This window comes from Scomber japonicus, chromosome 9 (genome assembly GCF_027409825.1).
Source record: "Scomber japonicus isolate fScoJap1 chromosome 9, fScoJap1.pri, whole genome shotgun sequence".
Classification (NCBI taxonomy): Eukaryota; Metazoa; Chordata; class Actinopteri; order Scombriformes; family Scombridae; genus Scomber; species Scomber japonicus.
In genome coordinates, this window is record NC_070586.1 from 22,978,305 (window position 1) to 23,049,068 (window position 70,764).

The 70,764-nt window shown below is 40.7% G+C and overlaps 4 protein-coding genes across 4 annotated transcripts; 3 read left to right on the forward strand and 1 right to left on the reverse strand.

The window, feature by feature from the left end:
* The first annotated feature begins 10,053 nt into the window (after nucleotides 1-10,053).
* On the forward strand, nucleotides 10,054-14,954 carry cdk7 (cyclin-dependent kinase 7). The gene is made up of 12 exons (XM_053326087.1): nucleotides 10,054-10,141; nucleotides 10,380-10,439; nucleotides 10,529-10,562; nucleotides 10,670-10,737; nucleotides 10,835-10,903; nucleotides 11,968-12,078; nucleotides 12,458-12,576; nucleotides 12,907-13,006; nucleotides 13,104-13,190; nucleotides 13,281-13,430; nucleotides 13,643-13,781; nucleotides 14,513-14,954. Exons 1-12 carry the CDS (start codon nucleotides 10,076-10,078, stop codon nucleotides 14,539-14,541), a joined length of 1,032 nt encoding a protein of 343 aa, XP_053182062.1. The 5' UTR covers nucleotides 10,054-10,075; the 3' UTR covers nucleotides 14,542-14,954.
* A 1,982-nt stretch (nucleotides 14,955-16,936) lies between these two features.
* Nucleotides 16,937-36,767, forward strand: serinc5 (serine incorporator 5). The gene is made up of 12 exons (XM_053326085.1): nucleotides 16,937-17,110; nucleotides 24,807-24,974; nucleotides 29,059-29,237; nucleotides 29,563-29,645; nucleotides 30,017-30,110; nucleotides 30,817-31,028; nucleotides 31,341-31,433; nucleotides 32,170-32,296; nucleotides 32,795-32,864; nucleotides 33,086-33,122; nucleotides 33,614-33,758; nucleotides 35,001-36,767. Exons 1-12 carry the CDS (start codon nucleotides 17,084-17,086, stop codon nucleotides 35,143-35,145), a joined length of 1,380 nt encoding a protein of 459 aa, XP_053182060.1. The 5' UTR covers nucleotides 16,937-17,083; the 3' UTR covers nucleotides 35,146-36,767.
* A 7-nt stretch (nucleotides 36,768-36,774) lies between these two features.
* On the reverse strand, nucleotides 36,775-45,153 carry thbs4a (thrombospondin 4a). The gene is made up of 23 exons (XM_053326081.1): nucleotides 44,932-45,153; nucleotides 43,917-44,114; nucleotides 43,558-43,805; nucleotides 43,274-43,376; nucleotides 42,891-42,982; nucleotides 41,888-41,939; nucleotides 41,586-41,800; nucleotides 41,348-41,485; nucleotides 41,167-41,247; nucleotides 40,925-41,077; nucleotides 40,719-40,823; nucleotides 40,513-40,620; nucleotides 40,270-40,429; nucleotides 39,226-39,344; nucleotides 39,091-39,143; nucleotides 38,929-39,013; nucleotides 38,716-38,812; nucleotides 38,452-38,630; nucleotides 38,187-38,235; nucleotides 37,885-38,081; nucleotides 37,623-37,795; nucleotides 37,398-37,537; nucleotides 36,775-37,307 (listed from the first exon to the last, which is right to left on the reverse strand). Exons 1-23 carry the CDS (start codon nucleotides 45,008-45,010, stop codon nucleotides 37,258-37,260), a joined length of 2,874 nt encoding a protein of 957 aa, XP_053182056.1. The 5' UTR covers nucleotides 45,011-45,153; the 3' UTR covers nucleotides 36,775-37,257.
* A 2,645-nt stretch (nucleotides 45,154-47,798) lies between these two features.
* On the forward strand, nucleotides 47,799-54,294 carry mtx3 (metaxin 3). Its single transcript, XM_053326088.1, has 9 exons — nucleotides 47,799-47,879; nucleotides 49,683-49,752; nucleotides 50,438-50,514; nucleotides 51,047-51,139; nucleotides 51,229-51,411; nucleotides 51,514-51,590; nucleotides 51,817-51,974; nucleotides 52,235-52,323; nucleotides 52,535-54,294. Exons 1-9 carry the CDS (start codon nucleotides 47,799-47,801, stop codon nucleotides 52,628-52,630), a joined length of 924 nt encoding a protein of 307 aa, XP_053182063.1. The 3' UTR covers nucleotides 52,631-54,294.
* The last annotated feature ends 16,470 nt before the right edge of the window (nucleotides 54,295-70,764 follow it).

A 70,764-nucleotide genomic window follows, 5' to 3' on the forward strand; every position in this document is an offset into this window, starting at 1 on the left:
ATAGTATAATGAAGTCCAATTTAGTATGTTAAAAGTTGCCGTAACACTTCAGAGGAAGAGCAGGTGGGTGTGTGAGTGGGGATAAGTGTGCGAATAAAGGGAGATTAAAGTGTGAGTGTGTGTGCGTGCGTGTGTTTGTGTGTGTGTGTTTGTGTGTGTGTGTGTGTGTGTGTGTGTGTGTGTGTGTGTGTGTGTATGTATGTGTGTGAGCGTGCTGGTGCTTTCCCCATAATATGTCAGGTTACAGCAGAGTGGAAAACCCACATCAACCAACCATGAACAAGCCACAGTTGTTCCATTAATTCATCATTGTCAGGAGTTATGTTTATATCATGTCTCCATGCAAAACCTGACCTTACTTGTATGGAAAACATCCTTTAACATTAACAAGTAATGCAAATGATGTCAGATGACCTTTCTCTCTTGGTGCCCCCACAGTTAGCTGTAACACATCCCTGGTCTGTGTGTGTGTGTGTGTGTGTGTGTGTGTGTGTGTGTGTGTGTGTGTGTGTGTAGCGCACCCACTGGGAGGTATTTCATTTGGTATTCATTTGGTATTTGGTGGTATTTGTGATTGTGTGCTCAGTAGCATGTAAACACTGGGCACAGTTTCAAACTTGTAGTTAGAAATCTGCAATACTATCAGCAGCTTGGGTGTTGTTGCCTTTCACTTCCTCTGCTGTGGCACATTGACTAGATTCACAAACATGTTGTGTGTTTGTGTGTGTGAGTGCATGTGCATATGGAGCAAGTGTGTTTATACTGTGTTCAGAGTCTCTTTATCATGGGAATATTGAATTACTATTGAGTGTACTTGTGTTCATTTTTACCTCTGTCTCTATCAGGACCAATTATCTTTATAAGAAATAAACTCCAAAAGAAAGTGACAACATTATAGTTAGTCCTCATCCTTGTGTTATTTCAGGCACTGATGTTCAATGAAATAGATTTAACCGGGCTTAAGGGTCAAGTTGCAGTCTAGTACAGGTGTAATGGAGCTAATAGGAATTTGCTCGCGCTGGGTGCTAGTTCTGTGTTTGTCACTAGGTTCACCCTGGTGTGTCAGCCAGAACACCACTTAAGGCCAAATCCTCCAGAAATGTAGAGCTGAGAGATGGTTAACATGCTGTTTACTTCTTTCCTTTGCAGTTCCAGTAGTCGTGCAATAACAGCTGTGTGTTTATGTCTGGTCGTGGTTTCTATGAAGGAAAGAATAACAAAATACAACTGAATAAACACATAACGGTACATTAGACATGTAAGTAGTGCACTATAAGGGAAACAATACTTAATAACAATAACTTGAAATTTTGGGGCCTTTTATAAAGCCACCCCCAAATGTACGTAATACCTTGATGTTCAATGAAGGCAGCAAAGTTGTAGGGTTGGGATGCAGTTGTAGGAGCAGATTTCCATCTTATCCAGAAGAAAGTGGAGGGAGAACAACCAGCCTGGCAACTGGCCAGATGTAGACTCTCTCCTTCTCTTTCATGTCAGCAGACCTGATATGCCCATCAGGTTCTGGAATGAGTTTTGACCATCCCTCCCAATGGACCAGAGGACCCTGTGAAGATGTGGATCAGTGATCATCACCACACAGTCCTCTCCTCCGGCTATGAGGGCTGATGAGGAGGAGCTGTCAAACCCATAGGAAGAAATAGACAGCTCTGATTAAGACTATGCTCCCTCTCTTTGTGTGATGTGTTTTGCCTGCAGTCTGGCCTAACAGTGATTCTAAAATAATGATGGTATTACATTGAGGAGTAGCTGGTGAAGAGATAATGTTTTAATTGATGTTTTCCTTGCTGAGGTAGTATCTTGTTGGGTAAACTGAGTGGGAGAGGGATCTTAATTGCTTACAGTCTCCTGTGTTCTCGTAGTGTTCTGACTAAAATGTAACCTTTCATGTATAACATTTAAAAAAGCTATATTAGATTGACGGATGGAATTGGTGTATGACTTTTACAATTCCTTCCTATGACACAACATTATGTTTCTCAACATAGAACTGACGGTGCCCTAAAGAGACCTTTTTCCACTTGAAACACTCTCAAATGCAGGCATTGAGGAAATGCTGCAGGGTGAATGAAGAACCCTCTCCATGCCCAGACTACCAGCAGGTGTTATGTGAAGATGATATTGATGAGAAAGCTTCCACAGCATATGAGAAAAACCTCAGGCAAGTTACAAGCTTTCTCAAATTCCCAATGACGAATTGCATCTTCAGTGAACCTGTCCTAGGAGTTGAATGTGATGCTTTTCAACTCTTTGAGATCATCATTCAGTCACAGGAAACTGCAACCACTATTGAACAACTCTTTTGTGACTACATTGCACTGAAGTTGTATTGTGTGTTTCCAGAGTTTCTATATACCTCGTTAGACCATGTTTATCTTATGGACTCTGCTCACTTCATATAGCATACATATTTGTGTGGGGTTTTGTTTATGCATAATTTGTACTTTATGTTGTTACTGTCCTTCACAGGTGTGTTCATGAGGTCCCAGCCTTTGGAGAGGATCTCCTAGTCCATTTTGAAGGTTGGCATATAGGCAGGGGGCTTCATGCTGGACTGGAATATACTACTCTGAGGACATCATCAACGTCATAGCATTCAATAAGACGGAGACTAACAGGGACTCAGTTGCAATGGAGAATGAGGACTTCATAAGAACAATGGACCAACTTCTTGCTGGGATACCACTGAAAGAGATATGCACTGACATGCACATTCAAAGGCCATTATGGGTGAGTCTATACTGAGATCTACATATTAATGAGTGTAGCACAGCTGCATTCAAGCTCCCTCATGTCAGAGTTTTGCTTTTGTGTGTTACACACTCCATGGCAGGTATAGAGACCAGGGAGTGATCCATACCTTGGACATATGGCATGGAGCAAAACACTTGACCATAAAATTACAACACTGCAAGATTGTGATAATCAGGTTCAACTGTGCTCTGACAAACTGGATTAACACATGTTAAAAATATATATAGTAGGAGAGTGAAGGGACAAACAGAAATTCTTGACTTGCTCCAGAGCCACACAGTTGTTTTTTGATACATAAATGATAGTAAACACTAGATGTCATATTTATTATTGGCTGTTGTGATAAAGCACTTAGTTCTTGTCCACAAATTTTAAAAGGTGTAAAATCCCATCCCATGGGCGGATTTAACTAAATGTGAAACTGAAAAATATTCAGTTTCACATTTAGTTAAATCCGCCCACTTATGAACCAACGGGATGATTTTGTGATGGAAAAACTAAAGGCATGCCATGTTCTGCCACCAAATTAGCAAAGCCACAATAGCGGTAGCCTGCAGGTAACAATACTTTACTTGGCCATTCTTTGCCATTTGTAATTTAGCTTAAGCATGAAGCATTTAATGGTACTAACAATAGGTAATAATTGTATAAACATGACATATTTCAATCTGAGTCAGTTGAGCTGAGAGCCATGAACTAGCCTGCATGAAACTGGATATGATTAGCTTAGTGATCACATGATGACCAAGTGAGCTCCAAATTCTAATCCACATTTTACTAACAGAAGTTAGTATTAGAGATATGAGTTAAGCCTGAATTATGCTTGCAATATGATTTTGACGGATTATTTTGGAATTTAACACTGGAATAGCTAAATTAATAGACCCTACAAATATATGGAATAACAGAATGACGTGTGTGTGTGTGTGTGTGTGTGTGTGTGTGTGTGTTTGCGTGTGTCTGTGTGTGCACATCAGTGGATATTGAGTGGAAACATAAATCAGACCCACCAAATACCAAATACAATATTAAATAGTGACTGATGTTAATGCCATGTTAGTCACTGACTTTGATTGTGTGTATTCATGTTTTTGTTACCTCAAATGAGGCTTCAATGAGGCAAAATGTCATTTAGGAAGTCCTAGTTAGGGTTAGGGGTAAGGTATGAGTTGAGGATAGGTTAAGGCTAGAGTTAGGCATGAATTGGTTATTGGTTATGGTTAAGTTTAGGATTTGGCTTAGGCTGTCCATAATGAATGGAAGTCAATGCAAGGTCCTAACAAGGATAGCTGCACAAACGTGTGTGTGGGTTAGGGGTTAGGGGTTATGGGTTAGGTGTGTGTGTGCGTGTGTGTGTGTGTGTGTGTGTGTGTGTGTGTGTGTGTGTGTGTGTGTGTGTGTGTGTGCGTGTGTGTGTGTGTGCACGTGTCTATTGATTTGGGATGTGTGCAAGAATACAAAGAGACCCCTGGGAGTGAGGGGTCAACAGCTGCTCCCCAACAACCAATCAATTGCAGTGTATCAGTAAACATTACACACATACACACACACACACACACACACACACACACACACACACACACACACAGACACATACAGACGGCACTCTGTTCTTGAATCTGTTGCCATGGATACCAGATACAGGCAGCCAAGAGGGAGCCGTTTTCCAGCTTAAACTGTAAATATTGAATTATGATGGGGAGGAAAGAGACAGCAGTGCAGGGCAACGTTCCTGCCTGAATGATCTAAATATCCAGATAATCCTTTCATCTCTATTCACCGCTACAGGAAATCTGGTGCATCATTCATGTTCATCAAGTTCAACATAAAAAGATCAATCTGTCTTCTCGATTCAGTCATTTATCTAACTCTCTATTACAGAGTAAGAGCTGCCCCCATTCCTTCATCTCTTTCTGCTTTTTTGTCTGGAAGATCTTCATTCCCTCAAGTGGGACACAAAGTAAATGCTTGTCTGCGCCTGATTTGCAAAGCATAAAAGTGAATCTCATTCAAACCACTTTACCAAATGCTAAAGCTTTTATGTGGCAATAGTTCCTCTGTGGTTTCATTGATGGGGAGAAAAAAGATTGAAAGACTGAGATGATGGAAGAAGGAGAAAAAATGATTTAACAATTAATAAATGCCTTGGCAAATGTCAAGAATTGAGAGAAGAAGCAAATAGAGACTCTGCAGGTGAATGTCAATAATTGGTTTGCTTTCTTTATGAATAATATAAGCAGTGGAGTCAGCAGAGCTGAAATAATAATAACACACTGATACTCATAACAAAGCTACAGCCCTTGACTGTGCCGGGGAAAGAGCGGAGAGTCATCATGCTAACCTTGAGCTGACATTGCAAGCAGGAGAGACTCACGTTCAATCAATGAAGGGCTTTTCTCAGGGAGTCCACTAATCTCACAGGGCAGCAGAGGGTTCATCAGAGCTGAGAGACCCCTGGGACTGACAGAGGTAATGGGGTCAGCTCACTGTTTGTGTGAGAATGTATGTGTGTGTGTGTGTGTTCAGGAGGAAAGGTTTGCAGTTGGGTGTGATCATGTGCACTTATGTGTTGTGTGACAAAGGGGCATTCTGTGTGTATGTGTGTCAGAAGGAGTGAGGTCTGTGCTGATTGAGTGAGAAGTTAATGGGACGTGTGACAAGGTTGATTACTGAAGCCTCAGTGATCTGGCTGGGTTAATGAAGTAAATTACTGGATAACACACCACTGGGGCTATCTCTAGCTCATGATACACTCAGATAAACCGGAATGGCCTTCTCTTCTCCCTCATTTACCTTCTAAAGACGACTGGCTTGAACACTCTCCTACCCTTAGTTAGAGCATGCTCTTTCAATGCACTCATGAAATCATGAGTTTGAGGCACTTTTCACACTTCATCCCCTTTCAGTCTCCAATTGTTCCTGTACTAATGCACGCTATTGAATAAGACAAAAAACTAATGCACACATACAACAATTCATTAAAACTTAGCTGCTCACCCCACAGTCTGCCTAAAGGACTTAAGTGGTCTCCTGGAGTTTGCACATGCAGCCACACTTGCATATACAATACCAGACACTCACACAAACAGAGAGAAAGATATATTGCAAGACTTTGTTCTCCATTTGAGTCTGAAGTAGAAAATCCTCTAATGAGAGCGATAACGATGTCTGAGAGGAGATGCAGACCGGAACAAAACAACAACGCAGATGGAAGCTAAGACAACAACAAAGACAGCCCTAAATGCAGTTGACTGTGGGCTCCCTGCTGGCTCTGTCGATCTGAAGAGATGACACTACTCCCATCCCCCTACTACTTATGGGGACATTATCATAATGTTGTCTCCGTATGAGCCGAGCGATCAAGTGGGCTCATCTTGAAGTCCTACACAAGCGCCGGTGTATGCTGATGCTCAGAAGCTGGAGGAAGACAGTGGTGAACGAAAAAAAAATCTTCCCCCCCAATATTTATTCAAACTGACAGCTCTGGCGTCTAACAATGCAGCCCAGAACTGACAGCACCAATTTGATGAAACTCTGCGTTGGTTGTAAACAAACGGCAGCAAGGAAGATAATGATTGTCCTTCTGTTTGTCCTTCTGCTTTCTTATTGTCTTGTCACTGCAGACATCGGCAAAGAATAAACAAGAAATGGGCAAAGTTAATCATGTTGTGGACTGTTTGTGGTTGATGTCTTGCAGTAAGTCATTGCCAGTATAGTTTGATAAATTTGGGTTCAAACCTTGATTTATATGCTAAGAGACAACAAAAAACACACAATTATAGAGTGGTTGTACTTATTAAAGACATGAATAATGAATAATTACTTCTGAGAAACAGATATTGTTTGTCACGGCTTGTGTGAATCTTCACACCTCAAACATCCACCCTACAACATCCTGTTGTGTTATAACTGTGCATGTGGTCAGATACAGCTGCATTGGTGTGTGCGTCTATGTGTGTGGGGGCCTACGTGACAGAGTCAGAAACAGAAACAAAGAGGAAAACTCCCTAGATGACAGAACGCTGCCACTTCCCCTGAGACTCTGTGAGTAAAACAAAGATAGAGATGTACAGCAAGTGTATGATACAGCACTGAGATAGCGCTGAATCATTCATCGCTTACATATTCAGTCAGTGCATCAAAGTTCCTTTTAAACTCTATATTTCCAATGTATTGACTCAAGGGAAGACACATAAATGATTCAAATGTCAAATACAACAATAGATGATATAAAACATATTTACTATTTTCCTCTTACAAATGTACCCCTTAAGATTTCACATTTTCATCAGATCTTGGATTCGGAATTTTGACGTCACATGCATGGTTTGTGGGTGGTGGCTGTGGCTTTTAATAAATCTGATTGCCGGTTGTGAATCTGGGTGTTTACAACAGAATGTGTGTTTAGCAGGATGATGCAAAGAAGACATTTTAAACAATATCTTTAGGTTAGCATGCTCAGACAACACCAGGTAAACCCCCTGAATGGCCTCCTCCTCTTCACTCTCTTTTGAAGATAACTAGCCAGATCATTGTAGCTTTACAACCAGTGTACAGCGTTGCACTTGAAGAATGTAGTGGCAACATCCCACACGCACACACATGCACACCAAAAAAGACACCTGGTCTGCATTTGTTGTTTACTGTACATCGTGTGAACACTGTCCTGTCTGAAGCTGCTTCCCAGCAGCAGGATGTGGTGGTGCGACACGTCCTCGCTCAACAACACCCACTTCCTATGAGTTTGATAAACAGCTTTGCGGTTTCACTCTCCTGCCCGTCAAACAGAAGTATACACACACATCAGCTCAACAGCATCACCATCTGCTAATGTGACATATAACCAGAATGAGTTATTGTGCATAATGTTACCCATGGTATCATGAGATTTACTGTGACAAACTGTATAAATGCCACCAGAATCACTTATGCCTCCATAACTCAGCCTCCTCTACAGCCTCAGAGAGTGACTGAGAGGAATGAGCACAAGAATGCCCTCAAATCATATCAGAATTAGAGGAGGACATCAATATGTCACATTTGTTTTAGAGGGAGTGATGTAAGTGGGTCTGAGTTATGTCCACTCCTGGACAGTTATGTTCCACATTAAAGCCGGCTCTAAAGGTTGATGATACAATGCCAGTAAAGACTTTGATTCCTGCAGAGGTTCTTCTTCTTCTTCTTCTTCTTCTCTTCTCTTCCCCATCTGCCCCTCTTCCCCTCTCTTTTCTTCTCTGCATGGTTGCATGGGCACATACAGTCTTGTCAGTCACATCTGGGAGCTGTCAGGATATGTATGTGCATGCATTTGAGGGGAGAATGAGGGGTGTATTAGGCCTGCTGATCCTTCACACTCCTCTTGTCAAACTTAACATGAAAATGAAAGTCAGTCGTGAGTGCGTGAGTGCGTGAGTGTGTGTGTGTGTGTGTGTGTGTGTGTGTGAATGAAGAGAGAGAGACAGGGTGGGTCAAAGGAGAGGAGCCATGCCTAATCCTGTGGGATGTGAGGGCATCTACTGTGTATGGAGATGGGATGTAGAGATGTGTTCAGCGGCGCATGGATCACAAAACCTTCCTAACTGACAGAAGAGACTCCCGAGAGACTAATGCCAAACTGCTAACTGCTGAAAAAAAAAAACTGTCAGGAACATAACAGTATTTCACATTGCGTCATAACTGTGAAATGTTACAGGAATTTGAAAAAAGGTAACATTTGAGTTGAGATTTAAAACACAAAGCTTATAAAGACTTACAATGAATTGTAAATACTGTAAATACAGTAAGTAATATGCAGTATATACAGTATAAAATAAATAATATATGTAAAGTATACACCCAGTGTGTACTATATTAGGAACACCTGAGCAATCCTATGCAATCCAACAGCATAACTACTGTTGCTCCCTTCATGTTTGTTAATGGGATGGACAAAATATTATGAACAGTTTTGAATATAATGCACTTCAGTACACCACTACCAACCACTATGGCAAACACTATGTAGGTGTATCTCACACTATGTAATGTATTTACAGTATATAAAATATACAGTTGTGTTTCTGTAGGATTATTTTTCTTTGTATGTTCTAGTTCTTTAAATGCACATATATACAGTACCAGTCAAAAATTGGGACACACTTTCTCATTGATGTGAATGGGAAAGTGTGTCCAAACTTTTGACTGCTACTGTATGTATGTAAACATAGCACAAAAGGTAAGGAAATTTGTGTTTGGAGGGAACATGCATTTGTGGGATGGGCAGCAGAGCTGAGTATGTTGGTTGCGCCCATGAAATATGTGTCAAATCTTCTCTGGCTCCTTTGGTGGAGGCAGTGTGACGGTGTGGGGCGGCATCTCCCTCACTGTAAAAACGAGGCTTGTCATGATTGGAGGCATTCTCAAAACCAGTGGCAATCCCATATCTCCACTGTCTGGGGCCGAACTCTATCCTACAAGATGACAACACTCGCCCCCACAGAGCAGGGTTTATCAGAGACTACCTCCAGAATTTGGGAGTGGAGAGGATGGAATGGCCTGCCAGCAGTCTTGACCTCAACCCCATTGAACACTTGAGGGATCAGCTTGGGCATGCTATTTGTGCCAGAGTGACCAACACAACCACATTGGCTGACTTGTGACAAATGCTGGTTGAATGGGATGCCATCTCGCAGCAGTGTGTGACCAGGCAGGTGACCAGCATGAGGAGGAGGTGCGCAACCCACATACTCAGCTCTGCTGCTCATCCCACAAATACATGCTCCTTACAAATGTGGCACAATTTAAAAGGGAAATAAACAGGCTTTCCAATTAGATGTATTGCCAAGAAGCATTGTTACAACAAAGAAATAATCTACCAATCACAAATGTCCTATATGTGTGTGTGTGTGTGTGTGTGTGTGTGTGTGTGTGTGTGTGTGTGTGTGTGTGTGTGTATATATATACATATATACATACATATACATATATATATCTATGTGTGTGTGTAGGGAAAAACGAGGACTATAGACTATATGTGTATGTGTGAGTGTGTGTGTATATACATACCCACATACTCAGCTCTGCTGCTCATCTCACAAATGTATGTTCCTTACAAATGTGATACCATTTTTAAAATATTTATTTCCTCTTAACCTGCTTTTAAAGTTCCTCTACGAGTCCTCAGTCACTTTCCCACGTGTTGGATAAATTCAGCCGGGAGGGGGAGGTGTTGCTCAATTTAAAACCTCCTTTAACCCGGAAAAAGTACCTGCGGACCTTTAACAGAGCAGGAAGTATCTCCTCATGAAACTGACAGTTAGCTACAATGGCGCTTGATGTGAAATCCAGAGCCAAACGATACGAGAAACTGGATTTCCTCGGCGAGGGTCAGGTAGGTAGCGACTAACATCACTGATTTAAGTCTTTATTTCTGTTTCTGTTCCTCTTGAGCGGGCTCTGACTTGTTCTGTGGGTAACATGATAGCAAGCTAAAAAGCGTTAGCTGGTTGCTAATGTCAACAAAGCCCTGCTGGGTCGTGCTGTGCTGCTGACTGAGTAGCACTGATGGTTAACATAATCTTTCAGTCGCTGTGAATCTACAATTAATGCTTACTGTGTCTCTTCTCCAGTTTGCCACAGTGTACAAAGCCAGAGATAAAACGACCGACACCATAGTTGCCATTAAAAAGGTACAAGATGTTAGCTCCGGTGCTCACATGTTTAGCAAATGTAGGTTTGCTAATGCTTAACATCAATATTTTTTGTTTGTTCACGACAGATTAAGGTTGGTCACAGAACTGAAGCTAAAGATGGTAAGTGCTGACTGACTGGTGCGACCCTTTCTGTAATGTTTTCACCCCACAGTGCTATCCGTATCCATCCGACTGTTTAAATCCCTTCTCGTTTACTCTCCCTTAAGGTATCAATAGGACTGCTCTTCGGGAGATTAAACTGCTGCAGGAGCTACATCATCCAAATATTATTGGGGTTGGTAAAAACGAACAATTTCTATGTCATGTGTTAAGAATAAGTTGATTAAAATACGTATTAGGCTATGTTGAATTTCGTGTTCTGTGTGTTTCAGCTGCTTGATGCCTTTGGACATAAATCTAACATCAGCCTTGTGTTTGACTTCATGGAAACTGACTTGGAGGTGAGACAAAAAAAAAGAAGAGTCTATATTTCTCTCCAGGGAAAGACATAACACCTATTCAGTCCAGTGCAGACACATTCAATAGCTCTGTCTGAAAATTAAATTGTCTTCTAAATTTGAACTAGGATGTAAAGGTATGTGGTCAGTCTACATTTCCTTATTAATGAAATCTCTTGATAGGAATTAATTTGTGGTTTTGTGGACAATCAACAACATTAATTGTATACCTACTGGTGTTTCTATTATCTTCATAGCAACACCTTCCAGGATAATACTGCTCACTAGTACAATATTACATAATTTAATAGACAAATACCACGAACAGACCCTTTAAAGATTGGATTAGACTGAAATGAACACTTCTTGTATTTGAGCTCATTATACAGATATAATATTTTGAACATCTGTCTTCCTCTTCATGTTGAATTTAACTGGCAGGCTACTAGATGGATATCTCAGCCTTTGCCACTTTGGGAGAGAATAGTGTGGGTGCTCTCACTAGACCACCAAGTGGCTCTGCAAGGTCACTAAGGCTATTCTTGTTCCCCTTCCCTCCACACCTCCTCCTCCAGTTCATAGTATACAAGGCTGCAGATGGGTGCCCACTGCTAATAGAACTATGCACAACAAGATAATGATACTTTAAAAAAAATCAATATGACTCCGCCCTTGGCTCTCACAATGAATTGATGCCATTATCAGCTTCCAGGCAGCAGACATACATGAGGATGAAATATGATGCTCAGCTTATCGGTGATGCCTATTCTTAGGCCACATGTTCAGATTTGGATGTATGAATTTATCACCTGCAGATGCTTTTATTGCCTATAATGTTACATTTCAGGATAGTGCAGCCAGTGTTTTTAGAGCTGGTGAAACAATGGAGAGTCTAGCTTGACTCCAGTTGTGTGTACTTCTTCACAGAGATATATACCAATGGTCTTCCTTTCTCTTATCTGATCTGATAAGTCTTATTTCATTTTGAACGTGAAATAATGGTTGAAGATTATTAGGTTACCAGATATCTGGCTTTATTTAAGCCTTTTTGTCTTTTGTTTTTTAAGGTGATCATCAAAGACACCAGCCTAGTCCTGACTCCAGCCAACATCAAAGCCTACATCCTCATGACCCTACAAGGATTAGAGTTTCTGCATCAACACTGGGTCCTACACAGGGTAAAAGCAATCTCTCTCTCTCTCTCTCTCTCTCTCTCTCTCTCTCTCTCTCTCTCTCTCTCTCTCTCTCTCTTCCCCCCCCCCCTCCCTCTCTCTCTCTCTCCCTCCCTCCCTCTCTGTGTGTGTTTTTGAAAAGTAAATCAAAGTCTGTGGAGTTGTGTCTATTATGCTGCAACAGGAAAACCACACATAGTACAATGTAGAGGATTTCACCAATGGCATACTGTCTCCTAACAATTCACTGATAGATCTGTTTTTTTCTAAACACAGACATGATAATTAACATATTGATTCTATAAATAAAATTGCATTTTCTTATACACATATCTGTAATGTAATCTGTAATATGATGTGAAAATTTACTATTCTGCACGTTCAGGATCTAAAGCCCAATAATCTGCTGCTGGATGGCAATGGAGTGTTGAAATTAGCTGATTTTGGTTTGGCCAAATCATTTGGAAGCCCCAACAGAGTCTACACACATCAAGTTGTTACCAGGTCTGTTCTGTTTCTCCATTTCAGTGTGTTTATGATATGGAATTTGTATTTTATGTGCTTTCTCCTGTTTGTTGGAATTCTGTTATTGCAGTGGATCCTAAGATAAATAAATCCCCATGTGCCTAATTGTACTTACTTTAAATGTATCTCCTGAAATTATACAGTATATTTTGGGTTGGTTAAAAGGAGTGACAGCATGTATTATTAAAAATAAGATCAAATCAAGCACAAATGAATGAATCTCTCACTGGAAGAGCAGTGTCCTGTATGCTTGTTTGAGAACTATCTAATTTATCTCCACGTTTATCTGTTCACTGATGTCTTTCCTAGGTGGTACCGCTCCCCTGAGCTCCTGTTTGGTGCCAGGATGTACGGTGTAGGTGTTGACATGTGGGCAGTGGGATGCATCTTGGCAGAGTTACTCCTCCGGGTACACAAAGCTCATCTTTAGAAGAAATTCATAACACAGTCTGTTGCTGTTGTTTCTGTGTTCATACTAATGATTGTGTATATTCCTTTTAATGTAGATACCATTCCTTGCTGGAGACTCAGATCTTGACCAGCTGACTAAGATATTTGAGGCTCTTGGGACCCCCACAGAGGAGACATGGCCTGTTGGTATCTTTGTCCTGTTTTGTTTTTTGTGGTTATGTCTGAAATGTGAGGATCCTTATATACATTTTGTTTGTCAAATGTCTCTGCAGGGAGTAAGTAGTCTACCAGACTATGTGTCCTTCAAAATATTTCCTGGCACTCCTCTGGAACATATATTTAGTGCCGCTGGAGATGACTTACTTGAGTTGCTACAGGGACTCTTCACCTTTAACCCTGTGACAAGGACCACAGCCACACAGGTAGTATACTCTGACTCTCACATTAGTGGTCTAATTGTGTTAAGAGAGATAGTTTTCAAATATTGGATATCTTTGCACTCCATATTTTCCTTCCTTTTCTTTCCTTAAATACCTTGCAGCAGTATAATTTCAGGAGGAGACATAACTGCCCATGGGAAGATTGCCCATCCAGGAAGTATGACATGTTTATAATGTTGTCTTTTGCTCTGCAGGCTCTGAAGATGGGGTACTTCAGTAATCGACCTGCTCCCACTCCTGGCCCTCAACTTCCCCGACCCAACTGTTCAGCAGAGGCGCTGAGAGAGAAGGAAACAGTCGGTCTCAAGAGGAAAATTGAAGGCCTGGAAACAAGTAATACACACTTTTTTGCTATATTTACCCATATAATCCATCAAGTTATCACCATGACCTTGATTTGCACATAGTCAAATACAGTTAGTCAATATTATTATGGTAAAACAGTTTTATTTGTGGTTGGTGGAGCAAAAAGGGCAAGTGGCTCTAACAAATGTTTGAGACCGATTTGGAAAAGAGCTCAACATTTTTGGAACATCCCACACAGACCCACGTTAAATATAGCATAATCTGAATTTTAGCCTGGTGAACCCCTACTGTTTTCTCATGGTTATGTACACTAAGGTCATAAATCCAAAATACCTCTTGATTGAACTTAGCAATTAACAGGGTGTTGGCTGCACACTTAACTGCAGATAGAAATTCAGAATATAGTGAAGTAGCGTACACACACACAGCGGATTGTGGTAGGGTATGTTTTACTAAAGTGGGACCTTGGTGTTTCTGGGAGGTTCAAAGCTTTTTCCATCTCCTCCTGTGGTTTGGAAAATATCTGGGCTAACTATACGCTATGCTTGATGCTACAGTATATTAGAGAGAGAATTTCTAAACACTCGGAAACTTTAGTGGTGAGCGGATTGCTCATTACAAGCTTGTTTTATTTGTATATGTATAGTGTGTGGCTGTGTTATTGAAAGCAGTACAGATGTGTGCAAACTATCTGTATGATCTATTAAAGTGCATTTTTACAATGTATGCATTAATATTCTCTTTATTGTTTTTTTCAGCTGTGATGAAGAAGAAGTTGATTTTTTGACCAGATGAGACCTGGTACAACAGATTACTGTCTTCACATAACAGCATGGCTCAGCTTTCCACATTGCTCAGGATTGTTGACTGGAATGGGGGGAAAAAATAAGTCCAAAACCAGTGGGAGAGAAAAGATTAAGATGTGGTTTACTTTAGGTCAGTTTAGAGGTTGTAGCTGCTGTATGATATGGGAATTGTGCCCAAGGTCACCTCAGTATCCCAGGTGCTGCTTTGTCCAGCAATGGATGTTCAACAGAGACTGCGAGTGGTCAGTAGTGTTGGCTGTCCTTCTTCATTGTAACAATGATGCCTAAACTCTGGGAGCCTGTTGGAATATGATTATTTATGTGACTGAAAAAACATACCAGAAATGCTGATTTATTTCATGTACATGTATTTTTATTTTTTGTATGTAAGACCAATAAATGGTACAAATACATATGCTTGGAAAATCATTATTCTGTAACTCACTGTGAAACTTTATTGAATTGTTGTTGATTTATTAATACATTTGTCCTCAGTAAGAGTAAGGTATGATTGTCAGGACTGAAATGTTCTGACCAATTCAATAATACACATATTGACGCCCATGTAGATCACACAATACAGTGACATAGTGTACTTATTCACCTGTTGAATGGGTGTGGACAGAAATATACTAGTGGTTTATTTATTCTTCATGTTGGAGAGAGAGAGAGAGAGAGATTGTGTGTGTGTGGCATAAGCTCTGGCTCCGGGGCAGACAGGGAGACGCTAGGCTTGACACTGTCATGCAACTGTGTACCACCAGTCAAATCTTTCCATCCCTGTCCTTCCTCTTCAACATTATTGTGATCCAACACAGTCTGACAAGTCACAGGCCTGATGCTCTAGCAAGCGATCTGTTGCCCTTTTGGTTTCCTGTCAAACAAGATCAGATTAGTTAAAGGGAAGAGAAGAGAGTATGTCAGTGCTGGAAAATTCAATCAAATCTATTTCTTGTTCTGTGACAAAAGCCAGTACAGACTTTCTGTTCACTATATACTGGCATCTGCTTCAGTGTTTGTAATGAGCTATTGCTTAAATGCTCAAATGGATTGATTTGACCAAAAAAAGCATAAATGCATAAATTTAACTGACTTGTTTAGTGTGACAACCTTTTCCGATCTGAGCAGAAAGGGTCACAGTTTTGAGGTCATGCCCTCCTAAGTTCAGAAAGAGTCCACACTGTGATTCATGCCTATTTATAAATGGCCACAATACCGTACTGAGAGGGCACACAATGACTTTGTGTGGTGGCAGTGGGTGACTACAGTGCGCGTGTGTATGGGTGACTGGGTCAGATGACAGGTTTGGCAAATACCAGCCAAGTCATAGAGAGCTACAGTAGCAGCCTTATCAGCTCAGGCTCAGTCTTATCAGCTCGGCCTCAAATGTCACTTCACTGCCCAAGAAAGCCACTGGTGGACTCAGCACATACTTGCCCACAGAGTTTATGGGTGATAGTGATGCATGCTCATATGTCTGAATCAGCAAGATAGCCTGTGTGAAGAACTGTAATGAGGTGATTAAGACCTTAGCATGAGTAATACCAAACATAACACAGTTTTATATTATTTACAAAACTATTGGGAATCAGAGTCAATATTTAGGTCTCACTTCTCTGTTTTGGCTTGGATTGGACAGAAATTCATCATATTACATAAACAATCATCTTTTGTAATTGTTGGCATCATTATAGCTTCCTATTTATGCCCCCCCCCCCCCCCCCCCCCCAAAACAGTGAGTGACCAGCAATTATTAAGTTATGATACTTGACCTTAAAGTCATGATAATATTCTTTATAACGTGTTATGAGTATTCTTGTAAAGAATTGCTATGAATATCTATGATTGCTTATAACTATAATTATACAGTGGGTAAGACAGTGCAAGTAAGACTAGGTTAAAATCTAAATATTTAATTATATTATTAATATATATCATATTTTTTAACCAAATACCTCATCATTGGTAATGTGGATATAATTATTAAGTGGGTAAAAGCAAATACTAAGACAGCCAGATCAGTCTGGTAAATTTAGAAAACTACACCCCTTCACTGTAGCCTAATGCATAGCTACTTTAAAACCACGAAAAGACAATGCTGATATAATATCCTAAATCTAAAACAATAACTAGTCTCATATTAAGATATCAATAGAATATCGATATATTTTCCTGTCCTACAAGTGTGATTATAATACATTAGAAAGTATAATTGTCCATTTGGTTTCAACTAGCTTAGTTCCTAAAGCTCTCTCGTACTGTGTTTCATTTGGCTTTCTATCGGTGATGTACACGGTGGGAGGAGAGACAGGGAGGAAGAAAGAAAGGAGGGAGGGAGGGAGGAGAGCCAGCGGCGGCAGGCAGCAGGCAGCAGGCAGCGAGGACGGAGCAGCTGAGGGAGAACAGGCACGTCGTTACCCGTGAGGTGGTGATTATTTCATGTGGAAGAAGAAAATAACGACCGATAGAAGCAGCTAGCTCGTCTTCCTCTGAAGCTGGTTTTATTTATTGTCTCCTGGCAGGATGTGTACTCCGTGTTGTATCTCGCAGGTGAGTAAAAAAAAACAAAACACTTGGACTTACTCCCATTGTTTTTGTTTAAAAAACGTTATGCTAGCCCCTGTCTTGTTTCAGTGTTGTTAACGGCTGGTATGAACATCTACAGCGCGGCACCGTCAGCGATTTTTGTGTCGTGATTATAGCCGAGCCCGTGGTCAGTTTACTGTAATTAAACAATAAAAAAAACACCCCGCTATTTCCTCTCTGGGCTGATTGAATAACTTCCCCGTAACGTTTCAGTCATTTGAAGACAAAGCGAGGTGAAGCTCAGCGAGGAGGAGTCATATTAGCAACCTGCTATCAAAAGTAACGCCATCATTGTGAGTGGCTTTACAGATGTTGGCTACAAACAGTGAAATACTGTATAGGTTAACCTGTCTGCATAACCCAGACAATGATAAATACGTCCTCAATGTGGTCAGCAGTGTTTGCACAGTGTTTCAACCACAAAGTTTAAAGACGTGTAACTCTCAGCTTCTAAAATTCAAGCCAGGTTTCTAGGTTACGGCTGTAGCAGACACAACCCGACCTCAGGATTATATCATAATTATAACCACAACATGTAACCAAGTAATAATTAGAAAGACAGACTTCAGTGCGTTTATTGTAATGATTTATGTATAGCCTCTACAGTATCTCCTTAGAAATATTATTTATGGCTAATTTGTTATGTTTGTGAATCATTTTGAGGCCATGTCTCAAATCCACAGAAAGGGACAGATTGTGGCATATTTCAAAATAAACTCATATGGCCTAGTCTGTTGTTGTTTCTGAATTGCTTGAGAAAACCTAGTAATATTTTACAATTGCAGAATTACTTAAAAAGGAAGACAGCTAGAGGTTTAGTTGGGGGAAAAAATCAATATACTCTAACTGAAATAATTTGTTTTTTTTTAGGGTTTTGAATAGTTTCAGGTTATTCCTGAAGTTTGAAAGGCTTTTCCTCAGTGTTGAGTGTCTTTTTCTCAGCTAACAGATTGTTTTTGACCACAGGGTCACTGCTGCTGGGCTGGTCTGGCCGGGAATTTAATTACACAGACGCATCGCTCATCTAAAGAAAGCTGGCTTCTATTTCCTGTTCTTTTCAAAGACAGAGAATAATGGAAACCTGGAAGGATTAAGAGAAAATGAAGGGGACAAACAATAAAATCAGATTTGTGTTGCTGTGCTGGTGGTGTGCTAATCCTTGTAACAGACACCCCATTTAGTTTGTTTCTGTTATCTCTATTTATATGTGTTCTTGTAATTAACTTTGTGTATGTGCTCCTCTTGAGGTTTAGAGTAGCCCAAATTGATGTGTGGTCTTTTAATTTCCTCCTTGGCTTGGAGGTGGACAGTAAGGACCGGTGGGTATTATTTGGGTTTGATTTGGAGAGAGGAGTGGGCACGCTGTGGGAGCAACTCACTTGTAATTTCTCAGTGGGATCAGGGATGTATGCCATGTTGCGATAGCATAGGGAGTAGGCTTTAGTTCAATGTTGAGTTTGGTCCAAAGCGCTGCAAGTGTTGGCTGTGAGTGTGGGACAGGACTGAAACCATGCTGGTGTCTGTAAGCAGCACCGCCATGGCACAGACAATTTTGGCAGGGGACAAGTCAGGAGGACCTGAGGGATGCTAGAGACTGTCACTCAGAAACCATCTTTCCTGGTTAAATATCCTTGAGTAAGACATCAAGCAAAAAGCACAGCAAAAAGAGTTTCTTCCAACTCTGAGCACATGCAGCAAGGTGCAGCTTCAAATCAAGTCCACCCAGGAACATGTTGCTCAGCCTCCTCCACAACTTAATGCATTACTCCACATTTTTGGCTGTTTCACCATCATCAGGGAAGGGCAAGATACTCAAAGAATGTTGATGAGAAATTGAGGAATGAGGAATTGGTGGTCAGTGTAATAGTATCCATCCAATTTTTGTTACTTGGACTATTTTGTGAGATTTCCCAACACTCCTTACAGTGTTAGCCTCAGGTTAAGTGCAATGCTGCATTTCTCGCGGGAAGATTTCTCACCGTTCCAGTGTGTTGACAGCTGCTGTAATGTCACAGTGTGGCAGGTGTTGATGAGCTGTAAAATCACTTAACTTGAAAAACTACAGCCTAAATCAACATTTGGGTCACACAAAACATTTGTATCAACACCTTCCACAACTTTTAGGGTGGTTGGAATGGTATGGGTCAGTCATACAATAAGAATTATGGTCCAACGGTGTCTGTGTGAGAAACGTCTGCTATTTTCAGCTTCCCCTCAGGAATTTTGCTGTGGTCAGCAGCAGCAGCAGCAGCAGGAGTTTGTTTTTGCACAGGGACATCATTGGCAGTGTCTCGTCTCTTTTGTCCCCCTCTCTGAACTGTCATACAGCAGAATGTCTTCCTCAGCCTCCTTCTTTTTGCTTGTCTTGTCTTGTGTAATTGATTTTTTATTAAGTCAGGAAGGTGCTGATGTAAGAGTGTGAAATGTGAGCTTACTCTTTGCAAGGTGCCATTAGTATCAGTTGATAATGGCTGTTGCTAGGAAGACTGTGCAATTTTGCACAACTGAAGCCTCAGACAATAAACAATGTCTTCCTTTTGGGAAGTGAAACAATCAGGACTTTTGGCACAGCATGACGTCAGATTTTTCCCGTACCTGCTGATCTGATACTGCTTTTTGTTTTGACTGTCTACGGGTCCGTTTCTGTTTGGTCTATTTCTGTGGGATTCTTTTTGTTTTTGTACATACTCTTTACAATCTCCATGGGATTGTTTCATTTCTGTCCTCTGTTTTTCGGCTCTTCACTGTACCTCAGTTCTTCGTCTTTTTTTTTTTTCAATAGGACTTAAGTCTCTCTCTGTTGGTTGTAGCTAGGGGCTGTGTTTGCCAAGCGAGAGGCAAAGACCTCCCATTGTGTATAGGAAACAGAGCAGTGATACATTTTTGCAGTGTGTATACAGCTGCCTAGCTATATAGACAATAGTAGAGCTGTCAGTCACAATATAAGGGGAAATGGAGTAGGTCTCGGTTGAGATTCCAGGCCAACTTAACGTATGCTTGTTGGTGAGAGACTGCCTCATATCTTATTGTCTCAGTTTTTTCGTTTTGCCTTTCCTGCCTTTTTTTTTTTTAAATGTTCCCCTCTCTGCTAGTTTCTGCTCACCCAGTTTAACACAAAGCATTGTTGTAATTTGAGCTAAGAGGGTGTGTCTATTCTTTCTGTGTTTTTAAAGCAGCCATTTAATGCATATGTGAATGGCTCAATGTACCAAAATAAAGAAGGCCAGCTCTTAAAGATGAAAAAAGTAGAAGGATTTGAATCAATCTGAGATTCAAACAGCCACTGATGCTGCAATTTTTTTTTTTTTTTTTTTTGCCACATTCTTCAGTCAAGTTGTTTCGACACAGCTCATCTCAGTCATGAGTCATGTCTCTTTGTGTGGTTATGTTGATGGAAAACTGCTTGTTGTACATCTGCTGTTACTTGTTTTCCACTACTGATAACATGAAGTCAACATCTCACTTTTTTTTCTTTTTGGATTCCTCTCCCAGATTTGGTGCAATGTCAACATCCTCATTTTCCATGTTGATAATTGATACCTCTGATTAATTTGCTGTTGGTGGAAAAAAAAACTCTTCCCCCCTCTTGAGTTTCCTTTGCTGTGCTTGCTTACCGTGATATAGTGGATGACCTATTTTTGAAATAGGTCCTGTTTGTATTGCGTAAGTACTTGTGTCTGTGTGGCTACATACTCCAGAGTTTACCCCCGCTTGCTTGATTTAAACAGTTTCCTGTTTGCTAAATGCTGCAATTCTTTTCATCACTGCTTAATGATGATTAATTATCATCAGTGCACTGAGAAATTGCTCACAGTCTACTAACAGATGTAGTCTTATTGTGCTTGTCTACATTCACGTCTTCATTGCATTTGTTGATCTGGCATCCAGCTACTAGTCAGAGTCCAGTCATCGCAGCCTGTTGAACGAGCCAAGGTCATACAGACAAATTCTGTCAACCACTTGCATCATTTAAGTGTCGTTTGGGTTAATTTCCTGAGGGTATTCATGCTGGTCTGTCCTGTCCGTCCTCTCCTCATAAACCTGATTCCTCTGTGTGTGTGTGTGTGTGTGTGTGTGTGTGTGTGTGTGTGTGTGTGTGTGTGTGCTTTGTATAAGGGAGAGGAATATCGTCTTTCTCCTGACCCCTAGAACAGCTGGAGGTTAGATGAGTGCTGAGAGTGTGTGACAGAGGGTAAAGGGTATGCTGAAGAGAACAAAGACAGCGTGAAGAGGAGAACATAAGAGGAGAAGAAAAAGACGAGATGACGACAATAAGCTTCACAATAACAGGGTGGGGGAGGATAAAGGAAATGAGATGAAGAGAGTAAAACAGAGCTTCAGGCTGAGAGACAAAAAGGCGACTCTCCGTCTCTCCGGAGTCCCACAATCACTCTGTAGTTATACTTTGTGCCCACAGTGGAAGGTTGAGGGAGACTCGGCTTAAATTAAGTCTGGTAAAGATAGACCAGGCCAGCAGCTAAAGCGCCCCATTTGTTGTAGTACAGGACGGCCTTGTGAGTATGACAAGCTAGTGGGGGGTTGCTGCTGATATTGAAGTAGGGGTGTACGCTGCAGACACGCTGACCACCTGTCGACATGCTGGTGGGGCAATGGAGGAGGGGGGCCCTGAAGTGGGTAGGGTCAGCGTTGGTTACCATGGATACTCTTTTTGTATCTGTGTGTGGTGGAATTCCTCTCGCCTTTCCCCTCTCCTGGCTTGGACTCCCTCCCTCTATCCGCGCTGCAGAGTTTGCTGTGGGCCCCCTCGCTGTGTGCAGTGCGCTGGTGAAACACCCCCTAACTAATGAAATCTAAACACCTCACTGCTTAAATCGTCCCGTTTTTCCCTGCTTACTTTCAGTCTGTTGTGGTTAATTACTCGCCCATTGAGTGAGACATGCGGGTGCAGCAGAGACAAAGAGAGACAAAGGCTTATCCTGTTAAGCTTTGTGTGGTTAAATGGAGACTAGGGGCCATACATATAAAACTTGGTTTAGATTCTTGGCTTAAAGTGTGGGTATACACAGAAGCAGGAATATGTATGTTTGCGGTCTTTCAAGCAGAACTTCAATCATCCTTCATACTCAGTGTCACATGGCATCTCAAGTACTTAAAGTACTGGTAAATTGTGTTCACATCCTAAATTAGCTTAATGCCCACTCCCACAATTATCCATGAGAGGATTAACACATCCCTGTTGAATCTTGACTGACTAAATGGGTCTCATTTTGTGTTTATTTTGGCTCAAGAAATCTCTGGCGGCATCAAAGGAGTCTTATGTTGCTGCCTGCAATTGTTAGCCAGATAACTCATGAGTAGGACAAATTCAAGATCTGATCTATTTTTACACCGCTCTTATGTCTGCACTACTGTATTGCATAAAGACACTGGACGTGAACCTTGTATGTTGACCTATTTACTCATGCTTGAATTAAAACATCTGACTCATACTGTCAAAAGAGCTTGGACAGATGAAGCATGTCTTCTTAAATATGCTTGGTGCCCCACTGTGTTGATTGCAGATCCAGTAGGATCTGATAGATAGCTATTTTTTTAAAGGTTTATGTCTGAAGTTTAAGTCTAAATATTATGATCTGAATCATAGTCAGTCTGCCCTCTATGAGACAAGGAATAAGAGAGGGAGCTGATTCATGCTTTTACTGACTAAATCCACCCCTGTGTAACAAAAACTTCCAATGCAGCTACTAGAGAGAAAATCAGGTTTGATTTAACATGGGAAAAGCTTGAGGAAAAAAGCAAAACATATATATATTAAGTGGGACATCGAGAAAAGACCAGCAGAGAAACCTCAGGAACCATGTGGGCAGAAAAGGAGCTAGATCCTGACCACGTGCCTGTTTGGATCCACGAGTAAGCAGCATACCACACATTATTGGCATCTGGAGCGGAACGCAACACATCAGACTATGTTGCACACTGGCTTTACGACTTAAGTACACCCTGGCCATGTTACAGACTCCGGCTTTAGACAGACCCTCACAGACAAGGGCTGAGATTACTGTTAAAGTTGAAAGGCAAATTGAGCTGATCTTGCTCGAGTGCATGGGTCCCCCTAATTTAAGATATGTCACTTTTTTGTTGACGTTCAGTGCATTGATGCATCAGGCACAGATCTATGTCATTGGCCCATACACAGCTTTCATAAAGATGTTTCAGTCTACAGTCATGACACCCTTCAATTGATGGGTCAGCAGTTGTTGGCAAGTAATTGACCGTCTTCCTGTAGTTGTTATGTGTAATGCCCAAATGACAGTTCTGTATTAAGAGACACGTTTTCACAGCTCAGAAATTACTCAAAGCTATGATCAGAATAGCCATGGCATGTAACCCGCACTAGCACATTTCCTTTATTATTACCAACATTTGTGTCAGAAAGCATATTTAAAGATATGGTGCGTGTAAGCCCACCACCAGTGGAGGACCATCTGAACTCCCCAGTGTGCTCCACACCTCAACCGTAGACCACAACACAGAGGTTCACCTCTCACTCCAGCTGTGTGCTCTGCAGGCTGAGGGGTAAGAGTCTTACACAAGCAGGGTGGAGTGGCAACAGGCAGATGTTATACTATATAATTATAGAGCCTCCTCTTCCCCAAATAGAATACAGGGCCTGTCTTTTTGAAACCGTCCTCCTATATGAGGGCCTGTCAGAAGAAACAGAGTAGGTCTGTGTAGGACTTTGTGTGTGCATGTGTGTGTGTGTGTTTTCGGACAAGAGACTTCACTGTCTATATTGACCAAGAGTTGCTGCTGTGAAGGAGAAGGAGGGATTTGTCCGTTGTGATAAAAGCCATGAATGGGCAAAGAGACAGTCAGGCTTGTATTTTCCAACCTGCAGTAAGTAGTGTGGGATTGTGAAAGCTGTGTTTTCTCACAGAACTGGGGTGTTCTGACAGTCCCTGTCTCTTAGATACTGTAACATTAAACATTCAGAATGAAAGACATAGTCTCATAAAGATGAGACATGTTAAGACACCATCTTAAGGTGTCTTTAGTTTATCACTTTTGGCTTTTAAGGTTTAACCAATGTAGTCTTCAACGACTGCAACTTATATGCACCCTGCTCATATTGCATGTCTTTTCCATCCTGCAGGTCCCTCCTCTGTTGCTCTTCTCCCTTCATGTCTTGTTTAAACTCTTTTCTATCCTCTGTATAACCTCCAGTGTTTGAGTAGTTTGTCCTCAAAGCTGTAGTTCAAATCAACTTTCAAATTTCTGTTCTCTCTTGAAATTTCAGTAAAAGGACCATGTGATGTTTTTTCTCTTTAATACCATTTTTAAATGTTTGGTCCACTGCTCTCTTTCTCTCTATTTTCACTATTAGAAAATATTGTCATTGCTTTAAGTGAATGTTTAATTTCAAACAAATGCATGTTAGTCTTTTAATACTATGATGATCTTGGGGAACTCTCTTTTGTCTTATTCCCTTTCTTTCAGGAAGGTGAAAGTGCAGGCTCTGCAGTTTACAGGGATAATTGTGAATAAGCACTTAAATTCTGTCCCTCCCTTACCCAAATACCCCTGCATACATTATGTTCCTATCAATTGGCTTACAACAGTGTGGACAATCCAGAAACTGATATGGTAATGTTTTCTCCACCTCTCCCTCTTCTCTCCATTGTTCTCTATGTGTGTGTAGCTGGCCTGCTGCTGTGGCTCAGCGGCCTGCTCGTGCTGCTGCAACTGCTGCCCTAAGATCAAACAGTCCACAGGGACCCGATTCATGTACGCCCTCTACTTCCTGCTGGTTACCGTCATCTGTGTCATTATGATGTCCCCGACAGTGGAGCAGGAGTTAAGAGACCATGTGAGTACACAAATCACACAGCGTAATGTATCAACCCTCCAAAATACACACATGTATGCACACATTAAAATAAATAGTGACAGTGTGAGAATACTGTGCAATATAAAGACCTTGAGTTTTTCAGCAGAAATACAAATGATATACAATTTTACAGAAACAAGTTATCTTGCTTACTGATAGATAAAAGTTGAGGTACATCACAAAAGTTCCAAAAAAGCAGGATGGGTCAGGATAGGCCGAGTGCCTATCTCCCACTCATGGTTAAGATAAAGAAGGAAGGACAGTGCACACAAACTACACAGTGAGTCCTCTCGAGGTCCAGAGTGCTGGGCTTGCTACAAATGTTTCCCCTAGCAACATTATACTTTTTTTAATCACTTCAGCCATAAACACACATGATTCACGTCCTGCTGTGTGTGTGTGTGTGTGTGTGTGTGTGTGTGTGTGTGTGTGTGTGTGTGTGTGTGTGTGTGTGTGTGTGTGTGTGTGTGTGTGTGTGTGTGTGTGTGTGTGTGTGTGTGTGTGTGTGTGTGTGTGTGTGTATGCGCGTGTACGCTGGTGTGCATGTCATATCTATCCTGTTGTATGTTTAAATTATTTTCCCGGTCTGATTCCAACTTAAATGTCTTAATTCTGTTGTTGGTTTGTGAATAGAAGAGTGGGGTCAGCTCAGAAGTTGGTAACCAAGTCAACAGTAGCCTCAATATTGCGACTGTCGGCCTACCGCTATGTCCCCAGTATCTCCCCAGACTTCACTTGCACAGAAACACATATTGACATGGAGCAGAGCGTATTTGCAGGTTACACGTCATCCATACATATTTTGAGATGGGTTTTATGAAAGATATATACTGTTGCTTTGCTACAGGCAAAGCAGACATACCAATATTTTATCTGGAGATCACATACAGTGGAGGAAATAATTATTTGATCCACTGCTGATTTTTTAAGTTTATCCCCTTACAAAGATATGAACAGTCCATCATTTTTATGGTAGGTTTATTTTACCAGAGAGAGACAGAATATCAACAAAAAAATCCAGAAAAAAAAATTAAATAAAGGTTATAAATTCATTAGTATTTGATCCCCTACCAATCAGCAAGAATTCTGACCCCCACAGACCATGAGGCACTCAAATTAGTCCTGTCCCTTTAGGAAAGTTCTCCTCATCTCAACTCCTTATGTGTATAAAATAAACCTGTCACAGAATCAATCTCTTCCATTCAAACCTCTCCACCACCAAAGAGCTGTCAAAGGATGTCAGGGACAAGATTGTAGACTTGCACAGGGCTGGAATGGGCTACGAGACCGTCAGCAAGAAGCTTTAGGGGAAAGATCTCATCTCGTGGGGTAAAGATGATTCTGAGAAAGGTGAGGGATCAGCCCAGAATTACACAGGAGGATCTTGTTAATGAACTTAAGGGAGCTGGGACCACAGTCACAAAGAAAACCACTGGTAACACACTTCGCCATAATGGATTGAGATCCTGCAATGCCTGCAAGGTCCCCCTGCTCAAGAAGGTACATGTACAGGCACGTCTGAAGTTTGCCAACGAACACCTGAATGATTCAGACAAGGCTTGGGACAATGTGATGTGGTCAGATGAGACCAAAATTGAGCTCTTTGGCATCAACTTGACTCGCCGTGTTTGGAGGCAGAAAAATGCTGAATATGACCCCAAGAACACCATCCTCATTGTCAAACAGGGAGGTGGAAACATTCTGCCTTAGGGCTGTTTTTCTGCTAAGGGTACAGGAAGACTTCATCCCATTGAAGGGCCGATGAATGGGGTCATGTACCGTAGAATCTTGGATGAGAACCTCCTGCCCTCAGCCAGAACACTGAAGATGGTCGTGGATGGGTTTTCCAGCATGACAATGACCCAAAACATACGGCCAGGGCAACAAAGGAGTGGCTCAAGAAGAAGCACATTAAGATCCTGGAGTGGCCTAGCCAGTCTCCGGACCTTAATCCCATAAAAAATCTGTGGAGGGAGCTGAAACTTCGAGTTGCTAAGCCTGAGGATTTGGAGAGTATCCGTAAAGAGGAGTGGACCTAAATCCCTCCTGAGATGTGCGCAAACCTGGTGACCAACTACAAGAAACGTCTGAACTCTGTGCTTGCCAACAAGGGTTTCTCCACCAAGTATTAGTCACGTTTTGCTTGGGGATCAAATACTTATTTCACTCAATCAAATACAAATGAATTTATAACCTTTTATTTAATGTTTTTTTTCTGGATTTGTTTTTAATATTCTGTCTCTCTCTGGTAAAATAAACCTACCATAAAAATGATGGACTGTTCATGTCTTTGTAAGGGGGTAAACTTACAAAATCAGCAGTGGATCAAATAATTATTTCCTCTGCTGTATATATATCTTCACAGTAGTAAGCCATAGTCGAGGAGGCTGAATCTCCAGCTTTTTGTTTATACCCGCCTAGTTAGCATCTGAAGTTCAAAAAAATGCACAGGGGGTCTGCTGCTCTCTCTTATGAGCTTAACAGTTTTTTATTGTTGTTTTTTTCACTTCACAGTGCAGCTTTTATTGTCAAACTGACTCTTTATGTAGTTGTTTCTGAGGAATTCCATCTGGGTGAGTCTGACTGTAAATTCAGACACAAGATGTTAGAGATGATATCCTCATACATGGCCCTCTCATCCCTCTGTCTGCTTATATTAACAGTTGAATCTGAGCTTCAGAAGTCATGCTCCAGTTTCTAGGCACAATACTGTGTGCACAGTACGTCTCAGCAAACACTGGAAGACAAAAGAGGAAATAATGATGTTTCTTTCATTTTCACCCTAAGAAAAAACCTTCAGCAGACTGTTACTATGGCAACGACTGCAAGCTTCTTCTAAAGAATGCGCCATTTGAAGACAGTTATATTTTTCCACCCATCTTTTTTTTTTTTGCTCTTTTCCCCTCTGCCAGTGTCTATAGTACTGTATTAAAACAACTCCCTACTGTGCGTCTCCTTGTGAGAGTGAAACCCTGTAAAAGGCCCATCTAGGCACAAAATGGCCTCTGATAGCCCCACGCAAAGCCTGCTGACTTGCACACAAATGCAAACACGTACACACACACACAAACGCACTGTCACTCACACTGCACAGTGGGAAGTCTCAGCTAAAAGAGCAGCCATTGTGCATATGAGAGCACTGGTCTTTTCTTAAGAGATTTACAGCAGTCTGAAACAGCCAGCCCCTTTCCCTCTTAATCACAGCACCATGGACATGCTAATATGGTCCTCAACATGAGACAAAAGCTCTGAAACGGGCTTTTTACTCTACGTACTGATCTGGCTGTGGACTGTGCTACACATTGAGGTGATGACAACTCAATCCACTCGCGTTGTACCATGTGTACAACGTTATAGACCAAAACACTCTTCCAATAAGCAAACCATCTGAAATTAAAGATCTGTATCTCTTTCAAAAATGCACCTCTGTTTAACTTTGACTCATGGCTTCCAGATATATTAGTCTCCATTCTGTGGTTATCAAATTCAAAGGCCATCTCTTCTGTTGGCAGTACGCCACCTAAGCACTTATAATTTTCTGCTGAAGGCCACAGCAAAGTCCTGATCTACTTTACTACATTCAGTTTTGCTCTGTTCTTCTTTATGCAGCTCATTGTAGGCTGAAATAAAAGTGTGGAGCTTTACTTAAGATGAATCTCTCACCATCTCCTGATCTTTTTGTCTTGCTTGTGCACTCTCTGCTCCTCCCAGTCCCCCTCACTTGCTGATAAAAGGCGGTTAATTTATTCATCTATGTCTTTTGTTTGTGTACACTGACAGTTAGTTGTAAGGCTCCTCTAACAGCCTGTTGAGAACAAGGGATGAAAGAGAGCTTCAAGGAGAGAAATAGAGGTTGTTGTCACTGCCTGTTCTCTCTTTCTGCTCATTTAGAGGCGTGACGCTTAGAATAGACACTGTTGGACCTTTTCACTGAGGCCATGTACTACACAAACATGAGCAGAGGTGCTGTTTGGGTGGTGGTGGTGGTGGTGGTGGGGGGGGGTGTTACAACACAGCAATCAGCTAATCAAAGTATTTTGGGTTTGTGAATTTTGTCATTCAGATCCCCTTCTACAGTGAGTTGTGCGAGAAGTTGAATGCAGGGGAGAACTGCAAGACTCTGGTTGGTTACTCTGCCGTCTACAAGGTGTGCTTCGGCATGTCCTGCTTCTTCTTATTCTTCTGTCTCTTCACCATACGCATCAACAACAGCACAGGCTGCAGGGCAGCTGTGCATAACGGGTAAGAGTATAGTTAAAATAAAATAGTCAAATATCTTTTAGACTCTTAAAAGTATCATTTGAAAAGTTAAAACAATCTTAAAGTGAAAAATGTATGGAGGTACCTTCATTCTACGATTAAACATTTTGGATTTGTAACATTGCAGACTGTCTTATAATCTAACATACATTCGTAAACTTGTATCTATTAAAATTCTGATCAAGTCTGGCTGAGACTGTTCTGTCAGTTTGATTTTTGGACTTATTATACTTGTGTGTGTGTGTTTTTTGTTCCACTTTTCTCATGCATGAGCAACTTTTAATATTGTCATTGCTTTCAATATCAGGTTCTGGTTACTGAAGTTCATTGTGCTGGTGGCATGTTGTGCTGGAGGCTTCTTCCTCCCAGAAGAGGAAACCTTTCTGGAAGGTAATGACAGGACACTCAGCACAACACAGATGCAGTGCTGTGATCTTTTCTTTAAAGCCGGTTACATGTTCTATTAGTTCAAGGATCAATGTGTAAGTTGTAGGGGGATCTATTGGCAGAAATGGAATGTTTCTTAAGTAAGTTTTAATAAGTGTATAATCACCCAAAAATTTAAATCGTTATGTCATTATCTGAGAATAATCATGAAGCAGCTAATTACAGCTGTATAAGCCATGGAGCCCCTCTGTCTCACTCAGCCTGATAACAGGCTTTTTTTGTCTTCTCAATGCCCTTATCTTCTGTTTTCTGAGTGAAGCATGCCACCATTTTGATACTTACTAATGATTTTCCTGTCCTTTCCTTTGCAATAGTGTGGCGCTATGTAGGAGTCATTGGCGGATTATTTTTCCTGCTCATCCAGCTCATGCTGTTGGTGGAGTTTGCACACAGATGGAACACAAACTGGTGAGAGCAACATTTCTTCTCTCTGCTCCTGTCCCAGTGTCCAGTTCACTCACGAAAGCAAGGACGGAAATAAGAACAGTGCTGGGGTTTTTATTTGTTATTGAGAAACTGAGGGTGGATGGTATTCTTCTGTGGGGTTATTTAAATGGAAAAAACATTTGGAAAAAGGGAGTAATGTAGCTTTGTGTTTTTGTGAGCGGAGGGGGGCTTGGCAGCAGGCCGGCGCTGTGCAGATTCACAGGATGCATGTGGTTTAGGAGTGCACGGAGTTTCCCCTTTCCTTCTGCCTTACACACACAGACACACAACAGCAGATTGTTTAAGAAACTTTTAATAGTTTGATAACCAATGCAATAAACTTAAACCTCTCAATATGTATTTGTATGTGCACATGAACCCTGTTTCTTTCGTTTAGTAAAACCTTACATGTCCAGACCAAGTAAAACGGATGTGAAAGCACTGAAGTGGCCATAAACCTGTCTGCTCTTCTCCTCGGGGTGCAAGAATAACTCACCAAACATACTGCAATTCTTCCTTTTCTTTGATATTCCTTTTGGCCCAGCTCTCCTGTGTACGCTTTCTTTCTTTCTTTCCTCCAATTCCGTTGAACTTTTTTACTTATTTAATTTGCTTTACCCATGTTCACCTTATGTTTTTGCTTTCTGCTGTCTTCTTTTTCTGTCCCTTTCTGTGTGTCTGTCTACAGGAGTTCAGGAGTGAAGTACAACCGCCTGTGGTATGCAGCTTTGGCCTTCGTGACTCTGGTGCTCTTCAGTTTCGCAGTGGGAGCTGTAGTCTTCATGGGTCTGTTCTATACCCATCCTGAGGCTTGTCTGCTTAACAAGATCTTCCTGGGCATCAATGGCAGCCTCTGTCTTATTGTGTCCCTGCTGGCAATCTCCCCATGCATACAGAAACGTGAGAATCTTTACTTTCAAGCACATTATCTCATTTGACTGTAATGTAAATGAACTTACAGGCTTTTGCATTTAGGTGGTGTTTATAGAAAGATGCATGTTTCATCCACAATCCACAAATAGCAATGCATTTTGAATACAATAAAAAAATGGCATAATGAGATTAGTGTTAAGTTAGAATGTTGGCATTATTACTCATAATATTTGTAAAACATTCAGGCAGCAACTTAGGAATCTCTGCCAGTATATATACATATATATATATACATATATTTTTTTTACATCTATCCTGTTTACCTTTGTGTCCCTACAGTGCAGCCCACATCAGGCCTGTTGCAGCCAGGTGTCATCAGTGTTTACGTCATGTATCTCACTTTCTCTGCTTTCTCCAGCAAACCAAAAGAAAGTGAGTATGAACAAAAACCCAACCTAGAAATCACAGCCACTTTTGCATTTCAGCTGGCATCAATCAGTAAAAAAAAAAGCTCAATACTACTCAAGGCACTAAAAGAGAGACTTTTAAAAAAGAAAGAACACCTCTCACTCAGATTATTTGGATCTTGGTTTATTTGGGTAAATTCATCATTATTATATACTTTACATACAAAAATACATATATATGTACTCAAATTTACAGTTCTATGAAAAGCTGTGGTTTTACACAAAGGGATGAAAACATAACACACAATGAGGCCTTTCTATAATGAGGCATTAAGATGAAAAATTCAAAGCCTCACTGGGAGTTTTAAGATGTAATTCATAAAACAAATTAATCTTCGTGAGTCTGAGGTCTTTGTACATTTACATCTCTACAGCACTCCTGTTTCCACAGTAGTTATCAAGATAATATTCTATGCAAACACACTCTTGTAAAGATAATCTTAGGATAAATATTTAATAGCAGCACACACCTAGTCCCACTCAGTTATACTACATACTGTTCCTTCGTGCTTTTGTACTTACTATATGTTGTACTATCTCTTCATTTTCCCTCCCCCTTGTTCTCTCCCCTCTGCAAACACTGTGCCAAAATACACACCCCCCCCCCCCCCCCAATCTTTTGCAATCCCTCTACTCCTTACAATACTCTCTACTTCTCCTTTCACCCCATCCATCTCTGTCTGTGCATTCTTTCTGTCTAGTGGTGGAGATAGATGGTACAAACACAACAGTGTGTGTGTTTCCCTTCAACTCTGGGTCAGAGAGTGACAAGAAGATTGTCACAGCTCTGGGAACCGTTATCCTGTTTGGCTGCGTCCTCTACTCTTGGTAAAACACACACACACACACACACACACACACCTCACTTCTCCTTTTTCCCTTATCTCAATGTCTACACATTGTAATGTTATCTCTCAAGTGTAATTTTCTTGAATTTAGAGGTAATGCCAAGACTACAATCTAAACTCATTGACTGCATTTCTGTTACTGGTAATGTGAAATAAAAGTAATGTATTTGATGGCAGACTGTAGCAACAGAGACAGGGTAGTTTTGATTGGCTGTGACTCTGGAGAGGCAGTGTGGCTGAGCTAATGGTGTGAGAGACGAGAGCTATGGCTTTTTTGCATTTGTCCACATGTGTTTCCAATCAAGTGGAGGCATCATGTCTCTTATGGTTGTTCCCTTAAGAAGAAGGAATTATACTCTAAAGCAATCTGAAACTGCAGGTCACTGGAAAAAAATACGTAGTAGCGGAATTACAGCCTTTCTCTCCCTCCATCTGTCTTTCTATCTGTTTCTGTTCTCTTTCTCCTCCCTCCCTCTAGCTTGACATCCACTACAAGGCGAAGCTCTGCAGCTCTCAGAGTGTGTAGGAACAGTGAGCCAGAAACTGAGGTAAATGCACAAATATTCAGATCTGACTGTGTGGCTTAATGAAATATGTACATTTTTCAAACAGATTAACAGGACTTGACAGTCCTACTGACCAGGCACTTTCAATTAGACCATCCTTATTAAACAAATTAGGCCCAAGAGACATTAAGTATATATGTCTATTCATTTAAAATATTAAATTCCAGCTGAGTGTAAGCTGTATGTTTTTCTTTACCCTACAGAGAGCTCGCTGCTGTTTCTGTTTTGGAGATGACACTGGTAAGGAAAGTCAAATCATTCTTCTTCAGTATTGCATCTTTTTTTCCCCCATCCTCTCTCCCCCTGCTCTCTCCAGCCTGTTCAGTGTGTATGCATATGTTCCCAGTGGTAGTGTTTGCATACAGAGGAGCTATGCTCATTGCTATTCCTCAGCCAGATTGAGGATGGTGAAAAAGTATTGGTCAGCAAACACAGATGATGTCACTGTTACTAGGAGGTTAGTATGACACAGTGAAGCAGGACAAGCAGGAAAGTGGGATTACGGGCAGGCTTGCACTGCCCCCTGCTGGAAAAATAACAATCAAATGTCAGAAATATAACCAGGATATCAGAGACATATCACCACTTTTACGATACATGTTTTGTTCTGCTTAGATGTGAAATGTAATTTGTAATTTCTGAAGTCATAGTTTTAGACTTTTTCACATATTAAAAGTGCCCATGACCCACATCTGCTTCACATGATTTAATGTGTGCCTTTATTTTTTCAGACGACTATGATGAGGAGAACACTGGTTCAGGCCAGAACGTGATATATGATGAGCGAGAGGGAACCATCTATAGCTATACCTACTTCCACTTTGTCTTCTTCCTGGGTTCCTTGTATGTCATGATGACCGTCACCAATTGGTTCCAGTAAGTGATACTCACTGTGACGTGCTTTCTGATTGTGGTGCAGTGCTTGGGCAATGGGTTTATAGCGTATGTGTATGTACATGAAATACACTAGTCACTGTTGATTTTTGGACTGAGACAATAGCTTGTAGGCAGTGGAGAAAAGAAGTAGAAATGTCGTTTTGGCATCTCTGACCTTCAAACTCCAGACTGCACCTTTTGGTCCTCTGGTAGAGCCAGCTTTATTGGCATTTTGTGTCTTTATATGATGTGATGTTAACAGTGTAGAGGTAGATGAGAACCATGGGGAGAGAGAGTGGGTTATCACAGGCAACAAAGTGTGATTTCTGTGTTAGAGCTCCAGTTGTTGCTATTGGTTAAAAACTCTATTAATAAAGACTATATTCTATTATTATCCATTTCTCAGGATTCGTGTATGGTGTATGTTGGCAGTGACATTGTTAATATTATCATATGTACTAAAATGTCTGTAGTGGCCTCATTCTAAAATAATCTGATTAAGGTTCATGTGATCTTTGTTTTAGGTTGTGTGTATTGTGTAATGAGGCTAAAATCAATATTTTTGTAATAACAGTGGATCAAATGTGGATTGTTTTTTTTACAGCACACACCTTTTTAGTTCTTTGGTTCCCTCTTACTGTTCACCTATGATTGTTTTTGGCAGTAGAATGTTTTCTTGAAGTCCAAGCTCTAAGAACCAACTGTACTCTATCTGGCAGCAATAAAGAACAGACAGACAAAAGTTAGCGACCAGCTAGTGAACGTAGAGCAATTAGCAGCTAAAGAGTCAGACATTTCCCTCAGGAGTTGGTGTAAACAATAACAGAGCTAAAGGGAGGGTGAATATAGGATTTATATTGATCAGGTGACGAGCAGCAAACGTAAATTAATGCCAATGTTGCTCCATATTAGCTGGATGTGGAAATATGCATCAATTTGCTGACATGTTGGCCATATCTTCTCAAAAGGTGACAAAATGTTATCTCATTTTCATAGATTGTTTCTGCTGTCACCACTCGCTGCAGCCTTTAACCTACTATACAAATTTAGGTGTGTTATGCAAGCAGTGCCAATGTAGCCTCAAGCTGCTAGCTTTAGGCAGAGATGATGAGCAGGTGGCTCCCTCTGGAGCCACAAGTCTTTATTCAACCCTTTAAGATTGCTAGGCCATTAGTTGGGGTTGAAAACAAAAACGTGTCCTGCTTTTTTCTCAGTTCTCTGACTATGTGCTTCTTTTTCCAGTTACGACGACCACAAAATCGAGAAGCTATTGGATGGGAGCTGGTCAGTTTTCTGGATCAAAATGGCCTCCTGCTGGGTGTGTCTCATCGTCTACATGTGGACCCTCGTTGCTCCCATGGTCTGCCCCAAGCGCTTTGAGGCCTAGGATACACATCTCTACACTACACTACTCTTATTCCTGGGCTGTGGCCAGGCAGTAGCTTTCAGGCTGAGCCAAGGGACCACCACACACCCCTTTACCTTGAAACACAACCCTAGACTACCCTCAGCGTTTGAAATGGAGGATTATCTGTTGCCTTTTGACGAGTGATTATTTTACTGTGTTTACAATGTTAAGCTGTTAATACCTTGAAGGTAATTTTTTTTCTTATTTTTTTTACTACCACTGACTTCTGGAGTTTTGTATTACTTTATGGTTTGAAATTACATCGTGGGAGTTGTGTCACATTAGAGACTACAGCCTCTAAAGATTCCCTGATAATTTCAGACTTGAAAGTACATTTTGTAAGTATTCCCTGTGTGTGTCTCACTTTTACTCTCAGCCAAACATTTCACTTATGCTCAGTTGGTCCATAAAGTTGTAGCAAAGTTTTGGGACAAATTTATTTCAACTTATAAATTTTACAAGAGAAATTGTATATTAATTTAAGTGTGTCTTCAAGTACTAGAATCATTTTGTGAAGGAATGTGGTGTAAATTGAATTAGATTTGTCCCTGACAATGTTTAAAAACTCATCTCTCAGGCTCTCATGTAAGCTGTATGTGTTTATGCTTTGTTATATTGCGCCTTTTCTAGAAATTTTCTATGCAATAGAACAAACTCTTTTCGATATTATAGACATCCATTGTTGTGAAGCATCCACTTAAGATTTTGTTAATATCAGTGCTCCCTTTGAGCCAAATCTTTTCTTAGAAAAATTCATATAATTTGTACAACATTTCCACTCCCCATCATAGTTGTACAAGGCAGTGCTCTTTAAATCAGCTCGAAGAGCCCAAGTATCACAGATGAGGAAACGTTTGCCAAAGGTAGATATCAGAAAACTACAAACTATTCTAATCAGATTGTTTTGTCTGTTACACAGTAAAGTATATATAAGTATTAGAACGTTATGCACTTGCATGCACACACTGACACATAAATTAGCTGTTTTCTGTACAGTTAAAAGGCCTCTTGCCTTGTCTTTGTTTCATGTGTCAGCTCATAATGGTGGTCAGAAGGTAGCATGTGTGTTTTTATTATTGAGTTATTCAACACTGGCTGTTGAATTTACTACAGAATTAAAATTCACATTAAGACCGTGTTAGGTACCTGTGTAACAGATTTTTTTGTATTGTAAAAAAAAATCTATATTTCAACTGCAAGTCCATCATCTTTCTCACTCATCAATAAATCAATATTTTTTCTGTTGTCTAATTGTATCCTAACATATGTTTTATAATAACTTATATGTACATTTTGGCTAAAGTTGTGTGATCTGTGGACATTTTCATGTTATGCTTTATATACCTTCAAATTTTGTTATTTGAAAAAAAAAATCTGCATTTTAATTATTGGTATGAATGTAGAAATGAAATGGTGCTCTGCAGCTTTGATATCAAACTACAGGGAAAAAAAAACATTAAACACTATCCACTGTGAAGGCTGTATATTAGCATAACCTGCAGGACTACGTTTTGACCAAGTAATGTGTTTGAAATACAGAAATGTGGATGACATGCAGTTGGTTCACATTGTTCACACTCTTTCAATAAAACATCCATTGAACGCCACGTGGTGTTTTTATTTGCTGTTGTAATTTCCTTGACACAGATGAACACCATGCAACAATCTCATGTAAGAAGAAAGGATTACATAAACTATAATGTGCTTCAATGTTGTGAAATGCTCCAGATATTGCATTTACAGTATAGTCATAACAGTATTGCATTTTTAACTGTAATCTTGTTAAATGATGAGAAAATTATCTGATATTGCATATTGCACATACACAGAACCTGCTGATGAATTATACAAGTCTTATTCAATGTTTCAATTACACTTAGTTAGGAAGAAGTATATAATGCCCAAAATGATGTTCCTCTAAGACCCTGTCATTGCAATAACAGCGTTAAAATACTGTCCTCCATATTCCCTCTCACCTTCATCTTTCTTTCTTTAACTCATGTCCGCTACATTCTTCATCTTATTGTTCCTTTTATCCATGGTTTCAGCAGTTGTCAACTCTTTTCCTTGATAGAAAACTCTTCTCTGACTTTAGTTTGTGTTTTGGGCATTGAGGTCCTCGTAGTCAGCAGGAATAGTGTCTGTGGGGAGCAAAAAGAATCTCATAAACATGACAGCGTATGTACAGCTGAAGTGGCTGACTGGAACACCTTTAACTCAGAAATACTCACCATTGCACCGATACTTAAGATTGGACCAGATGATATTTTCCTGAGAGAAGCAGAACACGCCCAGTCTCCCACCCCTCATGCTGGTGTCTATTATCACGTCTGTGTCTGCCACCAGGTTCGGACCCTCATAGAAACGAGCCCTGGTTCAAACGGGGTAAATATAGTAAGTCACTTTGTAAAGTGTGAGTGTGAATGTCTCTTGAGTTTTTATGAGTCTGTCTGTACCTGATGTATCCAACCTGTGGTCTGTGCTGGAGGAACCAGCGATAGGAGACCTTGTCCTTCCAGCCCACGTTCCTGGGGTCCTTCCACAAGAGACGTACCTGGTCAGGGGTATGTCCTGTGTGCCAGAGGGAGTTTCTCAGATACTCACCAGGTCCTGTCTTTGACTTCACCATCTGGTGGTAAACACACAGAATAAGGGAGGGGAAAATGATACTGACCACAGATGAAGACAGGAAACACTAAACCTACAGTACAGACACACCTTGAGTTGTATTCCTGGCTCAGCAACAGCTCTGAAGGGCGCAGCCTGCCAATAGGTTTGTTCAGTCTGTTTCCACATGACCACATAGAAGGAGGAGGAGTCCTGGTAACCAAAGATGAAGCCGGCATAATCATCATCAGTCACGGTGTTCACGTGGAATGTCCCCTCAAAGTCAACCCCACTAAACGCTGTATAGCCTACAGATAAGGACGACAGATAGGAAACACAAAACAATATCAGAAGACCAAATAGAAAAATATCCTAATGTTTAACCTTGGGTTATGAAGGTAGTCAATACTTACCAACAGCAAGGCCAGGGTCAGAGTTCATGGTCTGAACTATCTCCATGCCCTGTCAGGACAAAGTAGGGGCTTCAGTTTGTTTTTTGGACACACTTGTTAGGGAACAAAATAATCAAAGTTTTGTCTAAAATAATCTGGTGTTCAAATTTTACTATCCAGTACAGCAGTAAACAGAAGTGCTGTTTGAGAAATCCCATTGAACCACAGATGCAGATATTACAGAGGGTAGCCAGGAAAGAGGGCTGAACTTTGGGTATTTGGTCACCTGGTTGAGAACCACCCAGTTGGGGTCTATCTGAGAGTCTCCCTCCGGGTCCAGCACTACAGTCTGATAGGCTCTGAAGTCAGTCAGGGTGATTTCAGCGTTCTCTGGGCAGTGGTCGACTATATCAATCACGTTGTCCTTGTCAAAGTCTCCTTGGCATGCGTCTCCGACTCCGTCACCTGAGATACAAGCTCTTCAGTTAAAGGATTCACACAGCAGTAACAGCACATACACACCCAGTGACAAACTGGGAGTGATACTCACTATCTGAGTCCATTTGGTCTTTGTTGGGAACTAATCTGCAGTTGTCATCATTGTCTAGTATGCCGTCATTATCATCATCATCATCACATTCGTCTCCCTACAAGATAAAGTGAGACAGTGGGAGCAGTTTAAACACAGAGCCATCTATTCATCTACTTATTACGCAACTGAACTCAAGGATGACGTTAGAGGAAAAAAGAGATAGGTTGAAACCATTCCATCCTTGTCAGTGTCCAGCTGAGAGGAGTTGATGACTGTAGGACAGTTGTCTTTTGTGTTTTGGTGGCCATCGCCATCACTGACAAAGAGAATGGAAGGCAGGTAAAGCAAATATCATTACTTTATACATCTTTAAAGATGACAGTGGGCCTCTACCTGTCGATGTTGTCGTCACAGGTATCTCCTACAAGGTCATCATCTGAGTCAGACTGTAGGTGGAAAAAATGCACTGTTGGTTAGATTTATGGCTGCCGATTAATCTGTTGTTTAAGTTGTTGTTTAGTTTGTTACCTGATTAGGATTGACCACATCAGGACAGCTGTCACAAGAATCTCCCACTCCATCGCTGTCTCTGTCTTTTTGGTCTGGGTTGGGGACTCGCGGGCAGTTGTCAAGGATATTCTTTAAACCTGAGAATCATAAACACTTCAGCTCTTTAGTACTGGCTTGATGTGTAAAAGCGTTGACAGGAAAATAACAAAAAGCATGACAGAACGCAGCCTTCAGAAACAGTCTGTCAAATGTATCAGCAGATGGCAGTGTTTGTGTTAGACGAATCTGAAATAGTTTCCAGTGGCCTTCAGTGCCTGGCGGAGGCTTACCGTGGAAAAATGTTTTTTTGAGAGAGACAGACATGACCAAGCACTAAGCAATCCAGCCTTGGAGTTAAAGACATAACCAAATGATCAAGAGACTGGAGCTCTGCCAAAATGAATGAATAGTGGTCACCAAACACAGTTTAAACATGCAAACTGCGTAAGCACAGGTAAAGTTAAGGGCACACACAAAAGCACAGTTAAAAACGTAGTTTCCAGTGGAACAAATAAGAGGTGTTCTAAAAGGGCAATCAAGTAAAGTATGTGAGAAAAGATTGTATCATAACACAACGCAATTCCAGTTGGAACATTTTAACATTTCCCTGAAAGTCAGTGATCTAACTGGTAGAGGATGTGAATTGGAAACAGACACCAAAAAAAGGCCAAGAGGATATTTTGAACAGATACAGCACTGCCAGTCCAGTGAAAAAAACAAAAATGTCCATACTTTCTTCTGAACAAGCTTGTGAGGGTCTTACAGACAAGTCTAGACTGTGTAGTTTGGATGACACTTTTAATGCAATTATCAGCCATTTGGTTACATTACCTCTAAGTGATGCACTAAAAGCAGTAATGATCAAGTTACTATACCTCCCACACTAATGAGACTTTTTCAGACACTCTGACAAAAATATTTTCAATACAAAAATTTGGCAATTTGGTTACAGCCAATCTGAACACAAGGGATGTATAATTATGTGAATATAATACTTATTTGACATTGACAAAACACACATACCATCTCCATCCATGTCATCATCACATTCATCTCCCAATCCGTCCTTGTCTGTATCTCTCTGGGATGGATTTTCGATTGTTCTGCAGTTGTCACAGGCATCACCATGGAGATCCTTATCGCTGTTCTTCTGGTTCACATTAGGAACCAGCCAGCAGTTGTCCTGAAACAGACAAGACAGATTTATAGTGCATGGTCTTAGTGATAAAATGTAGAAATGTGGACCTGTGGAAAAATGTTACCTACATCTACGTTAACAATGCCATCGCTGTCTGCATCATCGTCACAGGCGTCACCCAACCCGTCCCTGTCTGCATCCTCTTGACCAGAGTTTGGCACAAACACACAGTTGTCCTGGAAACATCACAGGAAAACACAAACACACAGCATTCATTTTTTGTTACTATGGTTAATTAAATGCAAGAGAGGACAGGGAATGTAGAAATGAGTACCTTCTTACAGTTGCTGCCCTTGCACTGCAGATTGTTGTCAGGATGTGCATCAATGTCGGTGTCCACTCCACACACATAGCCATTGCCTGCCCAACCAACGCCACACTAACACACCAAAATAAAGTAACAGCATAGCAGGAAATAATGTTATGAGAATTCCTGACACAGGTGTGTGAATAAGATGTTAATATTTTCTGAATTCTTACCACACAGGTAATGCTGCCATCTCTCTGCACGATACACTCGCCGTTGGCATCACAGGGGTTGGGGTCACCATTGGGGCAAAGCCTGGTGCCTTGGCAGCCTCTCACCTGGTCACCTGAGAAACCAGCTTTACACTCTCCACAGCGGAAGGAGCCCTGGTGAGGACAACACAGAGTCAGAAACCAGGACCCTTCTGCTATAAGAGAGTGTGATTTAAACCCTGCAACAGTTCCAGTGGTCTTACAGCAGTGTTGTAGCAGTGTGAGTTGGCAGTGCAGCCTCCATTCTCAGGTGGGCCCATACACTCATCGATATCCTCACACACCTGTAAAGAACATGAAAAATAATACTCATAGACTGTCAGCAAAGTTTTTTATAAGCTTAATAATATATAAGCTGTTTTCCTACTAATGTGGATGGTGCACCTGTTTGTTTGACTTTGCATAGGATATTCCCACTCCATTTATCTCTGGTCCGGTGTATCCCAGAGGGCATTTCTCACAGCGAAAGCCTGGAGCAGTGTTCACACACCTCACACCAGGGAAACATGGGTTAAACTGGCACTAAAAGATCCAAAAAAAGCAGCAAATGACCACTAGTAACTAGTTATTTCACGTGTGGTCATACAGAGTTTCAGAGGCACAAAAGAGCACATAATAATACCTCATCGACGTCATCACAGTATACCCCATCACCTGTGTATCCATCAGGACAGGGGGCACACTGGAAACCGCCTGACTCTGTACGGATGCACATGTTCTGTCTGAAGCAGGTCCCAGGTCGACACTGAGTTAAAGACTGAGGTTGTATGACAAACTGGCCCGGACCTCCACCTGAAGATGGATCTGGACCTGTGTTAGTTGGACTTCCTCCGAGACCTGAACACACACATAGACAAATATTTACGAACTTTGTTGAAATGTGACGTTGTCAGTAGTTTGGAAAAGACTGAACCTGCTGCTTACCACATGCAAGACACTCTGTGATGGTGTTCCTCAGAAAATTGGTCTCCTTAATCTTAACCAGGAAGAGACAGAGTGCAGGAGTTACTGTTGGTCAGGATAACATGTGTTGTACAACTGTGTTACAGCTTATACTAAAAGAGAAACATTTGGATGTTATCTTTTAATAACTTTTTTTCTTTGAATGAGATATGAACAAAGGATTGGTAAGATCCATTAGGTGGCTTCCCTACATCGAGGATTTCCTCACCACTCTGTCTGATGAGCCTGAGATGCTTGAATGTTTTAATAATCATTTTATTGCCTCAAGCTCCCTTTTTGATGCCTTATCTCCACACAAATACTGAAATTGTCCGCTCCTATCTGGTTCTCAGATGAAGGTCAGATTTTCACTTCAACTCTGCTGCTATCTATTCCTGAGGGTCCATAAAGTCTTGAAAATCCAGAAAATCACCAAGTCCTAACAGTCTGGATTCTCACTTTTCACAAGGAACATTGGATTTTATTGCAGAGCAAATCTTTATTCAGAAGAAAAAGGAAATTCCAAATGGTTGTAAATCTGCCCAAATTCCTTAAAAATAGGCAATCCAACTCATCAAACAACCACAGATCGCTCCACATTTTCTGTTACCCAGATTCCACAAAAAAAGAAAAAAAGTAAATCTTAATAAATTCCTTCTTTTTACCCTGTTGAGGAATTGTATAACACATTTTAACTTCTATGTGCTCATCATCTCTTTGTAATTGTGATGTGAATGTTTTGTTCTTCACTCTTTTCATTTACAGTAACATTTGAGTCAATCACCATGACAGCTGACTCCTACTGTGACTATGTGGAGCTTTGTGCCATTTTCCCTCAGCATTCATTTAATTTTAAAATGGAGCCATTGAGGTGTCAAATACAAATGTCATCAAACTATTGATAACTATGTTGCTTCCAAACTTCTGTTTTTTGATCAGGTTCAATATTTGTTTTTGTGTTTTCATCAGGATGACACACAGCTACCTGCTGTTGGAGTAGCTCCTTCATCTCAGACATCATGCTCTTGAGCTCCAGTATGGTGGCCTGGTCGTGAATGGTCCTGCCTCCCTGGATACCTGAGAGGATTTCACAAAGCAGGATTAGAGAGGCAGATAACTCTATACTGTTATACTGATTTATGTCTGAAAACAACTAGAATAGGTCTAGGAATTGATTCATATGTGTTAAAGGTGAAGATATTTTGCACAACCTTTTAAATCTATCAGATCTGGTAACAGTGCCGTGTGAAAACCACCCACCCATGGAGGCAAAAACTAATTCAAAACCTGCACACCTGCCAGGTTTTAGTAAAAATGTATGAGTGTGTCATGTAATGTCACAGTTAGAAATTAACACTCTCCTCTTACCCAGCAGCTGCAGAGCTTCACCCTGCCCCATGCTGCAGTCTTGCAGAGTGGCCACATTGTCTATCGTGTCCCCTACCACCAGCTTCAAGTCTGTCAGTTCATCCTTACACAGAAAAACAAGATACAGACAACTTAAACAATTTGAAAGATATGTGTTTGACATAAACCTATCAAGCATGATACAAACAGTATTTATGGTTACCTATGTTGTAATATTTACTCTACTGTGTTTCTATGCGGTACATCTCTACAGCAAAAATACTCTCTAAAGTAAACATATGTACCTGCCCACTTGACTGCAGGGTCCTTAGTGCCACCCTGTTAGGGCCAGGTGGGAGTGACCCAAACGCAGCCGGCAGATCATCCAAAGTGTGCACCAGTCTGCAGTCTACATAGATGTTAAGGCGATGTGGGCCTTGCTGTAGACCGCTGGCATGCAGCATCACATGGTGATCTTTGCCATCTGCCAGGGAGGCATGGTTGAAACTGGTTGTGCCAAACCTGCCATCCAACTTCTGGTAACGTAGAGTCACTAGAGATGGAGAGAAGCTGTAATGAAGCTAGGGCACATAAAACAGAGAAGGGGCTGCAGAATATACATTTCAGCAGTTGTAACCGACAATGCTTTAGTAGTTTGACTCACTCTTGCTCAGTTTAGCCTGCACGCTGAGCTCCAGGTACTTGGTGTTGTCTTTGGGGTTGATGACACTGTAGAGAGTGGTGGGGGCCTTGTTGTGGAGGTTGAAGGAGGAGAGAAGGAAAGCCTCATCTCGTCCTTTGTTCTTCAGGCTTCCTTGAAGCAAGTCTGGCAAGCAGTCTGGAGACACCAAGAGGTCGAAGACTAACACGGAAAAGGACGGTTAAAAATGTGCATTATACAGCTGTAGATGCATTTTTACCATAATTGTGAAAAAAGTTGCTCATGTTCTACCCAGTATCATGAAAGGCACAGTTAACATAGACAGTAAATGTCAGTCAGTAATGTAACAAGTAAGCAGGCCAACGGATTGCCTTCCATCTAGTACACCCTAAGCGTTTTGTCAGATGGCTGTGACTTGCAGTATACCGTATATGTGTCTGTGCACACGTGTATTTTTAAATGGAAGTGAGCGTTTGTGTCCTGCTGCGTTTTATAGAGTGGTAGACTGGACTTGCAGAAAAGAGCAGCAATAAACTTTTTCCACTGCAACAAACTCACTGTCTCACTTTGGACCAAAGCACACACATACAAACACATTCATGTAGCCATTAGCTGAATTCAAGAATAATACAAAGTGACAGTAAATTATATGGAAAAATGTGCGTGCAGATTCCAAGCAAATCAGATTTTTTCACATGCATTTTCCCAGATGACAGCTAGTGTTGTTTTACCATCTAAAACAGATTTTATTTCAGTCAGACGGTTGCTGGAGCCTGTAAATTAGGCTTTACAAACCACATAAAAGCCAACTTCATACCAACCAAATCAATTGAATTACCCTTGTTAAATGTGGCTTGCTGCAGAAGTTGTAAGAACAGACAATACATCAGGGATACATCATGGAAGAGAAAGTTTACCGACTTATAGATTATAGAGATTTAACATGTATAGCACTACAAAATCATACTGTTAATTATGTTCTCCAGGAGGGCATAGCCTGTGAAGAGCCAGTACTCACCAATGCCTTGAGCTGTCACAGTGAGCGCTAGCTGTTGCAGCACCAGAGACAGAGCCACTGCTCTGGCCCACACACCCATCCTCAATGCTTCAGTATGGGAAACGCCTCAGAAGAAGCCCTGTCCTTGATGTTAGAACCAAGTTTTCCTCCTGTGGCTCAGCAAGAATGAAGATGAATCACAGGAAGAAAACGACAAACTGAACATCCAGATGTTGAAGCAAAATCTCAGCAGAGGTGAGGTGGCTTTATGGCCAAAGACACAGCTTTTAAAGCAAAGGGGAGTGTCCTCATACGTTACTGCTACAAAAGTGGCACAGTGTAGGGACTATTTTAATAGTGTGGGGGAGTGTTCCCCTGCTACTATGGTTTGCTTATATGTTGTTAAAACTGAATTAGAATATTAGTACTACTACATGATAAAAACAGTTAAAATGTTTTTTAAAAAGAAAAGCATATTTTATTCTGATTATCAGAGCTCTATTTTACATACTGTATGACCTAAATGTGAGGTGTCTTCATATTTATGATCAAGATAAAGCTTTAATTCTCTGAGTCTTTTTCCCTACTGTATTTTGGGGATTTAGGATTTAGAATTTATACAGTCAGCCAAGTCTAAAAAATGTCTGAAATGAATAGTTCTGGTGTCTCGAGGGAGGAAAACCTGATTACAGCTGGCTATTGTTTTCCACAAACATTGTGAACCCCAGTCATAGATTTGATCTCCCAGCTCACCTTCAGTAGTCAGTTGAACTGCATAACTGTATGCCAGGTGTTTTTAATTTTATTTAATTCAATTCAACTTTATACATGCCTCTGCAAATCTTTTCCTAATCCCATCTGTTAGGGAATGTGGGAAAGGAAAGAGAAGGAGAGGGCTAGACTCAGGAGTTTTTAAACCTGGAAACATTTCATGATAGATGTCTGGTACTCGTCTTATAAAGCATTTGCTACTAACCTCAGCTACATTTCATCATCTCAGCTGTTGCCCTGAGCCAAAGCGAGACATTTACCATCCCTCAGAGCATTATCCAAACACCTGGCAGCGTTCAATGGTCTCACTATCAACTCCTGGACAGATGTCATGCTGTTGGTTCTGAAAATAAGTAAAATGCCAAATGGGAATTAATATTTGACATTGTCAAGAAACAGTAAAACACTCTTATATGAGCACATTTATAGCAGTATTCATATTTATATGTCAACACTATTTGCATGCCAATCCAAGTGTGTGCAAGAAGTCCATTCAGTGACATTCCTAATCCTTATAATTATTATTATTTTCTTTATGTTGTGTGTTTGAATTTAGCCATACTTTAGCACATATTCAATGTGTTATTGTATTATTATTATCATTATTATTATTATTATTAACAACATTTAGGCATCATAATGAAACTGAAAGTGAAGTTTTCACAGTTTCAAGAAATGTCATTTTGTTGATACAGTCAACATGATTACAGGACAAAGTATAAAAGCAATAATAAATAAAATAATAATATGATGGACCCTGCCTCACCTAACCTACTATACTGATGCAGGTGTGGTTATAAGATACTGTGTTTTCCTATAAAGTTACCAGAGGAATGTAGTTGTGGCAGCCAATGAGATTCAGAGCACCTTGGCCCAGTGATCCCATAGGATGAAAGGCCAACTTACAGTGTTGTTGGCTCTTTCTCACTTGGACTCATCCCAGCCAGCAGCTGCAGATTGTTTTCCTTTGTTGGACTTAAAGCGATATATAGATATAGTTTTCTTTTTCCTGGTGGGACCGGCTGCAGGTGGAAGCTGTGGCCCGCTTTTGACGGTCATTGTCAATCGCTACTGTCTGTTTACGTCTATCTCTGTGGATCCACAACAGACTCTCTTCCGGGTGGGGGTGCGCCCGCGATTACGTATTGCGGAAGGGGAAAACAGGCAGGTCGCTCGGCCAATCATATCATTCGGTCCGAATGATATGATTGGTCAGAGTTTTCACAGAATATTATGAGAATGGAATAATGATGAGTTTCTGTGCCTGGTGGATCTCTCTAACGTTTTAGAGTGCCATTATCTTATTAATAGTATTTTAACCTAAACAAAAAAATGTGTACAAATGTAACAAAGGTAAGGGTCAACTTTAAGCTTTGTTTTCACTTTTCAGCACTTTACATGTCACTGCTCACACATTCACATTTATGTTATTGACTGCAAGGGTAACTAAATACAGTTACTTGAGTACTGTACTTGTGTGTGAGGTACTTGTATTTTACTTGAGTACTCCATTTGATGCTACTTTATACTTCCACTACATTTCAGAGGGAAATATTGTACTTTATACTCCACTATTTATTTGACAGCTTTAGTTACTTTTCAGATGAAGATTTGATACAATAGATAATCTAACAAGCTTTTAAAATACAACACTTTGCTAAAGATTAAACTAGTGGTGTACAATCTTTTTGGCTTTTGTACGGTGGCCCTGAAGTGCAAAACACACCAGCAAATCGCACAACACAACAGCAAATAAGAAAACACAACAGCAAATCACAAAAAAAGCTACATGAGCTTTGCATACATTTTGCAGCTAATAGCCTACTTACGTTTACTTAAATATGATTTTTCATGCAGGACTTTTCTATTCAAGTAAAGGATCCTCTTCCACCACTGACTGACTGACTCACTCCGCAGTTGTAGTTATTTTTGTAGTTGTTTACTTTTGTTTACTTTATTACAACATTGTGACCATTTGTTGACACATGAAGAACATAAAATAAAAATAATATTGAAGGGCAGCTACGGGAATTAGAGTAAAATTATTCTGATTTTTCACCTCTGCGGATATGACAGCTACACCGTGACGTCATCGGCTCCTTCCATTGAATCAAAACATGGCGGCTGCCATGGAGCTGAGATGCTGGGGAGGAGACTGGGGTTTGCCTTCCGTGCACACTGACTCCCTCATAGTTCTGGTAATGTTAACTCCTACTTTAAAATATGGCCAGTTTTTACCCAGACTTAGTTTTAAGATGACAGGTCTAATTTACTCTTCTTGCGTCTTCTCTCTCTCTCTCCCTGTGTATCTCTGGTTAGCCTCCATGCTAACTTCCCTGCAGCACTTTGCTTGGTAGCTGCGTCGATAGATAAATAACATTAACTTAAGCAGATGAATTTGATGTTTGTCCAGCTATAAGATATTATCTGTGCCTGTCCTACATGTGTGGCAAGTTGTCAGAAGTCGCTCTCACTGCTGACACTGTGTGGTCCTTCAAGGTCAGCTTGTTGAGGCTGATATTTGCATTTCTTTGAGTTTTCTTCATCGCAGTCTTGTTTGGTATTTGCCGCCAGTGTCTGAGGTAAAACTGACCTGCTCAGAAAATGAATGTCGAGCTGTTTGCTGCTTTGTTGATCATGCTGTGTCTCACCGGAATGCAGTTGCAACTCTTGCCACAAGGTGACACCTGCACTAAATGTCTGAAAAGGCGACATGACATCTTGTAAAGCATTTAACTTATTTTCCAGGCATCATATTTTTGTGCACAAACCCTAATTTCATGTGCCCAAAGTCAGAAGGTTACTGTTCTTCAATCCTTGGTATAACTTTGTTCTCATTTAAAAGCTAAATCTTTAAATTTTACAACAAAAAAAGTCAGAATAAGTGATCCAGAAAACAATAACACCAAGGCTAAATGATGACCTTAAATACCTGCCCAAATGATTGTTTAGGTACACTGATTATTGGTTTAATATTTAATATAAGTATTCCCTTTGTATTTATAAAATATAACATATCATCCTATGTTGTCAGGGATAGTCCTGCACTTATTTCAGGTCCTTTCTCCCTGCAGCTGTTAGACTGTCTAATGAGCACTGCTCCCAGTAGACCTCACATGCCTCTCCAACCTGGACAATTTGACAAACTGCACTTTTAATGTACATGACTGTGCAATATTAGTATTTCAGGTATACTACTACTCCAGTTCAACTGTGCTGTATGTGTGTATATATATATATATATTTCGCTTTAAAATCTGTGCAATAACAATATCAAACTCAAGTAAATTATCACTCAACACTAATATTACTCTTGTACATAATGTCACTATTACTATTATTTTACTACATTTTTTTACATTATTATTTTTATTGCTTTTGTACGTACTTATTATTTATTGTTCTTTATTCATTTTTATTGACACTATTCTAGTTTTACTGTCCACTTTATATAATAACTTACAATAATGTAAATTTCCCCATCATAGGATTAATAAAGGAATATCTTATCTTACTCCATCATTGTATCCTTATCAAGGCATTCGGTGTGTAACATTAAGGAAAAAACTAATCATATAAATCAATAAGGATGCAGACAATGTAAAAACTGACTGAAGAGCTGAAGCTAGTTATATATAATTGATTAATTGCTGCTGTCATTTTTTAAGCCAGATATTCTTTGGTTGCTGCTACTCTGATGCAATGATTTGCTGCTTTTCTCTCTATTTTCTGTTATTGGCTGAACATCTTTGGGTTTTGGATTGCTGGTCAGACAAAACAACACACTGGAAGACATCACTGCAGACTCTCGAAAAAACACAACATTTTGATATGTTTAATCAGGAAAGAAATTCCTCTGGCAAAATTGCTTTGGGGGGGAGGGAGGAGGGGAGGGTGCATACTGGCTGAATGGTTTTCATTGGATTTAACAGACGAGTGTAACAAATTTTATATCATGAGTGCACTAACTGTTGTTTATCATCTGTCCTGTTCTCTTTCAGGCATACGCCAAGTTTTCTGGGGCAAAACTCACAGCTTCTCCTATCGACTGGACATGGAAAACTCTAACAGGTGGGCTGCAGCTTCCTATAAACCAGAATTTCCGTAACATGGGATTGATGACACACATAATGTGATTGAGGGAAAATTCTGTGTCTGAAAAGGAATATTTGATACAATACATATAATGATTTAGACTTGACAAGATTGAAAAATACAGATTTGATGCGTTGATTTTTATATTTTCATGCATTTGGTTAGGTTCCAAAATCGAGTTAATTAATGTACAATACATTTTAGGTAACAAGACCTTAACAGGATATGCCATTTAGATGAAAAGCTCTTCTTAAATAATATCACCTTAATCCTGAATTGTAATATATTCTGCACTGTGTAGATGTGTAGATTTCATTTTCATTTTTCATTTTGGTAACTACATAATATACCCTGTTAATACACATCATAGCTTTATTTACACTTAAATGTATATTTATATTTACATTTTTATTCATACTTCTGTTTACATTCTGCTTTTTTGCACATAGTTTTAATCATGTCAACATGCAACCACATACAGTAGTCCACCCCCACTACACCGTATCCTTTCAAATTAGCTACACCGATATGTGCTTATTTTTATTGTTTAATGTTCAAGTTTATTACCGTTTTCTGGTGACATCTGGACTACATTGAATTCCCTGTACTACTTGGTGAATAAATCTGATTCATATTCATACTGTTTTAATTTGTCCTGCAGCGACGGTCCCAGAGCTGGTTTGTGGAGACTCTGCAGTTACAGAACCATCACAGATTCTCAATTTCCTGAGAAAACAGGTAAGAGTGAATGCCAGGGCTGCTCAGTGAACACGTCAGGACAAGTCAGTTTTATTTGTATAGCTCCTTTCTTACACAATTGCAGTTCAGTGTGCTTAACATCAGCATTAAAGAAATGGATCATTTTAAAGCAAAGTTTAAAAGGACAGATTTGAACACCATATGAGCACACACACACACACACACACACACACACACACACACACACACACACACACATCTTACAAGAATAGAGTAAATAAAAGCCAGTTAAAAATCAGCTTAAAAACAGATGTCCAGCCACAATCACCCAGGTAAGAAATTGTCATAAGCTTGAGAACACAGAAAGGTTTTAAGATTTCTTTTAAATGTGGAAACAGTGGAGACTGATCTCTAGTTAAAGATTCCTCTGACCTAGATCTTATTCCACAGTTAGTCGACTAGAACTACCAGATGACCTGAAGGGTCTGGCGTAACTGTAGCCAGTAATACACTGGGGAGCCAAACACAAGTAGGATTGCAACAGATTCAATAATATTTTATGTTTTTTCAGAGATTTAATGCCGACTACGAGCTGACAGCCAGACAAGGAGCAGACACCATGGCATACATTGCTCTGCTGGAAGAGAAACTACTACCAGCTCTGGTAACACCATTTCTTCATCTGCTTGTTCCCTGACAAATGTTTAAGTGTGAGTACTGTTCGTCTTTAAGGTGATATTTTCTGTCTCACAGTTGCACACTTTCTGGGTGGATGCAGACAACTACGCCAACCTGACACGGCCGTGGTTTGCGTCACGCTCGCCGTTCCCTCTTAACTTCCTCGTCCCGAGTTGCCTCGCTAAAATTGCCCTCTCCCGTATCCTGCTCACCAAAGGAGAGACGCCGCTACACAGAATCACTGAGGTGGAAGGAAAGGTAAACACTGATGCACTTAATTCCTCCATTACATCGTAGTCTGCGTGTCATGCTTGTGACCACAAAGTCTGTTGTAATTATTTGTTTCTTTGTCTGCCTCAGATCTACAGTGATGCTAAAGAGTGCCTGAATCTGCTCTCCTACAGACTGGGAACAGAAAACTACTTCTTTGGCAACTCGTAAGTACTTTAGGTCCTTTTGTCTTAATTGATCCATTTACTAATTGAATATGGCTGAGCAGTATGATTAAACATAGACACAATGACCTGTACCTATAGAAAAAAGGATAAAGAAAACAACCTGTCAATGTGAATAATGGTACTTTAAGGGAAGATACAGTATCTCATATTGCTCTGCTGTATTGTTTCAGTGTTGTATGTTTTATACATGTATTTGTGACTGTAGGCCAACCAGTCTGGACGCCTTTGTGTTTGGTTTTGTGGCTCCTCTCCACAAAGCCAGCCTCCCCAGCAGCCCTCTGCAGAGCCACCTCAGACAGCTGGATAACCTCACATGCTTCTGTGACAACATCCTCGCAGTGTATTTCAGCTCAAGCCACCCTTGTAAGATCACACTGCACCCACGGGGGATTTTGTGGGTTTTAGCTGTTTATGGTCAACATGGAAATTTTACATTTCCAAGCAGCACACAAAACAACTAACATCATCAGCATTTTCTGCTTCACACACCTTTGTTTCCTTCTTGCTCTTTGTATCTGCTTTATTTTCGGGTGCTAAATGACCTAACATGGTTCTTGTTCCTCTGACTCTCGGCTGTCTCCTTCTTCTTCTGTGGGTGTCCTCTTACTTACATCTCTCTCCAGGTCCTCCTCCACCTGTTCAGGAAACAATGGATGCCAACCTGCAGAAACTAACTCAGCTTGTAAACAAAGAGTCCAACTTGATAGAGAAGGTGCTTCTGCTTTCCCTTTTCTCTTCTTTGCATGGGTTCATGATTGCATTTGAAAGGTACAATCTCAGCTGTACTTAATACTAGATGTAGTGATTCCTTTCTGAATCATTATCATATTATTTGTTCTTGTGTGTGTGTGTGTGCGTGTGTGCGTGTGCGTGCGTGTGCACGTGTGTGTGTGTGTTCTAAGCAAACTGTACTTTTGCTGCAGATGGATGACAATCTTCGCAGCAGCCCTCAGCACAAACCCCACCGACCAGACCCCAAACCCAGTCTGGCCAGTGAGAAGAGCTCTACACCTGCCTAACCCCTGACTTTTCAACCCTGACTCCCAGATCCAGCCACATGACTCCAGGAGGAACACCCTTTAGATAAAAGGCGTAGTTCTGAATTGGACTCAACTTGCAAAATTGTAATCAACTTGAGCTATATCTCAAAAGGAAAATTTAAAATGTAATGGAAGTATGCTTATACGATTATAAGAAAGGCTATTTTAAGATAATGATTGATTTCAAAGATGTTGGTCTGAAAGAGAAGAAAAGTGCATGTGTAAGGTTTTTATTTTTAAAGCGCATGTACGTGGTTATGGGTGGAATGCTATGAAGTGGTGCTAGATGAGAAAGACACAGAAAGTTCAAAGGGAAGCAATGAAAGAAATGAGAAGTCCAGCAGGGAAAATAAGGGACACCATTTGACCTCTCAGAGCATCCACTTTTGTTTTTAACCTGTTACTCCTTTTGTTTTCTTAAAGGGAAATGTGTTTTTCTGTTTTTCATATGATCACACTATAGCTGTACTGCGTCATGACGAAATTAGAATGACCAAGTTAAGGAGACATTGGTCACAAAGTCGAACCATGTTGGACTAAAATACCTTATGGCAAGATTGATTTAGCTCACTTACGTTGCATCACTTTATAAATATGTCAATGCAGCAAGGATTGTAATTCCTTCTGAGCACATTTCCTTCTTCCTAAAATCCACTGTAAAAATGTTCTGTAAATTCAAATAACATTTAATTTAGTGCAATGTATAGAATATATGTAGTCATGATTAGAGGAATAACTAGTTACTCATTTTGCTTTCCGTCATCTGCTTTGTACAGCTTGTATAGTTGTAAATAGTTTCATGATTACTTCAGTTAAACAAATCAATGCAATTTACTTGTTTCTTCTAATAGGGCTCATTAGCTTGTTCACAATCTTTACTAGCTACTCTGAGGTAATGGAAGGGCCTTACTCACTGTATTAACTTATTCACGCAAAATATTTGGGACTACTGTGTGTTTGTGTGTGTTCCCTCAGAAAACCAGTGTGTCTTTCAATCGTGTTTTCTTTGTTGTGCAAGAAATTTTGTGTCATTAAGAATCCACTCACTTCTGTTGTTGCCTTTTTTTCACGACTCAGATATTTTTGTAAAACATTAATTTTGTGTTGATTTTCATTGTTTGCTGTGCGTACAGTATTTAATGGTCACCTTATTTAACCTGAAGTGTCTGTCTCATGCAGCAATGTGTTATTTGCCTTTTTTGTATATTATTATTATTATTATTTTAAAGGCACTTTTCATTTCTTGTCATGTTCCCTAATATCCTCACAACTTATACATTACTGATTATTAATAACACTGTGTCCATGTGATTGTTTTCATGGTCTCATGGTCAGCATCTCAGTCTGAAAATACTAATGAGAAACTTGGACTATTACAAGTCCCCCAAGAAAAATAACCTCATAGATACATTCCCTTCAAAGCCCCATATTTTGAAACCAGAGCGATCATTTGGGCGTTTGTACTGCCAGTAACTACATGTTGTTGGACAATAGATAGCCTTGTGATGACCATATGGGCGCAGTGTGCCTTCATGACTGCTGGTGTCTTTGTACAGTTGTCAAAATGCTGACAGTGTCCTTCATAATTTTGAAATGTTGTCATAAATTGTCTTTGACATTACTGTGGCTGTCTTCATATCATTGCAATATAAATATGATAATCAACTATGCCTATTGTCATTTTTTGTAAAGCAAAATAAAAATCTCAACTGGAGTAAATATTGAATGGTACAAGACAGAGCTCAGCAATTGTGTTCAACCATGGGAATTTTTAATCAGGTTCATTTATGGTCCACTAGCCAGCACAGTAGGCCTATATAGTTTGTTTATTTCTTTCAATTTAGAATATAATTAATTGATTACGTCATTTATCCTATTAGTAAGTGAGGGCTAACAGAGTTACAGCTTATTTTAATACTCATTTGGCTAAAAATGTATGAGACCAGACTTAATTGGTTATCCACTTTATTGGAATTAACAGCTGGAATTCACACATTAAAATGTAACTTCTGGTAGGTTAATTAGACTTAATTTGAGCACTATGCACAGTTCAAATAGTATGGTGTAACCATGGTATTAATGCCTCTCGTCGTCTGTAGGCAGTATTAGAATTAACAAGCTTATATTCATTGGGATTTTCACAATCCTTGGTTTTTTTCCCTATATGATCTAATTACACAAATCTACATTAGATTCAGGAGAAACTTCAAGAGTTTTAATTTAAACGACTTCAACTTTCATCAAGGAACCAAATATTTTTACTGGAGGGCCAGATTTGGCCCACGGGTAAAAAGCAGTTCGCCTCCTATTTTTCGTCTTAAAAAGTCAACGTTTCCTTTTAAGCTGTTGCAGCAAGTCATGCTAATGGATGTTATTATTTCCAATAATGATTAAACTCTTGCCGCCAACGCCTCACTGATTGAGTGATCGGTTGTTTAGATGTTGGGAGGATAAAGCGTTCTTTGTTTGGTTTTGGTCTTGAGAAATGGAAACAATGAGAGTAATTAAGCTGAGAGGAAATGATGCAAACTTGACATCAATTGTCCAAGTCATTGGTCACGTGAAGGAGCGACTCCTGCTGAGCCTTCTCTTGGCAGGATATTTAATAGTTACAGCAACAGGAAATAAATACCACATGTGGATCTGTTGTCAATTTTGTACAAAAAATACCTATGTTTGTATCTTCTCAATTTCAGTGATTTCATTTCACAATTGTCACCCTGTTCTTCTGATTTGCTAGGTTAGAAGAATATATGTTTATCAAATCATAGTCAGGGTTGTCTGAACTGTTGGTGAGAAGTGGAACAAAAACAGGCCTGCAACACCTCACTTCCTTATGAAAACTTTCCGTTGAGGCAGATCCTTCCAAATCTCAGCAAGAAAACAACATGAATTGGTCCAACTTCCCAACCCAGAAGACAAGAGGACCAAGACGAGTCAGTCCTCATTTATTTGGAAGAGCTTTCAGAAGCTGTTGCCTGATGTTCTGCATGTTTTTGCGTCACACTCCTCTTCTTCCTCTCACTCTCCTCCCCTCTCTGCTTCCCAAGAAATGAGGAAAGGTGTCAGAGGTGATGGGGGGAAAAGATACAAACGCATGGAAAATAGTAACGTAATAACTATGAAATGACATGTCTTCTGGAAAAACATGCAGTTTAGTCAGGACGGTGTGTGGCTCATGAACCTACGGTGGCTTAATGTTGTTTAAAAAAAAAAAAAAAAACATCCTGGAAATCTATGAATAAGTGTGTGATAGATTTTGCAGAGATGGATTCAAGCCTTTTAAATTGTGACTGACTAAACTCATCTAAACTCCAGAGGCCCACATTTAATTTGTGGTTAAGTTTACACATATTTGAGGGCTGATGCAGTAAGTTTATAGTACGTCACAGTAGGTTTGCTGGGTAAATGCAGATGACAATATGAGGAAAACAGGAAAAGAATACTTTTATTAAAAATATATATTTGAATTCTACTTATGTCAGAGGTTATATGGTTTACCATCACTGTCTCAATAGTTGTTCAGGATCTTTATTTTGTTAGACATCATCACCACGTCATAGTTGTAGAGATTACACTGCATGTCTCAGCTAAAGTAGTGCTGTCACTCCCTTTCGTCTTCAGGTGCATGACTAACAGTAAGTGCCTGGACTTTAAGTTAAACTGTCCATATTTTATGGGGCAAAGAATGAGTCAACTCTGGTGCTTTTCAGAAGATCAGCAAATATTGCAGCAGATGAAGCACTGAGGCCCTCTAGTGGTGAATTGATGCTAGCTAATGAGCCAAGTACAAAACAATCAGTCAAGTTGTGCAAATAGAAAAATAATCATGTTCATTCGGCTCAAACGTGAAAATCAGGTTACAAGACAGTGACAAGAAAGCAGTTCATCAGCATAACAAAATATAGAACTGATCATATCTGTTTACAAAGGATATTTATACAAAACAGGGATATTCACAATATGAAAGTTCAAAAGTGCTGCAGTATATTTCCTGGAGATACATTTTTGGGGCTGACAAGAGGATTTAACCAGTTGATGTTTGCATGTGTTGGACTTCAGTATGCAGTCAGAGCCTCTACTCTCTGCTATCTACCAGTGAGGGTTTGACAAAAGATGAGGAAACTGAAAATGGGTAAACCACAGAACAGTTACAAAGCAGTACAAAACTCACGTCAGCATTGGTATGATAAAAGTTACAAAATGATCCTCAATCTAATTTCTGCCTTGATGAAACAAAACTCAAGACACTCACCTGTGACAAAACAAATCAAGGCTCTCAATTTCAGTTCAATTTCAATCCCGTTGTACACCCTCATCAGTAATTTGTTTGATATTTACAAGAAGTTTCTATTTCTATTATGAAAATAAATTAAATTGATTATCAATCAGAGAAACACGTTTTCTTAATGATCCAATCGTGCCTTTTACCTTTTCAGTGGAGATCAGTATTCTGAATGTCCCTTCTTATCTGCACTTTTTTTAAACTATTCAGTAGTGATCATTGTAATCATTATACAGTACGAAAGTCCAACATGAACTGTAAACTCTTCAGTGTGTGAGGCAGACAGCAGAACTAGCTGTCCTTAGCAAACTGCGGTACCTCTGGCACCATGCAGACCTCCAGGTGGCCGGGCATCTCCAGAGCCAGAGCAGGGTGACACAGCTGGGTGAATCTCTGGCTGAAGGCACCCAACAGCTGACCACTTTGGGCATTGTAGAAAGATAGACGACCAAGCTGGTAATCCAGGAGAGTACCCACTCGCTCAGGTGACTCAATCACAAACACACTGGACTGAACATCATTGTGGAGCAACTGATAACTGCAGCTGGAGAGACAAAAGGGAGCACAGGTGGACGTTTTAGACTAAGACAATGATGGGAAACATCTTTGAAAATGAAGGGAGGTGCTTTATCCCTACCCGGATGGTGCTGGTATACACTGCAAACACCAAGACAGGCTGTTTTCTCCTAGTGGGATGTTGCTGTTATTGGCTGTGCTGTATGCCACACCTAGCCTGTAAGCTGCACTTCCTGAAACAATGGTCTCCCAGTAGTAGTGGCCTCTTGCTGGCAACATCTCACCCAGGATGGACGGGCACCTGGAAAAAACACAAACTACGGTTTAATTTTAAACACATTCCTTATACAGTTTCCAGGGTCTGAAGAGTGGTAAGAGATGACTGAAACAGTGTTAAACTCACTGTTTGTCTAGATGTGGTACATGTTCATGTGCATCAGGGGAGTAATGCACGGTGGTCTGGTCCGCTGACAAATCCAGAGCAGGGTGAGCTGAAGCTTTCAGCAGGTGGAACCTTGTTCCTAAAAAAAAACAGGGGTAAGAAAATAAGTAAGTAAATTCTGCACTGTATGTGTGCAACATGACACACAAATAGCAGTACAAAGATAGTTATAAAGTAGGTTTTTATTTAATTTTTTTACCTTTGGTAGAAATAAGTGCTGCCTCGCTCTGTTCACTGGCTCCAGCCTCATTCACAGCTTTGATGTAAAACAGGTAGTTTTCGTTGGGCTGCAGGAGAACTTTATGTTCACAGCTTTTGATACCTGATATTGATCTAGAAGTATTGTAAAGACACCACATATAGGCAGACACATACGTACAAATAGACATAAATGAAAGGAATTAGCTTTTGTACCTCCAAAGATGGCAACGTATAACTGTAAGTTTGACAAAGTTTGAATACGTTTGCTTTATTCAGCTAGTTTTGGCACCAATTGGTTTCAAAACAAGCTATTTTAAATATATTATTGCATATAATATATTTAAAATAGCTTGTTTTGAAACCAATTGGTAAATCAAATTAAGCGCCTTTCCCTGCATGGTTCAAATTACAGACAATCACACAATTCATGTTCAGATACATTTTCTGTGATTTACGAATTCCAAGACAGCTATCTTGTTAAATTAGCTGCAGCCTTTTGTAATCCAGGTCTGATCTGTGATCGGTGCCTTAGACCCACCTGAGCCCTTCTCCCTCCAGTTCATACTGGCGACAGTACTCCAAGGTGTAACTCTGTCCAGTATGCTTTCCTGGGCTCCATCTCAGCATAGCTGAATCCCACATGACAGTACAGAGCTCAGTATCAATCACCGGCACTGATGGAGCTGCCAGAAACAAAGCCAGATTAATAAAACCAGGACAGTGTGAAAATGTCTTCTGGCTTTGAAGTGCAATCCCATTAAACATTCAGCCACACTGATATAGTGTAGAATATTTACTTGAAAAATCAAATGGTTTTAGCATACAAGCAAATTAAAAAAAGCTTTCCAGTTTAGGGCTTAAGTTACAATAATACTACAACTCTGTCCATCAGACATGGTTGTAGTATTGTTGTTATTTAAGCTGCAGTGTGTGGACTGACCAGTTCTGAAGGCAAGTCTCTCGCTGGGTAGAGAGCAGCCGGTATAGTTGACAGCCATCACCCACACTTTGTACGTCTTATCAGGCTCCAGCTCCTCCAGGACACAATAACTCTCCTTCACTGTCACACGGTACTCCTCTGACACAGCTGCAGACAACAGCAATACAGACATAAATTTACTTTTTCTCAGGACAACTATCAAATTCAAGAACTGTTAGTCAGAAGAAGATGTTAGAAAAACAGAACTTTGGCAACTATTCTCCAGTTTAAACACCATCCTGGGAGTATTTACCTCCTTGTGGATCCTCCATGCAGTACACCTGGAAGCAGTCTATGATATCTCCTGGGTTGATTTTCCAGTAAACGGTGACATTAGTGCTGGTGGCTGAGCCTGGCTCCTGGGGCTGAAGCGTGGGCTTTTGAGGTACTGAGGCCAGGAAATATACAAGAATCATGACTGTCACATACAAGAAAACAGACTTCCTGCATATTTGAGATGCATCTGCAAACATGTTTATATAAGACTGACCTGGGATTCCCTTTCGTTGTGCAAGGTTTGAGCTGGAAGCGTTGCCTTTGGTGTAGTCCTCGAATACCAGCAATCCCTTGGGACCCAGCTCCAGTGACATGGTTGACTCCAGAGCTGCCTTGAGTCTAAACACACAATCACAGTATTTAGCCTTTGGCTGCAACCACAAGTCAGTGTCAAAATCCTTATTTGCTGCAGGCTGAGTGTGGAATTGAAAATGTTGAAGAAAATTTACCTCACAGTTTACAAAGTTCACAGCTCTGCAGATCAATCAGCATGCTGTATTAGTTATCACTACCCAGTAATATATTAGTGTATATGAAACAACACAAGCTCACTCTCCATTCACTGAAAGCACAATACCTTGCATGAATGTCTTCAGGTGACTAATGGGAGAATGGATTGAAGAGGGATTGATCAGGGGTTTGATACAAACTGAAAAAACCAATCAGTGGGCAAATGTAATACAAAGTTTCAGAAGCATCTGGACTCACCCGAGCATCAGTCTCAGCCTCTCTGGCCGTGATGTCCAGAGTGGCCTTAGCAGAGTCGATGTTCTCCTGAAAGGAGACAATCTGGTCATACAGCTGTTCCAGCTTGATCTTCTTCTCCTCCTCCATGTTGACAGACATGTTGTTGTACTGGTCCATCACCAGAGCCATCATCTCCTCGTTCTGCACTTGCATCGCCGCCTCAGCCTCTACACAGTGGTCCTGGAAGAGAGATGGGGAACAGACAGGAGTGATGATGTCCAATCAGTGTAATTTATCCAAAAGGGAATTAAACAGTATTTTTTTATGATTGGATGACACTTATAAGAATGATAGAGTCCCAATTTGTATTAAAAGTGTTTGATTTTACACTGAAAAGACATTACATTTTTATGTCTCAGATATATAATTATGGCATCATTTCTTTCCACCAAGGCACTAACACAATTAAGTCGGTGTGCTTTACCTCTACAGAGTTGTAGGCCAACTCCAGCTCAGATACCAGGTCCTCAATGTTCTCGGACCTCCCCTGCAGCTCTGAGATCCAGTCACCCAGCCTCTCCTGGTATAAAGACACATATAGGTTTCACATCTACAGTATATTCCAGAGCCTCTAATCACTAAATGATATAACTGGGATTAAGGAAAGGATCATCTTTGCAACATGTTCACATTAATGCTTTAAATCAATGCAGCTGATGCTGCAGTGCTCTCTCACTGCGCTGACACTGTGAATCATATTGTGGCTGCTCACCAACCAGTGAGATCAAAGCAGGTGAATTATCTTTGAGGAGTGATGGGATAAAAACCTGATCCGGGTGCAAGACGTTTGACAGTTTTAAGTGATAGAAAACAATGCAGCTGTTGAGTGTTGAATTTGTATTTTAAGAACTTGCATTACAGCAATAAACTTTATCCTCCCTTAACTTAAAGTCCTCCTCCAGTCAAAAAATGTATTTAACTTCTTGTTCCTTCAGTTGGATGTTTGAGATTCACTATGTAGAATGTTGTATGTGGAGTTTGACACTAGAAGGCTGTTTTCACATTAATGTCTTGAAAGTGGAAAGTTTCTCTGTACTCACTTAAGAGGTTAAGAGATGGGCCTGCAAACATGATTTGTGACATCCCAAATAGTTTGGAGCAAATCAAGGGCCAGTAAACAACTTACAGAATTGTGGTTTGGAAATATTTGGACATTTTGTGTCCAGCGGTTCAACTTTTAAAATTAAGAATATTTATATAATTATAGATTCTGGATTCTTCAATGAGGGTGAAGGAGTAGATGTCATTTTATGGAGTTCTAACAAGTTAACTGAATATTTTCTGTGGAAAAAAATGTCAGACACAATTTATTATTCCAAGCAGATGATTTTAAAATGTCCTTTGTCTGGAGGGAATCTTTAAATTTCTTCTTCCTCGAACCATTGATCTTCTGATTAGGGGACAACCTGCTCTACCTCCTGAGCCACAGCCACGACACAGTGAAACCCATTGGAAAGTTGTGTATGATTAATTTTCATAGATACATTCACTTTTATTTTACTGCAATAATGGGAAAAAAGACATTTCCACAGCAGATTTATTAATGGAAGTTAATTTAACTCTCTCAATTCATCACTTACAGGGTACCAAACATTTTCCCAATAGTGGCAAAAAAATAACATTTCATTTTATTTAGGCAAAATACAATTGCCATCCATCTCCATCAGCAAGGATGGAAGCTCTTTTTTATTGTTGTCATCTGGAGTGATGAACCAGGAAATCTGCCTTGTGCAGCTGTGAGGGAAAATATAGGAAGGATATTCCCGGAGGAAGAACAGCAGTAATCCCCTGTCACCACCCCAACACTGACAGCTCAGATTTAATAGGTCAATCTGTGGTTACTGATCGCTCTGGGGTTGACCACTTCTCTACTAAGTGTCAGAAAACAGGTGTGTCTGTGTGTGCGTGTTTATGAGGAAGAATGTGTGAGCATAGTTTGAGATGTCTACGTCTGTAGAGATGTAGAGGTTGCTCTGAGAATTGGACTGGATATAGTTTTGCAAAGTTGTTTTGGAATCAATGTCCCCCCCAATGGAGCGTTTGAATAGACTGCACATCATGGTGCTGAAGTCAGACTTGCATTGCAGCTTTGATCTCTGTCTCATTTAGAGTCCAGCTGTCCATGTTTCACATAAAACACATCACACATGGCCAAGGCTCGGTTCAAATATCATCTAGAAATGATAGTTGATCATCCTCTGTGTGTTCCAGCCTTCGATTTAGATGCCAGACACTTGATTGTTAACTGTAATATTTCACTTGTTTGTTTTTTGCCTGTGTCCTAACAGATAACTGAAAAACGATTGAAAACTGAAGTAGTGTCTTGTTACAGAGCGGTCTGTAATTATATTCATAAGATAACTATATAAATGTGGATATGAAATACTGATAAACACTTATCAACAGGTTAAGAAAACGTAAGATTACTGCATTACTTTTTAGATTACTAAAATATGCATTGACACTATTGACTATTAAAATTAAGCAGAGGCTGACCCAGTGCTGACCCAGAGTGATAGCAAGCGAGGACAGTGTGTGAACAGATGACATATCAGTCCCCACTTAATGATGTCACAGTGGACCTTTCCACCGATCAGAGCAGAGCATTACATTACAGCAATTCAATGTGCAGGTCCGCAGCCTGCCAGCAGCCTGAGTGGAAAAGTTACAGCTGACTATTTTAGGACCAGTTTATTGTGCGGTGACCCAACCTAACACCAGTAAAGTGTGCAGTGATCATAACTCTTTGCTGTAATAATGCTGGTAACGTGTATGATGATGAGCTACTATTACAGCAAGCATCAGTCATGAGGGCTGCTGCTGCATCATTTCAGCAGTATATAAATAGCTGTGTTCTCCTTTCATTCAGTTTATCATATCACAGAAATAGTTCGGCCTTTTTGGGAAATACACTTATATCTGGAGGCAAATGCAAATGTATTTCCCAAAATGTTGGGCTATTCCTTTCATTCCTTTTCCTTTTTAAAAATTACATTTTGTAACACCTCACTACACATGCTCACAAACTTGATATAAAATAAAAGTGAATTTATCTATGAAAATTTATCATACACAACTTTCAAATGGGTTTCACTGTGGTGTGGCTGTGGCTCAGGAGGTAGAGCAGGTTGTCCCTTAATCAGAAGATCAATGGTTCGATCCATCTCCTCCAGTCCACATGTGAGGATACTGAACCCCAAATTGTTCCAGATGGCTGCACCAGTGGTGTGTGAGTGTGAACGTGTATTTGATTAGATCTGATGGGCACGTTGCCATAAGTGTGTGAATAGGTGAATGTTGACATGTATTGTAAAGCACTTTGAGTGGTCACAAGACTAGTATAGTGCAATGTAAATGCAGTTTATCCTATATATATTTTTTTCTGTTTTGTTTCTGAAGTTCGACAAAGTCTCACTTGAACTCAAAACAAATGTTATTGTATATTCACACATCAATACGACCATTCAAATTACACATTACCTTGATCTCCTCGTAGGCTTTGTCTACAGCAGTCACCTGGTGGCTGTGATGCTCTCCAGTCTCACAGTCGTCTTTTGACAGCAGACATTCACAGGTGAAACAGAACCAGTCCATCCCTTGCAGCTCAGCAGCCAATCGAGCCTGTCTTTCCTCTTCAGCATCGATGATCTCATAGTCGTCCTCAATCAGCTCTTCGTCTACAGACATATCGAAGACTTTGTCCTCCATCTCCACCTTCATCTCCATCCTCTCTTCTCTCTCTTGACAAGACTCAGGTCTTGGTTCCTCTGCATCTATCTGTATTTTGGGTTCTGTAATCTCTCTGGTGTCCTGTTTGTATATCATCTCATAGTCAGGCTCCTCTACAGTTACCTCTGGACCTTCTGCAACTGCTTCATCTCGAACTATCTTTTGTCCTATATCTTCTCTGTGCAGATCGATCTCTGGACTTACATACTCTGTCATAATGTTTATTTCTGGAGTGTCCTCCACCATGTGCATGTCTACCTTTTTCTCTGCCTCTGCTGCTACTGGTTGTACATCTTCTCTGTATAGCTCAGATAAATCCTCCCTGGGAGTAAAGCTCCTCAGAGGGGAAAAGATACCCTCGTCTTCTTTCAAGTCCCCATCTGTCTTCTGTTTCTCCGTGTCAGCCTCCTCCACAGGTGTTGCAGGTAAGTAACTCCTGTCCAATTCATTTCTGAGTAATGCTTCTGGCTTCAGAGCAACTTGTGGTTCTACTTCTGGTTCAGGCTCTGTTATTGTTTCTTTCACTGCTGACTGAAGAGCCTCTGAGAATATTGTGGAGTTTTCAGAGGCTGTCAGTTCGCATTTGATGTCAGATTCAGAGAGATCGCTTTTTGTGATCATTGCTGGCCGCTGACCGATCTCTATGTCCATCTCTACAGCTTGACCTTTAGGGACGAGAAGGATTAACTCAGCACCCACATTCTCCAGGTCCTGAACACCAGTCTTTGTGTCCTCAGTTGGTGTTTTAGCTCTAACTTCAGCTGTCAATTTAGTTTTCTCTGTTTCACTACCAGCTGCTGACTTGTCTTGCTTATGTTGCTCAGTTTCAAGGATCTCATGCTGTTTCTTTTCTGAATCTGTCATGTCTCTGTCTGGCATCGGAGGTTCTGTTATTTCATTTGAAATTTCAATTTTAATCTCATCAGCTTCACCTACACATTTAGGTGACTCACCCACAATTTTCTCGATTGAAGCTTCCCGCCCTTTTTCTTCTTCAGGAACTACTGTTTGAACATCTGTTGCTTCTCCACTAGTTACCTCCTGTAGATCAATCTGAATTTTAGTTTGGATTTCTTTTTCATCCACTGTCTTTTCAGTTACCTTCACTAGTGCATGTAGCACTGGTTCCCAGTCAGCGATAACTTCAACAGGTGCAGCTTTTTCAGGGGCAAGTGCTTCTTTCTCTTTACACAGGGATCCAACTGCTAATGTCTCTATTTTACCTGAGGGTTCAGCAGAGTTGAACATTTCCTGTCTTATAGTCTCAAGTTCTTTCACTTCAGCTGGGGTCTCGGTTTTCATCACAGTTATGTTTTTCTCATCAGCATTCACCATCTCTGTGTCAATTGCTGCCTCTTCTGTTTTTACAGCAGTTATCTCTTTCTCATCAGCAGCCATCCTCTCCATGTCAATTGCTGCCTCTGTTTTTGCCACAGTTATATTTTTCTCATCAGCAGCCACCATCTCTGTGTCAATTGCTGCCTCTTCTGGTTTTACAACAGTTATCTCTTTCTCATCAGCAGCCACCATCTCTGTGTCAATTGCTGCCTCTTCTGGTTTTACAGCAGTTATCTCTTTCTCATCAGCAGCCACCATCTCTGTGTCAATTGCTGCCTTTTCTGGTTTTACAACAGTTATCTTTTTCTCATCAGCAGCCATCATCTCCGTGTCAATCGCTGCCTCCTCTGTTTTTGCCACAGTTATGTTTTTCTCATCAGCAGCCACCATCTCTGTGTCAACTGCTGCCTCTTCTGGTTTTACAGCAGTTATGTTTTTCTCATCAACAGCCACCATCTCTGTGTCAATTGCTGCCTCTTCTGGTTTTACAGCAGTTATCTCTTTCTCATCAGCAGCCATCATCTCTGTGTCAATCGCTGCCTCCTCTGTTTTTGCCACAGTTATCTCTTTCTCATCAGCAGCCACCATCTCCGTGTCAGTAGCTGCCTCTTCTGTTTTTACGGCAGTTATCTCTTTCTCATCAGCAGCCACCATCTCCGTGTCAATTGCCGCCTCCTCTGTTTTTGCCACAGTTATGTTTTTCTCATCAGCAGCCACCATCTCTGTGTCAGTAGCTGCCTCTTCTGTTTTTACAGCAGTTATCTCTTTCTCATCAGGAGCCATCATCTCCGTGTCAATTGCTGCCTCTTCTGTTCTTGCCACAGTTATCTCTTTCTCATCAGCAGCCACCATCTCTGTGTCAATTGCCGCCTCCTCTGTTTTCACCAAAGTTATGTCTTTCTCATCAGCAGCCACCATCTCTGTGTCAATTGCTCCCTCCTCTGTTTTCATTAAAGTTATGTCTTTCTCATCAGCAGCCACCATCTCTGTGTCAGTAGCTGCCTCTTCTGTTTTTACGGCAGTTATCTCTTTCTCATCAGCAGCCGCCATCTCTGTGTCAATTGCTGCCTCTTCTGTTTTTACGGCAGTTATCTCTTTCTCATCAGCAGCCATCATCTCAGTGTCAGTAGCTGCCTCCTCTGTTTTCACCAAAGTTATGTCTTTCTCATCAGCAGCCACCATCTCAGTGTCAGTTACTGCCTCCTCAGATAAACTCTTCTCAGTGGTTTCTGTTTGTACTTCAGATTGAACAACTATCTGAGGGACCTCAGTGATTACAAACGCTTTCACTGCTGCCTCCTCTGTTACTTCTTCAAGCACCTCGGCTGTTTTTTCTGTCTCTTTTTGTGTCTGACATGGCTGATCAGATTCAACACTTTGCTCATGATCTTTTTCTTTTGGTTCTTCTTGCCGATGCTCCACACTCTCCTCTGTTTTCTCCTTGTCCACCTGTTGAATTTCAGGACGAAGCTTGTCAGTACGGCTCTCAGGAGGCTCAATCTCATCTCTTTTCACATCATGTTTCACATCCTGATCCTGCAGCTTCTCCTTTATTGGTTTAGACTCCTGAATTGATTCCTCTGAGGCTTGTCTGACAGCTTGCTCTTCAGTCACAGTAGAGAGTGGTATTTCCTCACTTTCCCTTTCTGTTTCTGTAACTATTTCCACTTTATCTTGTAAATATTCTCTTATCTCTTCAGTGCTGGCCTCCTGTGCTTTTGGCTCCCCTTTCTTTGTCTCATCCTTGTCTTCTTCCTCCACCACTTTTGTTAGGCATCCTGTCATTTCAAACTTACTCTGTGACCAGAGCATCCTCCCATCCCTCTTGTCCTCCACTGACTCTGATTGAACCTCCACTGTGGCAGTTTCATCTTTCAAAGTGAACTTTTCCAGGTACCCGTCAGCTTCCTCCAAATCTGACATACATCTCTTAAAAGATGCTACACTTTCTGCCTCAGAGTATTCCTCATCGCTCTTCCGCCTTTCACCCACAGCGTCCTTGTAAAGGTCAGAGTACATGAAGGACATGGCAGTGGGCTCCTCCAGCAGTATGGGGTCAATGATCTTAGGGGGTCCTGGGGAGATATAGATAGGGGTGAGGATGGACTCTTCACTCCCAAACAAAACTGAACCATTCTCCTTCAAAGATCTCTGGCTTTCTCTTCGTGCTCTCATTACTGCTCCATCATCTTCCTCGTTGACTTCTCTTCGCTGCAGTGCATCCGAAGGAGCTCTGTCTCCATAGAAGACCTCATCCAGGTGTTCCCCAACTATATCCACATCTGTAACAAAAATAAAGGAGTCCTCTGATGCTAATGGGCTGTCTGTGGATGCCTCCTTTGCAGGCTTTTTCTCCTCTGCTTGAAGTTTCACTGAAGGCTGTTCCAGCTCCTCCTGCAGCTTTGGAACTTGTTCTCCAGGAACCACCTCATCAAGCAGGGTAAACTTCTCAAAGTAATCAATGTCGCTGGAGATTTCTTTCTGATTGGGTGTGTTTCTGAGCTCTGTGTCCACTAATGACTGAGAAGAGTCCTGTTTCGAGGGCTGTGGAGTGATTACAATTAGCAAATTAATCCATGGAGGACATGCATTGTAATGGATTTTTATTGGTCAAATGTATGTACTAATTTATGTCAAAAGGTCAACTAAAACCAAAACTACCATTAAAATATAAAAATATTCTAATAATCAAATTATTAAATACCTCTTGAAGATCTGATGTTTCCATCTCATCTGGCATGACATAATCCTGTAGTTGTGTCCAGGAATGGTGGTTTTTTGACTTGATCTTGGGAGTCTGGTCCAGATAAGACAAATTGTCCTGCATCTCTGTGCTCTCCTCTTCATCCACTGTGGGAAGTTTGGATGGGACCCTGATGTTGAGAATCTCATAACCCTCTGAAATCAAACTAAACAGCTGCTGATCTTTGTTTTTGATCTCCTCCAAGTCCGGCTCTGTTTCGGTTTTCTCCTGTTTGACATTTGGTAGAGACACCTCTGCCATCTCACGTCTCTCCACTCCCAGAGCTGAGGCCGATCTTGAGCTGCCAGGTCGGCTCAACCTGTCCCCTAGTCTGCTGCTCCTTCCTCCGGACCTCGTCCTCCTGCGGATTATTTTCTCCTCATCAAAGACGATGGTGATCTTGCCTGCGGTTCCAGAGCTTTCCATGCTGCAGGCTTCAGAGAGGGAGCTGGTCTCAGAGGCCCAGGGAGTAGAGCAGCGACTAGAGGCTGTCTCCCAAACAATACCACTGTCCTCACTTTGAACAGTTACCATGGAGAATGACGGATCCACCATCAGGCACTGGAGTTTGGGCTTCACAGATTGGTCTTGGACAACTTCTCGCAGACTGATGGAAAGAGGAATGGACAGAGAGAGTTAGAGAAAGGAGGGGGACTGTTCACAAGAAGAGGAACAGTATGACTGGATTGCAAGTGGAGATCCTTTTGATACAGCTCATGGAAATGCAAACCAATGAATCAAACTAAAACATATCTGAGCTTCATGTGACCAACCACCAACATGTTTTGCAACACTGAAACAACTTAGCAAATCGAAGCTGAAAACATGGTAACACCTGCTGATCTTTTCTCAAGATGATTACTTAAGAGGTGTATATCTCCAGCATTAGACCATGTGGCTGGTGCCAGGGTGCCAATGTGAGAGGTGTGATGAAATAATGATCAAATGTGCTATGAGCTGTCCCCCCTGTTATGAATCCAGCTTGGCCTAGCGGCGTTATAGCAAAGTGATGTCCCAAAGCGTCACGCATGTAATATTAGAGAAGAGATGCCTGGCCATCTAAGATACATCCAACATATTGGTGCCTTCTACTATTTCTGACTTGGCAAAGGGAGCTAGGGCACCCAGTATGAAACACGATAAATGAGAAGTAAAATATGTGATGGTAAATAATATTAAATAGCAGAATAGAGCTGCCCTTAATGCCACACTGACACTTCCTTGTATGATCACATAAGCAGAAGAGCAGATGATCTTCACACGTTAAATGAGCATGACTTTGTGACTCGCATCCACCTGTACAGTCACACGATTTAGACACTGAGACACTGAAACAATATGAAAAAATGTATCTGAGCTAACAAGCCCCAAAGCAAATGAATCAAAACAGACTTATTTCAATTAATTTCTTGGTAAGATTTACCAGCAGGAAAGATGTCTTTTTACACAAGGATAAGTCCCTCATAAGTTTGGTTATTCAGTTTGTAAGATCCAGACAAGCGTATTAAGCACCTGTTATGCAGCTCCTCCACCTCATCTTCATCGTCCTGGCTAACAGAATCTGAAGGCCCGCACTCAAACTCCTGCAGCTCTGTCATCTCTGTGTCGAGACTCTCACATTCCTCCATCTTGACAATATCCACCAGCTCTTCCCTTTGCCCCTTTGTAGTTTCCCAACGTCGTTTTCTGTATGTTTTAGAGTCCTCTTGATGTTTTTGGCCACTCTGATTTCAGAAGGGTTGCTCTGCCTGTTTGTGTCATTCTAAGTTGGGAGCTGTCCATCTGACTCAGCGAGGGACAGAAATAAACTTGAGTGGGGAGTGGAGAAGGAGAGGGGCAATGTAGTGAGATGGGTGTAGGTCTCAAAGGGTCCTGTGTTAGGCACACTAACAAAAAAGAAAAACTCTTATAAGAGGTTGGATTTTCAACATATTATAACTTGATTGCTATAGATTTCTCAAAAATAATCATGGGTGGGTCCTCGTCTGTCTTGTGGCTCACAGCTGAATGAGGCTATGTGCCTTTAAGATCAAAATCCCCTTTGCTAAGTTAAATATAGGCCATGGGCTGAAACAGTACCCCGGTCCCCCTGCTGCTGGTGGCAACAGGGCACCACACACACACACACGCACACATCTTGTAAGGTATCTACCTCATAGCAGTGCTGGCACTATGCAGAAGTCATAAAGTTAGGTGTAATAAGGCATCAAACCAGAACAAAAACCTGTAGACGAGCTGCCAGAAAAGGCTGCTGAGAACACCTCAACAAAAGGTGTGGACTTCCTGGAGTGGTTTTATCATCTTTTTAAGGTCAAGAAATCATAAGCAGCTTGACATACAAAATTACATTAAAGTTGCCAGTGACAGTGGAAAGTGACAAGTGAAGTTACATCAGTTCACACATTATCAGGTGGAATATGGTTGATCAGACCAGATGTGGGGTTATTTGTGCTCATGATCAATATCTGTCTCAGGTGGTAGTTACTCAGTAGCACATGAATATGACTAAAATTAGTGATGTTGATTTTTAACTACAAGGTGATCAAACCATATTGTTACTATACTTTAGGTCCCCTTTATTTAGTATTTATAAGCAGTATACAAGCATCTAATGAATGATTTAAAACACACTAGAGTAGTTGTGAGCAGATACTAAGTGTTTTACTTTATGTATTGTATTAAGTGTATTTACAGTATTCATATTCTATATTTTGATGTTTGTGACTGTTTACCTATATTGTCATTCATTATCTGTTTATACACCAGCCTCAAGTGCAAACATAAGGAGCCAGAGTGCAATTTAATGAAATTAAGCATAGCCACACAATCCAGTGGGCTTCACATAGAGCTCAAAAAT

What these genes read in the sequence shown, in the direction of transcription:
- thbs4a (XM_053326081.1), bottom strand. Translation starts at nt 45,010, where the DNA reads ATGGGTGTGTGGGCCAGAGCAGTGGCTCTGTCTCTGGTGCTGCAACAG. An exon ending in TGAAGCTCTGCAGCTGCTGG is followed by an intron (nt 42,983 to 43,273) that starts GTAAGAGGAGAG and finishes AAATCCTCTCAG; the next exon opens with GTATCCAGGGAGGCAGGACC. An exon ending in ATGGCAGCATTACCTGTGTG is followed by an intron (nt 40,824 to 40,924) that starts GTAAGAATTCAG and finishes TTGGTGTGTTAG; the next exon opens with TGTGGCGTTGGTTGGGCAGG.
- mtx3 (XM_053326088.1), top strand. Translation starts at nt 47,799, where the DNA reads ATGGCGGCTGCCATGGAGCTGAGATGCTGGGGAGGAGACTGGGGTTTG. An exon ending in TCAATTTCCTGAGAAAACAG is followed by an intron (nt 50,515 to 51,046) that starts GTAAGAGTGAAT and finishes ATGTTTTTTCAG; the next exon opens with AGATTTAATGCCGACTACGA. An exon ending in TTTCAGCTCAAGCCACCCTT is followed by an intron (nt 51,975 to 52,234) that starts GTAAGATCACAC and finishes ATCTCTCTCCAG; the next exon opens with GTCCTCCTCCACCTGTTCAG.
- serinc5 (XM_053326085.1), top strand. Translation starts at nt 17,084, where the DNA reads ATGTGTACTCCGTGTTGTATCTCGCAG. An exon ending in CACAGATGGAACACAAACTG is followed by an intron (nt 30,111 to 30,816) that starts GTGAGAGCAACA and finishes GTCTGTCTACAG; the next exon opens with GAGTTCAGGAGTGAAGTACA. An exon ending in ACAGTGAGCCAGAAACTGAG is followed by an intron (nt 32,865 to 33,085) that starts GTAAATGCACAA and finishes TTTACCCTACAG; the next exon opens with AGAGCTCGCTGCTGTTTCTG.
- cdk7 (XM_053326087.1), top strand. Translation starts at nt 10,076, where the DNA reads ATGGCGCTTGATGTGAAATCCAGAGCCAAACGATACGAGAAACTGGAT. An exon ending in ATCATCCAAATATTATTGGG is followed by an intron (nt 10,738 to 10,834) that starts GTTGGTAAAAAC and finishes TGTGTGTTTCAG; the next exon opens with CTGCTTGATGCCTTTGGACA. An exon ending in AACACTGGGTCCTACACAGG is followed by an intron (nt 12,079 to 12,457) that starts GTAAAAGCAATC and finishes CTGCACGTTCAG; the next exon opens with GATCTAAAGCCCAATAATCT.